The 70,851-nt window shown below is 49.1% G+C and overlaps 1 protein-coding gene across 1 annotated transcript; it reads left to right on the top strand.

The window, feature by feature from the left end:
- Positions 1 to 21,266: 21,266 nt before the first annotated feature.
- Positions 21,267 to 66,275, top strand: COTL1 (coactosin like F-actin binding protein 1). Its single transcript, XM_059045527.2, has 4 exons — positions 21,267 to 21,537; positions 21,806 to 21,888; positions 48,141 to 48,298; positions 65,023 to 66,275. Exons 1-4 carry the CDS (start codon positions 21,461 to 21,463, stop codon positions 65,131 to 65,133), a joined length of 429 nt encoding a protein of 142 aa, XP_058901510.1. The 5' UTR covers positions 21,267 to 21,460; the 3' UTR covers positions 65,134 to 66,275.
- Positions 66,276 to 70,851: the final 4,576 nt, after the last annotated feature.

Raw genomic sequence — 70,851 nt, 5'->3', positions numbered from 1 at the left:
GGTCGACAGGAGGAGACTGGACACCACGAGGATAGATACCCTTCGGCAATGAGCTGGGTGCCTGGCAAGGGTGGGTGAAGTAGCTTTATTTTAATTTATTTTTGAAGTATAATTGATTTACAGTGTTGTGTTAATTTCTGTTGTACATCAGAATGATTCAGTTATACGTATGTATACATTCTTTTTTAATATTCTTTTCCATGATGGTTTATCACAGGATATTGAATATCGTTCCCTGTGCTATACAGTAGGACCTTGCTGTTTATCCATCCCATATATAATAGTTTGCATCTGGAAGCAGTGTTATTTTAAATTCCACAAGCACACCATGAACTTTGGGAGGGGAAGCTCTTGTATCCTAATTCCTTGTTACGCTCAGTATATATTTGTTGTGTCAAAAGTTTCAGCAGCCTTGAGACTCCTTTTCCCTATAACCCATAATAAACCACAAGCAGAGGATGCTGCTCAGGCCTTGCCCAGATCTCACCCGCCCTGGACAGCCTGGAAGTTTTCAGCAGCCCCCGCCCCATCCCCTCCACCCCCGGACCCCCTCTCCGCCAAGGGCAGCCTGCAGCCAGTGGCTGATCAATAGCAAGGTGTAAAGGTCTGGCTCTTGCCTCAAGGTAGAGAGGACAGTTTTGTGGTTCTGTTCATGCTCCAGGGCTCCTCTGGGATCACGCTAAGGCTAGTTTCCCCACCAAGACCACCCCTTCGTCGGGCTTTCTCGCTGCCCTGTGCTGCTTCCTTAGCTCCTTCTCCTGCAAACTCTCACTCAATAAACCACTGCATGAGAATCCAGGTCACAGGTTCTGCATCTTACAAACCTGACCTAAGGTGCCACAGATGAACAAGTGCATGAAGGGGCAGGGCTATTGGTGACAGCTGCCCTTTTTTCCCTTCTCCTCCTCCTCCTGAAACAATAGCCCTTGTCCCCTATCAATCCTTTTCTCCTTTGTCTGGGTTCCCCCAAAGCAGACCCTGAGGCTAGAATTCAGGTTCAAGTAGCTAATTTGGCAAGTGCAAGAAACAGTCATCAGGGCGGGGGTAGGGAGACAGGGAAGGGAAGAGGTCCTAACAGTGCAGGTCAAGCTGGAACTTTAGAGGTAACTCTTGGAAATAACAGAAAACACACACCCTAGAGCTTTCCTACACAAGAGGTGGGGCAGATGGGGTATTTGCACATCATTTCTGGTGCATATCGGCTGACAGCTCTTTGTGGGTGTTAATCAGCCTGCATTCCCAACCTGCTGGGCCAGTGGGCAGAACATTTTCTGTGAATGGGGGGGAGGGGGCAAAGCCTTCACACCCAGAGCTGCTAATTCGGGTATACCGCTGGAGAAGTAAGGCCTGAGGAATACGGATGGAACACCAACAGCATCTGTCATACTTTCCTTTACGGAACTATCCCTCCCCAAATTCCTTTCCAAAAGCTTCTGTTGAAGCTGCCGATCTGAGAACCCCACAAAGCCCCACCCACTAGTGTGGGCACGTGATCCATGTCTAGCCAATCATGGTAGCCGATGCCTCAGCTTCAGTGATTGGCTCAAGGAGTGGACATGTCATCCAAGCAGGGTCAATCAGAATCTTTCTCTGGGATTTTTCTACAGTTGCTGGGTGAGAGAAGTCCTACTTTTTGTCACTAACTGGAGAGGGTGTAAACTCAAAGGCCGCATGGAAGTAGCTCATTTGCAATAGAAGCGAATGTGGCCAACAAGCAAGGGAACAGAACTGAGAGATGGGAGAGACAGAGTGAGAGAGAGGATGAAGACGATGATGTTGAATTCCTGGTCCCATTGTACTTCGAGATGGTTACTTGTGCCAGTCAATTCCCCATCTTTTTTCCCCAAAAACTATTGGCTTAAGCTGGTGTGATTTCTGTTTTTCTCACTCACAACATCTGAGTCCTTACTAATGCAGAGTCTTCATACTTTAATCCCTCAGTCTCAAAAGTGGCAGCATTTCAGGGATGAAGACATATCTGTTGACTGAGAATCTTGGATTATGAGTCTCTGTCCTCGAGGCCAGGCCATTCCCATGCTTTCCTCAGCCGGGAAGGCTGAGCTCAACTGGAAGGTTTCATATTTTTCTTTTCCAAGTTATGTAATACATGTGATTCCAGGAAGCAGGAATTCAGGATGGGAGTTTGGAACAGGGGATCAGAGGTTGTTGGTCCAGGGATGTACCCTCACTTTACCCAATGCTGGGGTGACTGTGTAGTCAATCCCATGGGACTTCTTAGGGAAATGCATTTCAGAACTGTCCACCTAGGAGATGGAAGGGGCACACATTTGTTTACTGGTTCCTGCACCACCACTGTCAAGGGTGGCCCATGGGAGTTAACCCCACTGCCAACTTCTGGGTTGTGCAGTGTGAGTCCCTAGAGAGCTTTGTGGTATTTCATGCCATGGTGTCTGCGAAGTCTGGGGATTGAAGACATAACTTGGTCCCGTGTGTGTGTGTGTGTGGGGGGGGTCCCCGTCATTTTGCTTTTGCACAAAATCGGCGGGCAGAACTGCTGGCTGTAGTGAGATGAGTTAGAGGTGGGGAGAGAGGATCTGAAGAGTGAGCACTTCACCAGTGACAATTTCTCATCTAGCAGATTGAATGCCATAGTCCACCCTTACCCCTTACTCTCTTAAATCAGGATGGGGACTGCAGTTGTCTCTGCCACAGCTCTTGTCTGCCTATTGACCTTCAATCTCTGGCAAAGTCCCCTTTGCGGTCTAAGTGTCCCCTTCTGCTCGTCCAGAGATCTGGCAGGCCTGGGTCTGCATATTGGTTCCCTGCCCCTACCCACTCCCTCCGATCGCCTCGGTGGGATGGCACCAGTACCGCTCTGGCTGGCAAGTCCTCCCCTGCCCCTTCCTCCTGGGTCAGTCTCGGAGAGTTCTAAACAACGTAATGGGAGAAAGAATTCTGACAATATCAGTTATGCCACCCATTGGCAAACGAGGTAAGCTGGTTATTCTCTATTTGCTTGCTCCCAGATTCATTCTTCACTTTCTCTCCATCACCTAGCCTCCCTCCCCTATGACTTTCTGTTGGGGTCAGGCAGTGGGAGGCACCAGCTGGAGACTGGAGTGCAGGAGGAGAGAGGTGGGGGCATTTCTTTCCCTGCCCACCCCCTGCTTTGGGCTGAGGCTCTGTCAGTGGCTTCAGTGACCACAGCTCCTGCCAGGCAATCCTGTTAAAGAGAAACTATTCTGACACCAGCTAAAGATGCAAGATAGACTTTATTCAGGACTACTGCAACAGGGGAGAGAATCCAAGCTCACCTCTGAATATAACAGAGACAGCTAAGTGTTTATAGCAGAGTCAGGGGTCAGTGGATGGAAAATTACTAAGTGGAGCTCTCAAGGGTTGGGAGCTTCTTGCTAAACTGACTTAATAGGATTCTTGCTAAAGGCAGGCCAAGGGCTTAGATATCAAAGGTGGTTGATCAGATATCAAGGGTGAGGGGATTCTCCCTAAACTGACTTATCAGGATACTTTGCTAAAACTGGGCTAGTCAAGCCAAAGACCGGATGGGGCCATGGTCAAGGCCTTGTTGAGAAGAGTGATCAGCAGAGCATGACTAAACTTTGGCCAAGGAGGCATCTTTGCAATCCCTCTTCCAGGCTCTAGCCCCCCAGGCCCTAGTAATGCTCTTTCCTGCATTTGTGTTATGTCTTCCGCCCCAGGGTGGTAACAGTTCCATTCTTGCTGGCCCTGGGTACCTCAGTAGGTTCTTCTAACTCGATTCTCTAAATAGTCCCTTATTTATTTTTTAATTTAATTTTAATTTTAAGTTTTGGTTGTGCCATGTGGCTTGCGGGATCTTAGTTCCCTGATCAGGGATTGAACACATTCCATGGGGGTGAAAGCACCGAGCCCTAACCATTGGACTGCCAGGGAACTCCCTATGGTCCTTTATTTAAATTCTCTTCAGAATCCCATCTGATGTGCCTTCTGCTTGCTGTCAGCACTCTGACTCCAAACACTGGGAAAATTTGGCTTTCAATCTATTTGTCTGTCATTTTCCAAAATGGCTTCTAGAGTTGTCTGCTTTCTCCCTCATACTGTCATAAGAACCTGAATTTCGGGCCTAAGGGGAAGGGAAATATGAACCCACAGCATTACTTGGTAGGGAGCACAGGAGGATGTACAACCAGGAGGCCCAACACTTGTACTTACATGTATGTGGCAGTGGACAGATGGCTGAGCCTCAGTTGTCCCATCAATAAAATGGGCAGGGGCTTCCCTGGTGGTGCAGTAGTTAAGAATCTGCCTGCCAACGCAGGGGACACGGGTTCGATCCCTGGTCCAGGAAGATTCCACATGCCGCGGAGCCACTAAGCCCATGCGCCGCAACTACCGGGCCCACGTGCCGCAACTACTGAAGCCCATGCGCCTAGAGCCCGTGCTCTGCACCAAGAGAAGCCACCACAGTGGGAAGCTGCGCACCACAACAAAGAGTAGCCCCTGCTCACCAAAACTAGAGAAAAGCCCGTGCACAGTAATGAAGACCCAGCGCAGCCAAAAATAAATAAATAAATTAAAAAGAATAAAATAAAATGGGCACCATAAAGCGAACCTGCCAATCAGCCTGTAGCCAGCAATATGTCTAGTATTGTGAGGTCACGGAAGGAATATTTATTGAATGAAAGAATGAGTGGATGATCGATTAAAATGACCTAATGCAAAACAGGCACCTCTGGGGACTTCCTTGGTGGTCCAGCGGTTGGGAGGCTGGGACTCTGGGCTTCCACTACCGGGGGCATGGGTTTGACCCTTGGTCGGGGAACTAGGATCCTGCATGCCACACAACATGGCCAAAAAAAAGAAAGGCACCTCGAGCTTCTAATGTCTAAGCAAATTTTAATTTTTATACACTTTTTTTTTTTTTTTTCGGTACACGGGCCTCTCACTGCTGTGGCCTCTCCCGTTGCGGAGCACAGGCTCCGGACGTGCAGGCTCAGCGGCCATGGCTCACGGGCCCAGCCTCTCCGCGGCACGTGGGATCCTCCCAGACCGGGGCCTGAACCCATGTCCCCTGCATTGGCAGGCAGACTCTCAACCACTGAGCCACCAGAGAAGCCCCACTTATTTTTTTAAGATGCTCTCTTAACCAACTTCCACTTTATTGACTCACTAGATTAATGTACCTGTCCCATTTCTTCTGTGAAACACACAAGCACATTGAACCCTCCACCTATGTACTTCTTCCTCTACCTTTGGCCTTTGTGCTTAGCTAGAGTCAGTTGAATTTGCTCCCAAATTTGTGTATAGCAGTTGTGTTTATTATTGTCACTAATTGATTCAATTAAGTGTTACAGACATTGTGAAAACATGAGGGTAAAAAGAAAGAATATTGTCTCTATGAAAACTGATATGAAACTCGGGAAAACTTGAAGTGAGTGACTGAGGAAATTGACATCAAATGAGCTGTAGAAACTGGGACAGAGAAGAAGGAAGGAAATTGTGAGCCCCAGGTGGGGGGCATTGTTCTACACATTGATGGCTTTGAAAACATCTTTAGGGCTTCCCTGGTGGCGCAGTGGTTGAGAGTCCGCCTGCCGATGCAGGGGACGCGGGTTCGTGCCCCGGTCCAGGAAGATCCCACGTGCCGCGAAGCGGCTGGGCCCGTGAGCCAGGGCCGCTGAGCCTGCGCGTCCGGAGCCTGTGCTCCGCAATGGGAGAGGCCACAACAGTGAGAGGCCCGCGTACCGCAAAAACCAAAAAAAAAAAAAAAAAAAACCAGAAAAGAAAGAAAGCATCTTTAGGTTCTCCAGCTGCCGTGAAGAACAGGAAATAGGAAATTGTAGCAAAAGAGTTATAGATGTGATCCATGTGAGAAGAAAGACCCAGGCCTATAAAAAAGAATGAAATAATGCCGTTTGCTGCAACATGGATGGGCCTGGAGATTATCATACTAAATTAAGTCAGACAGAGAAAGACAAATACCATATGATATCACTTATATGTGCAATGTAAAAAAATGAAACAAATGAACTTATTTACAAAACAGAAATAGACCCACAGACATACCAAACTTATGATTCCCAAACAGGAAAGGGGGAGCAGGGCTAAATCAGGGATTTGGGATTAACAGATATACATTACTATCTTTAAAATAGGTAAACAACACGGACCTACTATCTGGCACAGGGAACTGTATTCAATACCTTATAACAACCTATAATGGAAAATAATCTGAAAAAGAATTAATATAAACGTCACTGGATCACTTTGCTGTATACCGGAAACTAACACAACATTGTAAATCAGCTATACTTCAATTAAAAAAAAAAAAAGAAAGCAATACACAGGCCTGTTTCAGCCAGCCCATATGCTCAAAGAAGAACGTACACGCATGTGTTAGGTCCAATCAAATACTCACGGTATGGATGAATTTAATGTGACTCCCTTGGACAACTGACTTTTTAGATTCACTATTAGCTGATTGACCAAAATCCTGATTTTATAGCATAAGAAAGCTTCCTTGTCTTTCTGAAGTTCTCTGCTTTTTTTCCTTTTCTTCCAATTTCTCATTTTCTGTTTTCTCTGCTGTTTTTCCTTCCTTTTTCACTACTAAACGTCCAAGTATGAAACTGGTTTTTAAATTTATTTAATTTTATTTAATATTACATTTACAATTAATTTAAAATTAATTATATCTATTGAATTCAATGGCGTATTCTCTGTTAATAAACAATATTTCTTTACCTACTGCAGGCTGCTGTTATGGGCTGCTAAAAGCCAAAGGGATGCTTATTTTAACACATACTGCAGACAATTGTGGCTTTTTATTTGCATATTGTTCACATTAATTTCTTCCTCTCTGTAGGCTTCCTCTGTATAATAGTTTCCCTTTGCCAGCATAAAAATAAACACTTCAGAAAAAAACCTTATTGGATCCTGATAGTATATTTTAAACGCTCTAGGGAAAATTATTGTTGAAAGGAATTCAGTGGTAGCTTTTTTTTTTTTTTTTTGGTTTGTGTTAGTGGAACCAAGAACCAAGGTTTTCATAGATTATGTTTGCTTAAAATCAGGCAGAACTATAAACATGTTCCTGTCTGAGAGGAATTTATAGCCTGTTAAGGGGATAAAAACATAGGGTTTTTAAAAAGCAAGTTTAAAAGTTTAATTGATGGGACTTCCCCGGTGGTACAGTGGTTAAGAATCCACCTGCTAATGCAGGGGACATGGGTTCGAGCCCTGATACAGGAAGATCCCACATGCCGCCAAGCAACTAAGACCATGCGCCACAACTACTGAGCCTGCACTCTAGAGCCCACAAGCCACAACTACTGAGACCACGTGCCACAACTACTGAAGCCTGTGTGCCTAGAGCCGGAGCTCCACAACAAGAGAAGCCACTGCAATAAGAAGCCCATGCACTGCAACTAAGAGTAGCCCCTACTCACTGCAACTAGAGAAAGCCCGCGTGCAGCAACGAAGAACCAATGCAGTCCAAAATAAATACTAAATAAATAAATTCATTAAAAGAAAAAAAAAAAGACCGTGGGTTCAAGTCCCAATCTGGGTTTCACAGTTTAAAAAAAAAAAAGTTTAACTGATGACGCAAGGTCCTCTGTGTCCTCAAACTTCTTTGTCGTGTCAAAAGTAGAATCTAGTTCAGAAAAGCAACAGTCACTAGATCAAGAATTAACGCTCACGGATCCTTTGCTGTGACGGGGGACTCACTAACTCTCAGAGGACTCCACTGGAAGGAGCTTCTTTTTTCTTTAATCTATCTATCTATATATATACATATATATATATTTTTAAACGTCTTTATTGGAGTATAGTTGCTTTACAATGTTGTGTTAGTTTCTGCTGTATAACATAGTGAATCAACTATACATATACATATATTCCCATATCTCCTCCCTCTTGCGTCTCCCTCCCACCCTCCCTATCCCACCCCTCTAGGTGGTCACAAAGCACCGAGCTGGTCTCTCTGTGCTCTGCAGCTGCTTCCCACTAGCTACCTATTTTACATTTGGTAGTGGATATATGTCAGTGCTACTCTCTCACTTCATCCCAGCTTACCCTTCCCCCTCCCTGTGTCCTCAAGTCCATTCTCTACGTCTGAGTCTTTATTCGTGTCCTGCCCCCAGGTTCATCAGAACCATTTTTTTTTTAGATTCCATATATATGTGTTAACATATGGTATTTGTTTTTCTCTTTCTGACTTACTTCACTCTGTATGACAGTCTCTAGGTCCATCCACCTCACTACAAATAACTCAAATGCATTTCTTTTTATGGCTGAGCAATATTCCATTGTATATATGTGCTACATCTTCTTTTTAAAAAATATTTATTTATTTATTTTGGGCTGCATTTGTTCTTTGTTGCTCTGCGCGGGCTTTTCTCTAGTTGCAGCGAGCAGGGGCTACTCTCCATTGTGGTGTACGGGCTTCTCATTGCGGTGGCTTCTCTTGTTGTGGCTCTAGGTGCATGGGCTTCAGTTCTGGCACGTGGGCTCAGTAGTTGTGGCTCGTGGGGTCTAGAGCGCAGGCTTAGTAGTTGTGTTGCACGGGCTTAGTTGCTCCGCGGCATGTGGGATCTTCCTGGACCAGGGCTTCAACCCATGTCCCCTGCATTGGCAGGCGGATTCTTTTTCTTTTTCCAAAATTTATTTATTTATTTATTTATTTATTTATTTATTTATTTTGGTCTGCATTGGTTCTTTGTTGCTATGCGCGGGCTTTTCTCTAGTTGCAGTGAGCAGGGGCTACTCTCTGTTGTGGTGTACGGGCTTTTCATTGCGGTGGCTTCTCTTGTTGCGGAGCATGGGCTCTAGGCGCACAGGCTTCAGTAGTTGTGGCACGCAGGCTCAGTAGTTGTGGCTTGCAGGCTCTAGAGCACAGGCTCAGTAACTGTGGCACAAGGGTTTTGTTGCTCAGCGGCATGTGGGCTCTTCTCGGACCAGGGCTCGAACCCGTGTCCCCTGCATTGGCAGGCAGATTCTTAACCACTGTGCCACCAGGGAAGTCCAGCAGGTGGATTCTTAACCACTGCACCACCAGGAAGCCCATGCCACATCTTCTGTATCCATTCATGTGTCGATGTACACTTAGGTTGCTTCCATGTCCTGGCTATTGTAAATAGAACTGCAATGAACATTGTGATACATGACTCTTTCTGAATTATGGTCTTCTCAGCATATATGCCCAGTAGTGGGGTTGCTGGATCATATGGTAGTTCTATCTTTAGTTTTTTAAGGAACCTCCATACTGTTCTCCACAGTGGCTGTATCCATGTACATTCCCACCAACAGTGTAGGAGAGTTCCCTTTTCTCCACACCCTCTCTAACATTTATTGTTTTTAGATTTTTTGATGATGGCCATTCTGACCGCTGTGAGATGATACCTCATTGTAGTTTTGATTTGCGTTTCTCTAATGATTAGTGATGTTGAGCATATTTTCATGTGTTTGTTGGCAATCTGTATATCTTCTTTGGAGAAATATCTATTTACGTCTTCTGCCCATTTTTGGATTGGGTTGTTTGTTTTTTGATATTGAGCTGCATGAGTTGCTTGTATAATCTGGAGATTAATCCTTTGTCAGTTGCTTTGTTTGCAAATATTTTCAACCATTCTGAGGGTTGTCTTTTCATCTTGTTTATGGTTTCCTTTGCTGTGCAAAAGCTTTTAATTTTCATTAGGTCTCATTGGTTTATTTTTGTTTATATTTCCATTACTCTAGGGGGTGGGTCAAAAAGGATCTTGCTGTGATTTATGTCACAGAGTGTTCTGCTTACGTTTTCCTCTAAGAGTTTGATAGTGTCTGGCCTTCCATTTAGGTCTTTAATCCATTTTGAGTTTATTTTTGTGTATGGTGGTAGGGAGTGTTCTAATTTCATTCCTTTACATGTAGCTGTCCAGTTTTCCCAGCACCAGTTCTTGAAGAGGCTGTCTTTTCTTCACTGTATATTCTTGCCTCCGTTATCAAAGATAAGGTGACCATATGTGCGTGGGTTTATCTCTCGGCTTTCTATCCTGTTCTATTGATCTGTATTTCTGTTTTTGTGCCGGTACCATACTGTCTTGATTACTGTAGCTTTGTAGTGTAGTCTGAAGTCCAGGAGCCTGATTCCTCCAGCTGCATTTTTCTTCCTCAGGATTGTTTTGGCTATTTGGGGTCTTTTGTGTTTCCATACAAGTTGTGCAATTTTTTGTTCTAGTTCTGTGAAAAATGCCACTGGTAGCTTGATAGGGATTGCACTGAATCTGTAGATTGATTTGGGTAGTATAGTCATTTTCACAATGTTGATTCTTCCAATCCAAGAACATAGTATATCTCTCCATCTGTTTGTATCATCTTTAATTTCTTTCATCAGTGTCTTATAGTCTTCTGTATACAGGTCTTTTGTCTGCTTAGGTAGCTTTATTCCTAGGTATTTTATTCTTTTTGTTGCAATGGTAAATGGGAGTGTTTCCATAGTTTCACTTTCAGATTTTTTATCATTAGTGTATAGGAATGCAAGAGATTCCTGTGCATTAATTTTGTATCCTGCTAATTCACCAAATTCATTGATTAGCTCTAGTAGTTTTCTGGTAGCATCTTTAGGATTTTCTATGTATAGTATGTCATCTGCAAACAATGACAGTTTTACTTCTTCTTTTCCAATTTGGATTCCTTTTATTTGTTTTTCTTCTCTGATTGCTGTAGCTAAAACATCCAAAACTATGTTGAGTAATAATGGTGAGAGTGGGCAACCTTGTCTTGTTCCTGATCTTAGAGGAAATGGTTTCAGTTTTTCATTAATGGTTTCAGTTTTTCATCATCATCAAATGGTTTCATCATCACATGTTGGCTGTGGGTTTGTCATATATAGTCTTTATTGTGTGGAGGTAGGTTCCCTCTATGCCTACTTTCTGGAGGGTTTTTATCATAAATGGGTGTTGAATTTTATCAAAAGCTTTTACTGCATATATTGAGATTATCATATGTATCATATGGTTTCTATCCTTCAGTTTAATATGGTGTATTACATTGATTGATTTGCATGTATTGAAGAATCCTTGCATTCCTGGGATAAACCCCACCAGACCATGGTGTATGATCCTTTTAACGTGCTCTTGGATTCTGTTAGCATTTTGTTGAGGATTTTTGCATCTGTGTTCATCAGAGATATTGGCCTGTAGGTTTTTTGTGGGTTTTTTTTTTGTGACATCTTTGTCTGGTTTTGGTATCAGGGTGATGGTGGCCTCGTAGAATGAGTTTGGGAGTGTTCCTCCCTCTGGTATATTTTGGAAGAGTTTGAGAAGGATAGATATTATCTCTTTTCTAAATGTTTGATAGAATTCATCTGTGAAGCCATCTGGTCCTGGGCTTTTGTTTGTTGGAAGATTTTTTTAATCACAGTTTCAATTTCAGTGCTTGTGAATTGTCTGTTTATATTTTCTGTTTCTTCCTGGTTCAGTCTTGGAAGCTGCTGCTTTTCTAAGAATTTGTCCATTTCTTCCAGGTTGTCCATTTTATTGGCATAGAGTTGCTTATAGTAATCTCTCATGATCCTTTATATTTCTGCAGTGTCAGTTGTTACTTCTCCTTTTTCATTTCTAATTTTGTTGATTTGAATCTTCTCCCTTTTTTCCTTGGTGAGTCTGGCTAATGGTTTATGAATTTTGTCTATCTTCTCAAAGCACCAGCTTTTAGTTTTATTATCTTTGTTATTGTTTCCTTTATTTATTTTTATTTATTTATTTATTTATTTTTGCGGTATGCGGGCCTCTCACTGTTGTGGCCTCTCCCGTCGTGGAGCACAGGCTCTGGACATGCAGGCTCAGCGGCCATGGCTCACGGGCCCAGCCGCTCTGCGGCATGTGGGATCTTCCCGGTCCGGGGCACAAACCTGTGTCCCCTGCATCGGCAGGCGGACTCTCAACCACTGCGCCAACAGGGAAGCCCTATTTTCATTTATTTCTGATCTGATCTTTATGATTTCTTTCCTTCTGCTAACTTTGGGGGGGTTTTTTGTTCTTCTTTCTCTAATTGCTTTAGGTGTAAAGTTAGGTTGTTTATTTGAGATGTTTCTTGTTTCTTGAGGTAGGATTGTATTGCTATAAACTTCCCTCTTAGAATTTCTTTTGCTGCATCCCATAGGTTTTGGGTGGTTGTGTTTTCATTGTCATTTTTTCTAGGTATTTTTTTATTTCCTCTTTGATTTATTCAGTGATCTCTTGGTTATTTAGTAGCGTATTGTTTAGCCTCCATGTATTTGTATTTTTTTTTACAGTTTTTTTCCTGTAATTGATATCTGACCTCATAGCATTGTGGTCAGAAAAGATACTTGATATGATTTCAATTTTCTTAAATTTACCAAGGCTTGATTTGTGACCCAAGATATGGTCTGTCCTGGAGAATGTTCTATGGGCGCTTGAGAAGAAAGTGTATTCTCTTGTTTTTGGATGGAATGTCCTATAAATATCAATTAAATCCATCTTGCTTAATGTGTCATTTAAAACTTGTGTTTCCTTATTTGTTTTCATTTTGGATGATCTGTCCATTGGCGAAAGCAGGGTGTTAAAGTCCCCTAGTATTATTGTGTTACTGTCGATTTCTCCTTTTATAGCTGTTAGCATTTGCCTTATGTATTGACGTGCTCCTATGTTGGGTGCATAAATATTTGCAATTGTTACATCTTCTTCTTGGGTTGATCCCTTGATCATTATGTAGTATCCTTCTTTGTCTCTTGTAATAATCTTTATTTTAAAGTCTATTTTGTCTGATATGAGAATTGCTACTCCAGCATTCTTTTTTAAATTATTTATTCATTTAGTTTTGGCTGCATTGGGTCTTCATTGCTGGGTGAAGGCTTTCTCTACTTGCAGTGAGTGGGGGCTACTCTTCGTTGCAGTGCACAGGCTTCTCATTACGGTGGCTTCTCTTTGTTGCAGAGCACTGGCTCTAGGTGTGCAGGCTTCAGTAGTTGTGGCATGCGGGCTCAGTCATTGTGGTGTGCAGGCTTCAGTAGTTATGGCTCACAGGCCCTAGAATGTAGGCTCAGTAGTTGTGGTGCATGGGCTTAGCTGCTCTGTGGCATGTGGGATCTTCCTGGACCAGGGCTCGAACCTGTGTCTCCTGCATTGGCAGGCAGATTCTTAACCACTGCGCCACCAGGGAAGTCCCTCCAGCTTTGTTTTGATTTCCATCTGCATGGAATATCTTTTTCCATCCCTTCACTTTTAGTCTGTGTGTGTCCCTAGGTCCGAAGTGGGTCTCTTGTAGACAGCATATGTATGGGTCTTGTTTTTATATCCATTCAGCCAGTCTATGTCTTTTGGTTGGAGCATTTAATCCATTTACATTTAAGGTAATTATTGATATGTATGTTCCTATTACCATTTTATTAATTGTTTTGGGTTTGTTTTTGTATGCCTTTTCCATCTCTTGTGTTTCCTACCTAGAGAAGTTCCTTTAGCATTTGTTGTAAAGCTGGTTTGGTGGTGCTGAATTCTCTCTTTTTAAAAAATGTTTATTTATTTATTTTTAATTGTACTTTTCTGACCAGTGATGTGGGTTTTTAAAATTTTATTTATTTATTTATTTTTGGCTACGCTGTGTCTATTGTTGCTGTGCATGGTCTTTCTTTAGTTGCAGTGAGCGGGGTTACTCTTTGTCGTGGTACATGGACTTCTCATTGCAGTGGCTTCTCTTGTTGCGAGCACGGGCTCTAGGCACACAGGCTTCAGTAGTTGTGGCACGTGGGCTCAGTTGTTGTGGCTCGCGGGCTCTAGAGCTCAGGCTCAGTAGCTGTGGTGCACATGCTTAGCTGCTCCATGACATGTGGGATTTTCCCAGACCAGGGCTCGAACCCATGTCCCCTGCCTTAGCAGGCGGATTCTTAACCCCTGCACCACCAGGGAAGCCCGGTGCTGAATTCTCTTAACTTTTGCTTCTCTGTAAAGGTTTAATTTCTCCATCGAATCTGAATGAAATCCTTGCTGGGTAGAGTAATCTTGGTTGTAGGTTTTTCCCTTTCATCACTTTAAATATGTCCAGCCACTCCCTTCTGGCTTGCAGAGTTTCTGCTGAAAAATCAGCTGTTAACCTTATAGGGATTCCCTTGTATGTTATTTGTTGCTTTTTCCTTGCTGCTTTTAATATTTTTTCTTTGAATTTAATTTTTGTTAGTTTGATTAATATGTGTCTTGGTGTGCTTTTCCTAGGGTTTATCCTGTATGGGAATCTCTGTGCTTCCTGGATTTGGGTGACTATTTCCTTTCCCATGTGAGGGAAGTTTTTGACTATAATCTCTTCAAATATTTTCTCAGACCCTTTCTTTTTTTCTTCTTTTTCTGAGCCCCCTATAATTCAAATGTTGGTGCATTTAATGTTGTCCCAGAGGTCTCTGAGACTGTCCTTAATTCTTTTCATTCTTTTTTCTTTTTTAAAAAAATTAATTAATTCACTAATTTATTTTTGGCTGCATTGGGTCTTTGTTGCTGTGCGCAGGCTTTCCCTAGTTGTGGCAAGTGGGGGTTATTCCTTGTTGCAGTGTGTGGGCTTCTCATTGCAGTGACTTCTCTCTGTTGCAGAGCATGGGCCCTAGAGCACATGGGCTTCAGTAGTTGTGGCACGCAGGCTCAGTAGTTGTGGCTCATGGGCTCTAGAGCATAGGCTCAGCAGTTGCGGCACATGGGCTTAGTTGCTCCACGGCATGTGGGATCTTCCCAGATCAGTGCTCAAACTCGTGTCCCCTGCATTGGCAGGCAGATTCTTAACCACTGTGCCACCAGGGGAATCTCATTCTTTTTTCTTTATTCTGCTCCCTGGCAGTTATTTCCACCATTTTATCTTCCAGCTCACTTATCTGTTCTTCTGCCTCATTTATTCTGTTATTGATTTCTTTTAGAGTATTTTTAATTTCAGCAATTGTGTTGTTCATCACTGTTTGTTTGCTCTTTAGTTCTTCAAGATCCTTGTTAAATGTTTCTTGTATTTTCTCCATTCTGTTTCTGAGATTTTGGATCATCTTTACTCTTACAACTCTGAATTCTTTTTCAGGTAAGTTGCCTATTTCGTCTTCATTTATCTGGTCTTGTAGGTTTTTACCTTGCTCCTTCGTCTGTAACATTTTTTTTTTTTTTGGATGAGTTGTGCTGTATTCTTGTCTTACTGGTTGTTTGGCCTGAGATGTCCAGCACTGGAGTTTGCAGGCAGTTGGATAGAGCTGGGTCTTGGTGCTGAGATGAGGACATCTGGGAGGCCTCACTCCGATTTATATTCCCTGGGGTCTGAGGTTCTCTGTTAGTGCAGTGGTTTGGACTTGGAGCTCCCACCACAAGAGCTTGGGCCCAACCTCCAGCCTGGGAAGCAAGATGCCACAAGCTTCTTATGCGGTTAAAAAATAATAATAATAATAATAAATAAATAAAGGAAGAAGGAAAGAAAACAAAGTAGCATTACAATATCAAAGAATAAAAAACAAAATAAAATTAGAAAGATAAAATATATATTAGGAAAAATAAAACTATAATCGAAAGAACTGGTGCTCGGGGTTCCTGCCATCCACTTAGGTGTCCGCTGTCCCCCACCAGTATCTGGTAGGTGCCCTAGTTATGAGGAGACGCAAATTCCGCGTCCTCCTAGTACGTCATCTTGACTCCACCCCCAAGTGTTATATTTTTCAAAATTGAAGTATAATTGATTTACAATGTTGTGTTAGTTGCTATGAAACGGAAAGACAACTTCTTTATATTGACTCCAATTTTTTCTTCCTGTAACTGGTGTTGATTTGCTCCTGGGAGGGTTGTATAAGAAGAGTACCATCTGCTGCAAGAGAGACCCCCTCCCAAATGGAGGGGCAGTTCCCCTGCCCTCCATGAAACTGCTCTCCTGCAGGATAAATTGCATCTGTGGCTTCTCATCCCCTCAGTGTCATCTGGGGTCCTCCTTTAAGCACTATTCCCACATCAGAACACAATTCTCAGGGTGTGGTCAGACCAATACAATCACATGTTCTCCTTCCCTGGTTCTGGGCATTAGAGCTGCTCCTCCCACCTGCCCTCCTTGGCCCTGAATCGTTGGGTGGATGGTGGCGGTGTGGGGGAAGGGTGTCCCCACTGCAGGCTGGATTTCCCAGCTCCCTGGTCAAAGGCTTCCTGCTGAGTCTAGCAGTGGGAGACCCTCATGAGAGAGTGGATGGCAGGAGGGAAGAAAAGGCAAGGGTATTTCTGTCCCTCTCTGGAGCAAATCTGCAGCAGCCATACCTCCTCTGAGGTGCAGCAAACCCTGGGTGACCCCAGCCCCTACTCTAGTGTCCCCTCCTCCCCTCTCTGTCTCTCTGGCCCAGAGCTGGTCACCAGTCTCTGGCTTGTGGCTGATTTCTGGGGGTGCGTCACCAACCTGCTCAGCTTCTCAGCTCTCCTGTACCTGCTGCAGCCAATACCCTGCGTTCAATTCTTCCTGCTTATATACTTCTCTCTCTCCCTTGCTTGATTATTTATATACATACAGTTTCTGTTTTCCAGTGGACTCTAGTGCTGTGTGTTACTTCTAGTAAGGCAGTTTAAGGTTACATACCACTTGGAAGGGGCAGGGGGCTGGCACTTAAAGTATTAGCTGCTTGTATATCCTTTGATATGCTTTTTCCACATGTGATCCTCAAATAATTCCTCTGTGGGAGGTATCCACTTAATGGAAGAGGAGACTGAGGCTCAGGAAGGGTAGGCAGGCCAGGATTTGGGTGAGCAGTTGCGTGAACCCTTAGCCATTAGACCACACTGCCCCACTCGGAGACTTGGACCCACACTGCCCTTACTCATGGTAGGTAAAATCCCAGGTCATGTTGCCCCTTCCAGTGTCTTCTTGCTGGATTTCTGGGACCCAAGTGGAGTTGTCTCAGTGATTCACGGTTCCCGAGAAAGGCTGTTCAGCACATAGGTATTACGCTCCCTCAGTCAGTTGCCCAGAATCTTCATTTCCCAAAAGTCCCTGGGGTCCTCTTTTCAGAGATTTGATAATGAGTGAGCTCAGCGCTGATTTTATAAATATCATTTTCTATAAATATCCATTCCATGTAAGGCACCTGTTTCAGAATGACGACCACCTTACCGAGAACAGCAAGTTTCAGGGTTATGTTTCATTCCCATCTCTAATTACAGCTGAGGTGGGATTTCTTTCTTTCTTTCTTTCTATAGCCCCAAGGAACGTGGGGAAACCAGGACACTGACCTTAAAAATTCTGTAAGGTTTTTTTTGCAGTGAAAGAAATAAAGCTCATGCAAAAATTATGGTCTCACAAAGCCAGCACAGGACTTCCCTGGTGGCGCAGTGGTTAAGAATCCACTTGCCAATGCAGGGGACACGGGTTCAAGCCCTGGTCCGGGAAGATCCCACATGTCATGGAACAACTAAGCCCGTGCACCACAACTACTGAGCCTGTGCTCTAGAGCCCACGAGCCACAACTACTGAAGCCCGCGCCCCTAGAGCCCGTGCTCCGCAACAAAGACAAGCCACTGCAATGAGAAGCCTGCGCACCGCAACGGAGAGGAGCCCCCGCTTGCCGCAACTAGAGAAAGCTCGCGCGCAGCAACAAAGACCCAACGCAGCCAAAACGAACTAACTAACTAACTAAATTTATTTATTTTAAAAAGGAAAAAAAAGGAGGGCAAAGTAGAAACATGAGGAAAGATAGAGGCCAAGCCCTGATGAAAACATGCCTGATTCCTGAGTTCCACTAACTTTGGGCCTTCCCATCATGGAGTCATTGCTTTCTCTCCACTGTGTAGGCCTATATGAACTGTAATCCCATAGCCCTCCTAGACTGTAATGCCCATGAGGGCAGGGAGCGTATTTGTCTAGTTCAAATTTGCATCCAGGCAGCTCTTTCATGTAACATTGATTTTACCCAAGTTTAAGAATCCAGAGATTTCACAAAAAGATTCTGATTTTTTTTGCTTTTCTTAGACAATTGGAAGGCTTGGTATGGTCATTCTAGGATTCTTGCCTGGCAACTGGGGTGGATCTGAGAGCCAGCAGCCCCCTTTAGATGGCAGTTCAGAAGAAGAAACTGACACCCAGAAGAGGATGACCTCCAGAAGAAATTTTTTACAGGCTGTGTGCTTGGCTCACTTACATTACGTGCCTGACCCCTACAGGCAAGTGGGTTTGTGATTCCCCCCTTGGACACATTATAGGCCCACTGTCAGGAATGAATGAATGAATGAGTAAATGAATGAATGAATTTATACTCTCCCCCAGTTCTTGACATAGTAGCTAGCATATAATAAGCGCCAAATATTTTGATTTGATTTCTCTTCTAAAGAAACATGACTTGAATTAGATTGCTTTTTTTAATTGTACGCATCCTGATTAAACAAATATTCACACACCGCATTTATTTCTGTTGTACAGTGTATTTTTGTGCCTTAGCTGGGCACGTGGACCTCAGGGTGCACAAAATTCGGGTTCGCCTCAAAACCAACCCTTTACACTTTCAGTCCAGTAGAGGGCAACAGCAACTAGGAATAGGAGAAACGCCGTTAAGCCATTCCCCCCCCCCCCAGTATCCCTGAACCATAGAATCAAATCCAGGATGGAAATCACCTTGCTGTTGTTATTTAATATTCTTAATAGGTAATGTATTCATGTGTTTAAAAATAGAATAGAAGAGAAGAAAATAGAAGTCAAATGGTATGTGATGAAATCTCCTTCCCTCCCTTTTTCCCCTTGTGTCTGGTTTCCTACCTCACCTCCATCTCAGGTGCAATTGTTATTTTTCTCTTGTATGCTCTTCCACAGGTGTTTATGCACATGTAGACAGATACAAATATCTCTGTAAACCCTCCCCCCACTTTACCCAAAGGTAGCAACACAAAAGGGTGTTTTGAGCGTACTGTTCTACACCTTGTTTTGTTCGATCATGAAGTAGATTGTAGAACTATCCATAGCAGTACATAGAGAGAAGGCCCCCCTACTCTCTGCCTTTCCAGCTGCAGACTTCTCCATGGCACACCTTTATCATCATCTATTCAATGGGGGGCTTCTGCTGCCAGAAATAAAGCTCAGTGAATAACCTTGAAAATATTTTGCACACACTTGAGTATGTCTATAGTAGTGGCCATTGGCTCCAGCTGCACATGAGAATGAAGAAGGGGGCTTTTAAAAATCCCACCCCCACAAGCCATACCTCAGATCAACTACATCAGAATCCCCGAGCATGGGACCAGGGCACACAGGGAGCCCTAAGTGCTGTTGACATCTAGGGGAACCTGACTGGTCGAGAGCACATAGATTTCTAAATTTGCTAGATATTGACAAACGGCTTCCACGGCTGGTTCTACCAACTTGCACTCTCACCGGCTTGTATGAGAGGGCCTGGGTGTTCACAGCCTCACTAACAAAACATGCTTGTGAAACTTTACTTTTTGTTAACCTGCTAATTTTTTTTTTTTTTTTTTAAGATATCACAGTTTCGCTTTAATTTGCACTTTTCTTATTAGGACTTGAGATTGAACATCTTCTCATGTGTTTAAGAGCCTTCTGATCTGTCTTGTCATATCCTGTGCCCACTTTTCTTTTCTCTCTCTCTTTTGTTTTTGGCCATGCCACATGCCTTGCGGGATACCTGACCAGGGATTGAACCTGGGCCCCACACAGTGGAAAGAGTCCTAACCACTGGACCGCTAGGGAATTCCCTCTTTTCTCTTTTTTAGGTTGGTTTCTCTACAAGTCAGCAAGACACATTCTTTGTGACTTGATTTACAAATACTTTCTACTGGCTTGTCTTTTGTTTTGTTTTGTTTTTCCCCCTCGAAGAAGACTTTTTACATATTTGAATGTATCCATCTTTTGTTATGGCTTCTGTGTTTTGAGTCATGGTGTTAGAAAGACCTTTCTCATTCCAGTCTTATAAAGGAAGCTTCCCATGTTTTCTTCTGGCACTTTGTGGTTTCCTTAATTTACAGGCAAATCTTTCATCCTTTTGGCATTTACCCTGATCTGTGGCGTGAGGCACGGATCCATCTTTGTTTTTCTTTCTAACGGCCGATTGTCCCATTACCTTTATCAAGAAGTAAGGTAGGAGCTGCATCGAACTGGAATTTCTTTGTTTTTGTCTTTGTATTTATAGCAACATCAGCTCCTACTTTCCTGTAAATGTGGTCTCATCCACCCCCTCCCCCCATTTACCTGTTCGATGCTTGATCGATTGATTTTTGTTTGTTTGCCACTGAGAATTGAGAATTTTATTACTAATCGGACATTGTTCTGACCTTTGGGGTTTCTATTTAGGATTTATTTTAGTTAATAAACAACAACGATGACCTTTTGTTGAATGTCTAATATATCTGTTTACAAGTATCGGTTTCGTTAATCATAAAGCAAACCTACGGTGTAAGTACTTTTATTATTCCATTGGAGGAAGGTAATCAGAGAGTTTTTCAGGCTTGTTCAAGGGCCCACAGTCAAAAAGAGGCAGGGCTAGATGCAATGCAAGAGCCAGGTCTCTGGGGTCTGGGCTTTTTACTTGCCTTGACCCTGTAACTCGTCTTTGTGGAATGATTGCAGGAGGGAATGAATGAGTCAGTGAGGGCAGAAAGAAGACAGAATGAGTCAGCTCCTGCCCTCGGAGGAACCCAAAGGGGGAGATAAGATGTGAATGCAAATAACCGGAACACAAAATAAACAGTGATCCTACCAGCATTTTGGAAGCAGTCCACTTTCTATTCCCTCTTATTTAAAAATGCTTAATTCTTTCCAATTCCTCCCTACCACTGGGGCAGGGGCAGTCTCCTTGGGTTTGATGCATTAAGTCACCCACTTGGAGGTCCCCTGTGGAGCCCTGCAGCCTGGTGGGGGGGCAAGGGGGGGAATGAGATGGAGGGGGATAGAGGGGAGGTGGGTATAGGTAGGAGGGAGGGGGGTTAGGGAAGTGGGAGGAGCAAGGAGGAGGAGGGGAGGCGAGGGAGGAAATGAGACAGACTCAAGGAGTGAGGACGGAGAAGGACAAGAGAGGGAAAGGAGAAAGAGGGCTTGGGGAGGAGGAAATGGGGGGAGGAGCTGGGGGAGTGGGAGAAGGAGGAAAGGGCTGGGGGATAGAGGAGAAGAGGCGGTAGGGAGAAGAGGAGGAGGAGGAGGAAGAGGGAGGAGGGGGAAAAAAAGTCCCCTCCTCCAGACCCCAGCGGAGAGTTGCGCAACTCACTCGGGCTGGGATTGGTCGCTGTCACGTAAAGACGCCCCGCCCTCGACGCCCTACGACCAATAGAGAGAGGAGGCGGGGCGGGCTGCGTCCTGGGAGCCCAATGGCCGGAGGGGGGCGGGGCGGCGCGGCCTGGGTCTGGCGCGCGCTCCCGGCGCCCTGGGAGCCAGAGCAGCGCTTGGAGCTCAGAGCTCGCTTGCCCTCGCCGCTGTCGCCGCCGCTGCCTGCCCGCCCCGCTCTGCTCCGATCCCTGCAGCCGTCCCGGAGCGCGCTTATCTGTCGCTGCGAGCACAGTATCCCCGTTGCGGCACCGCGGCGATGGCCACCAAGATCGACAAAGAGGCTTGCCGGACGGCGTACAACCTGGTGCGCGACGACGGCTCGGCCGTCATCTGGTGAGGAACTTTCCTTTGCTCTCCAAGCCCCGCTTCCCGAGCTCGCAAGGGGCCTGGTGCACTGAGCGGTCTTCCAGACCGGACGGATGAAGGGTCATCCCGTGCTGTCTTCCCGCAGCCTTAACCCAGGACGGCGTAGAAAGCCAGCGCTGGCTTCTCCCTAGCCAGAGCATCTTTTAGATTGTCCTCCTGGAAGCTCGGCACCATGCAGCTACCAACGCTGATGTGTGTGTGTGTGTGTGTGTGTTTCTCTTCTCCCAATCCAAAGGGTGACTTTTAAATACGACGGCTCCACCATCGTCCCCGGCGAGCAGGGAGCGGAATATATGGACTTCATCCAACAGTGCACAGGTAGGGAGACGCGCCCTCTGGGGGAGTTCCCCGTCTCTTGGGATATTGTCAGTGCCAGGGAGGGGCGGCAGAAGCCAAACTGGGCGGAGCCTGTGGCCACCCTGGGCGCCTCTGGCCCTGTAGGAACCAGATTTGAGCGTTCTAAAGCCTCACAAAGCCTTCTCCCCTCTGGGCATCCAGAGAGATCAGAGGCGACCGCCTGGCTTCCTCTCTCCCAAGGTAACCTTTTCAGGCACGGGGAGCTCCTTTGCCTCCTGCGGGTCGCTAGTTTTCCACCGTCAACTGCCGCTGTTCCAAACTCCTGGGTCCAGCCCTCCCCGCTTTCCCCTTCCACCGGTCAGTGAGCCCCAATAAAAACAGTCCTAGTGCTTGTTGCAGGAGCTAGAAACGGTCAGCTTCACCCACCCCCCACAATCATTGTCCGTGTGCTGGTGAAATGTTTTTATTTGTAGACTATAGAACCAGATATGAAAGACTACCCACCGTAGGATCCCATTTATATGAAATGATAGAAAAGGCAACGCTAATCTGTGGTGTGAAAACTCAGAAGATGGTCATATTTGCGGGTAGATAGCCTCTGGTGGGGGGCGGGAGGGGTACCCGGAAGGTGGTGTAGGGTCGGGTGGGGTTGGAAATGTATTTTGATCTGTGAGACTGTTAAACAGGTTTGTACATATGTAAGAAATCTTTCAAGCAGGATCCTTAGGATTTGTAAACTTTGTGCCCTTCCCTGTGGTGTGTTGAACCATTAGGAGGAAAGAACGCATTCAGGTAGAACCACAACCCCCCCTCCCCACCCCATAGAAGCAAAAGGCTCAACATCATTGGTAAGAAGCCCTTTTAAAGCTGAGATTGGAGAATGGGCCCAGGCTCTGGTCTCTAGCTTGGAAACAGATACATTCAGACGCAGGCAGTGCAGCCTGAAGGTTAGGGTGGGGACTCAGTCAGCAAGGTGGGTTGGGATCCCTGCGTGGCCACCCTCTAGCTGTGTGGTTTGGGGCAAGTTAGTTAACCTCTCGGGGCCTTGGTTTCCTCACTTGTAATCTTAGAGGGCTGTTGTGAGGATTGGTGAGTCAGCGCCTGTGCAAACGACACGGTCATTTGTGAAATAAATAAAAAGTACTCATAATGCCCAGGATCATGCGACGGCCCCTTTCCTTTATTCAAATGGAATTTTGCATTTACTCTAATTAAAAGAATATTTATAAAGTGTCCGCTATGGGCTGGGTGGTACTGAGGTTTTTTTTTTTTTTTTTTTTTTTTTTTTTTTTTTTTTTTTTTTTTTTTGCGGTATGCGGGCCTCTCACTGTTGTGGCCTCTCCCGTTGCGGAGCACAGGCTCCGGACGCACAGGCTCAGCGGCCATGGCTCACGGGGCTTAGTTGCTCCGCGGCATGTGGGATCTTCCCGGACCAGGGCACGAACCCGTGTCTCCTGCATCGGCAGGCGGATTCTCAACCACTGCGCCACCAGGGAAGCCCCTGAGGTTTATTTTTTAAATCTTCTTTCAACTAGAACGTCTTCCTAAGAGCTGCCTCTAGACGTTCACTCACTGCTTTTGGAAAGGATTGTTTAAAATATCAGACGTGTGAAGTACTTTCACAACTCACATCTAATGAGGTGCACGGGGCCTCTTGTTGGGAGAGCAGGTGGGACCTGGGTTCCAGTCCTGGCGGAGGAGCCCAGTCTCTCAACCACCTCTATCCTTCCGCCACCACGATGACTGCTTTTACAAGTGGAGTTAAGTGCAGACTCCTGGCTTTCCTCCCATTTGGCGTATGATTGGGAGGTTCAGCAGTATTTTTTGCCTTGCTGGCTCTGAGGCTTTCTCATAGGCCGGCTCGTGTCCGCTCTGGACAGTAAGGTAGCAGTTTCCTCCTGCGGGCCATCCATCACCCCACCCCCCATCAGAATGGGGTCTCCCCCGCCCACTGCCTCTGAAGCTATTGTTCTCTCCATCGAGGAGGAGAAGGTGACCCTAGGAAGAAAGAGCGTGCTGTGAGTAGGTTCTGAGCAGATGCTCCTGGCCATCGCGGAGGCTGTGGTCAGAGAACACTTCCTCCCTCCCTGGAGGCTTTGTGGTTTGCTAGTCAGACCCTTCCCCCAATGACGGGAATGGGAGTGGGGAGGGCCTGGTGCGAGAACCAAAAATGCTCTCCCTGCTGCTTGTTGATCTTATGAATGAGCTGTGGGGTCTGAAGGCTCCGTCTGCTTTGGCTGGAAGTCCGCCTTCCTTCCCCAGCCATCTGTTGGACAAATGTATAGGCGAGTTATGGTTGCCGTGCCTGCTCTTGTTTGTGTTAGAAAAGCTGGTTCCGTCCCACTGCCGTGTCCTCGTAACCCAGTGACCAAAGATTCAGAACACTGAGTAGTAACTTTCTATACGCAAGTCACTACACTGGACATGCCTTGTCTCCTCCGTTACTGAGCTTGCTTCCCTTCCATAGGTGAGGAAACCAAGACCCAGAGAGGTTAAGTGACTTGCCAGAGATCACACAGCAAGGTCGTGGGAGAGCTGGGGCTTGAACCCGGGCAGGCTGGCTCCGAGGTCTGTGCTCTTGGCCCCTTCTTGCTGAGGAAGTGGTTTAGGGTCTCATTTCTAAGCCATGAGGCTTCTTCAGTCATACAGCAGGTTCTGGTCAGGGCTTGGGTTGTCTGCAGGTTACAAAAGACACATTTGCCTATTCGCGTGATGCAGGGAGGCTTCTTGGTGGCCCTCATCCCCAGCCAGGTGTCCTGACAGGCCTGAGGCTCCCGTGCTCTGCAGACAGGCTCCCGCTCTGGTCCAGCATTCCTATTTCCAAACCTCTCACAAGGTCACAGCGGACCTGGGAGCCTGAAAACAGCACCTGGTCTCCCCTCCATCTGCACTGTGGGGATGAGGGGGTGGGGGGTTTCCCCCTCCCCCCCCAACCCAGGCTCTGTCTCCTCCCTGACAGCCCCTCCTTGGGCATCCTGTCTGCAACACCCTCCTTCACCCCTCCTGTGCCCTCTGGCTACTGTCTTCCTTCTCCTGTCCTTCCCCCAGGTTTTCCAGAATGGAATGTCCAGCCTCTCCCTGTCACCTCTCCTCAGCCCCCAGGCTGGCCTGTCCTTGTCTGCAGGAGCTGCTTCCTGAAGGTCATGGATCGGGAAAGTCGCTGGGCCCTCGTCCTCCTGTTTCTTTCTGCCGGCAGGATTTGGAGCCCTCTGTGCCCGGCACTGGCTCTTCTGGCGCTGGACTCACCTGGCCCCCTTCCTTCTGCACTAAATGCTCCATCACCGCCTCTGCTCTTGCTTCTTGCCCCAAACTTCAGTCCGTGTGGAATGGTGGGAGATCTGTCAGGGGCAGTGAGAGAAGCCCAGTACCGTTAGCTTAAGCCAAAAAAACAGTGTAGCTTCCACGGTTGGAGAGTCCAGGCCAAGTACTAGCTGCAGGTAAGGCTGCCCAAACTCCATCTCCCCTCCTCCTGCTTGTAGCCCTGTCTTCCTCCTTTATTGCCCTTCTTGGGGGCAGGGGGGCAGGTTCTCCCTGAGCGGTAATACAGATGCCCCCCTAACCATCCCAGCTTGCAGGCTGCGGGCAAATCCATCCTGATGGGGATAGACAGACCCTTTGCCACCGATTTCAATGGACGTCTCCAGACTGACAGACGCTGTTTGGCCTGGCTGGGTTCATGTGCCCTCTGTGAACCAGTCGCCGCCATTCTGGCTGGCTAGACCTGGATCAGTGCCCACCGCTGGAGAGGGGGAGGGGCAGGCCGACCCACACCAGGAGACAGGGTGGGGGAGGGGGTTTCCTAAGGGAAGAGTGGAGGGGAGGGCATGTTGCTTCCAGAAGAGGGGGGCAAACCCAAAACGGGTCCGTGGCCCACGCTTATTGCAACTGTCCCTCAGCCCTTGTTTGTTCTTTCTTGTCCTACATCCATTCTACCCCCCCTCCCAATCCCCCACTGGGAATAACTCTTCCTAAAGAAGGGCTCTAATCAAGTTTCTCCTCTGCTCATTCACCATCTATAGCTCCCATCTGCCCATTGCATTTACAGGCTGCCTGCTTGCCATTCGAGTCCATTGGTCCCCACCCACATCTCCTGCCCGATAGCTCCCCGCACCCTTCTTTGTGTACCTGTGGCCTGACCCTGTGTAATACTCCCAGCCTGCAGGCCAGCGATTTTGGAGGTTCCCTCCGGGCAGAATTCCTCTCCCCTGTATCTGTCCATCTGGGATTGAGCCAGCAAACCAGTCTAGTGCAATCCCTTCTGTATTTCAACAGCCAGAACCTTGGGAATCAGAAAAGCTCTAGATGCACGTCCCAACTCTGCGCCTTGCTGTGTGGCTTTGGGCAAGGACACCCCTTTCTCTATGCCACAGTTTTGTGCTCTGTAAAGTGTGGGTCCTGATGGTGCCTGCCTCTGACAGTGACTGAGAGGGGTAACTGAAATAGTATGTCTAAAAGGAGAGCTCAGGGCTTCCCTGGTGGCGCAGCGGTTGAGAGTCTGCCTGCCGATGCAGGGGACACGCTCCGGGGTGATCCCACGTGCCGCGGAGCTGCTGGGCCCGTGAGCCGTGGCCGCTGCGCCTGCGCGTCCGGAGCCTGTGCTCCGCAACGGGAGGGGCCGCAGCAGTGAGAGGCCCGCGTACCGCAAAAAATAATAATAATAATAATAATAAATTAATTAAAAGGAGAGCCCAGCATCTCCCTGATGCTGTTGTTGCTGGTGCTTTTTATGGCATTATTTTTATTCTCCTAGCACTTAGGATGACAGTGTGCTTTCTGCTCTGAAGCTTTCAGCGTGTGCCCCAGCTCAGCACACAGTAGGCACTCAGCTCTGGGTTTGCCCGTGAGAGGCGCTCAACCGCAGGCTGGCTCGCAGTAGCCCCCATGTGGGCGTGCACGAGACCTTTAGCCTGCGCCTGCCTGCAGTAGGTGCTTGGTACATGGTAACAGGTGGTTAGCACAATGGTTAAAGGGCTGGGCTGCTTCAAACGGCCGGGGTTCAAATACTTGGCAGTCATGTGATCTGGAGCAGGTGAATTCATGTGCTTATTCTTTTGCTATAATGTGGTCATTAGGAGGGTTAAGGAAGCAGGTCCGCGGAGCCAGGGATGCGGTAAGTGCTCCGTAAATGGTAATCACGGTGATTGTCACCTCACTGGTGGATTTAATCGTTGTGGAAGTAACGTATGTGGTCTGAGAGCACCAGAGAGATGGGAGGGGGAAGAGATGATGGGGAGGGAATGGGTACCGAGCTGTGCTGGAGGGTCTTTGGTTGCCCCAGCAGAGCCCCGGGGGGTGGGGAGGAGCCAGGGCTCAGCTGGCAAAGGAGAAAGGAGCGGTTTGGCAGATTGGCGGGTCACGTGATCTCTCTGATCTCAGCCTAAGGGCTTACAGACCACGCGTGTGTGTTGGGGCAATGGCTCGGGCTGTCTATGAAATCATGTCTTGTTTCTGTACCTTACAAGTAATACGCGTCCTTTGCAGGATACTCAGAAAGCAAGACTAAGCAGAAAGAAGAGAGTAAAAACCAGATACAGTTCAGATATAGTTTAACGCTCAGAAATGTGTTCATTCGTTCGTTCATTCCCTGTTTCCTTTCCTCCAATGTATACGAGCGGCTACTCTGTAGGCTACTGTTCTAGGCACTGAGGATAAATACAGAAGCAGAGAAAGCCCCTGTCCTCACGGAGCTGATGTTTTATTGTCATCACCCAGCCTTTAACGTGGCTCCAGAATGTTCTCGCCTGTAAATGTAGCATTGTTTAGTAGATCTTTTATTGATGGACCCCAGAATGCTTTGTGGCAAGCAGTTTTATTTTAGGAAAAATCCAGCCGCCTGGGAATGAATCCAGTTTTCTGTCGGTGCAGATTTTAGAGCCGATCAGTTCCAGTTACGAGCATCGACGTTGGAGCCAGGGTGGCCTTCCTTGACTTGTAGCCTTGCTGCGCTGTGTGACCTTGGTCAGGTCTCCCAGATTCTCTGTTTCCTCTTCTCTAAGATGGGGATAGTAATTGCACGTGGTGTACAGGGTTGTTGAGAGGGTAAATTGACGTGATACCCGTAAAGCTTGTAGGACAATGCCTGGTACAGAGAGGCTGCTCGATAAATGTGGTTACTGTTAATGTTACACTTTGGAAGGTGGTCTGTCTGGGTGCAGATGATATTCCCATGATGCTCTGGTGAGTCTGGAGTGTTCAGTTCAAACATCACTCACAGAGAGATGTGCGGTTCCATGTTATTGTCTGTCCAGCATCCCATCCATTGGAGGAACTTCTCCCTGTCGTTTTATAATAATCCCGCTCAGCTAGTGTAGTTCCGGTGGGGCTGACTCTTCCTCTCCCCACTGAGAGGGCCTATGACCCAGATCTGGCCAATCAGAGTAAGCCATTAACTGTTAACAAGTCTGTTAACTGATTGGTTCAGGGTTGGGCCCAGGTGACTCAAGTCCAACCAATCAGCTCCATCCCTTAGACTTTGGGTCCCTTTATCTTTCTCTGGGATTAAGGCCTGTAAGCACATTGAAGGCTTGGGGCTTGCAGCACCCCTCAACCATTTGGAGAGGGAACCTGAGAACTCAGGTATAGAGCCAAAGATGGAGGATGGAGAACAGATGACATGGCTTAAACTCCTGGATCCAGCCATGCCTGAAGCTCTCTCCTGGCTGTTTGCTTTCATGAGCCAATTAATTTTTTTTTTTTTTTTCCTTAAGGCAGCTTGAGGGGGTTCTTTCTCATTTCCCTCTAAAAGAGTCCTGGTCATAGCACCCAGGGGTAGATGGCTGGGACAGGCTAAGAGAGGAGAATCCAGGTTGGGCAAGGAATTCAAAACCTCTCATGTGAGAACTGACTGAGGAAATGGGGCATATTTCACTTGGAGAGACACCTAAGGGAGATAGGAGTGTTGTCTTCAGATGTTTGAGGAGCTGTCCTGTGGAAGGTGTGGACTTCGTCAGGCCTCCTACCCTCATCCCAACTCCATGTGGTAGAGCACCGAACAGTAGAAATTTCAGGGACAGATTTTGGGTTTGCCTGAAGAAGAACTGGCCTCAAGTTAGGATGGGCTGTCACTGGGGGGTAGTAAGACCCCCATCATGGGAGGTATGTTAGGGGAGGCTGCCCGACCCCTTGGCGTAGATATTTAAGAAAGAGGCCCTTCTTGACCATGCATCCTCCTTCTCTCTCACAGCCCCCTTCTCTAGTCTGCTCTGCTCCCAGGAATAGTGGCAGACTGCATTAGCTTAGGTATCAGCCCTACCAGGGACTGAGTGTAGCAGTGGGATGGTTCCTAAGGAAAACGGGGGTGTCTTTATTGTTAAAGAAAAGAACCGTTCATTCTAACTCTTGTTAAAGAACAGTAAGGCAGACTTTGTTCAGGGGACTGTTGGGGTAGGTGTAGGGACCACTACAGGGGAGAGAGGTCAGGTCCAACTCTGAATACAGCAAGGAAAAGTGGGTATTTGTAGTCAAGGAGCAAGGTGGGGATTCGTGGATAGAAAGTTACCAAGAGGAAGGGTCAGGGGTGAGGGGGGATTCTGGCTGAACTGACCTAACGGGATACTTGCTGAAGGCAGGCCAGTGATCAGACATCCCCAGGGGAGTGGGGGGGGCTGAGGAGCCCAATTAGATATCGAGGGTGATCAGATATGGAGGATGGGGATCTGGCTCCGCTGACTTGGCAGGATCCTTGCTAAAATCGGATAAGGCGGGGACGAACACAGAAGTGCAGAAGTCGAGACCTAGTTGAAAAAGAGCTCAGAAGAGCCTGGTTAGAGTTTACTCAAGGAGAGAATCTTTGCTATTACTGCAAGAGGGATGGGACGGGAAAGAGACAAATACACGTGCTGTCCATGGCCTCTGCCTGTGCAGCTATACAACACACGTACAAGTGGCGGTCTATGTATTTTGCTCTTCTACATGTGGATTTTTTCCCCCTAGCTTCACTCAAATTTAGAAATTGGAGTGAGAAGGGATGAAGAGAAATTGTCTAGTGAGTCTAAGGCAACATGAGGTCAAAAGGAAGCTGTAGGGCTTCCCTGGTGGCACAGTGGTTGAGAGTCCGCCTGCCAATGCAGGGGATGCGGGTTCGTGCCCCGGTCCGGGAGGATCCCACGTACCGCGGAGCGGCTGAGCCTGTGAGCCGTGGCCGCTGAGCCTGCGCGTCCGGAGCCTGTGCTTCGCAATGGGAGAGGCCACAACAGTGAGAGGCCCGTGTACCACACACACAAAAAAACCAAAAACCAAAAAACAAACAAACAAAAAAAGGAAGCTGTAAATCTGTGACAGTGCTTTGGACATTGTAAAGTGCTAAATAGTCTGTTCCTCAGCATTCAACAAACATTGATTGTGAAACATTGTTTCTGTTGCTCCAGAAACAGTGTTGGGTGATGAGTCTTAAGTGGCACCTGGAGGACTCTTGAGACATTACCTCACAGTTTTCTGCAAAATTCACTCTCCCACTGCCTTCTTGGCCCACACATATGTTGCTGGGAGGTCCTGAGCTGCATTGTATGGCTTCTTTGTGTCATGAGATGCGTGGGCTTTGTGACAACAGCTCTTCTGGGTGGTATTTGTGCTTGCTTTGGAGTCTGTGGCCCCATCTCCCATGGAGAAGGTTGCTTGATGTCCCTTTTCCTGGTAGGTAGGGTGTCTGTGGTTCAGCAAAAGTGTTCAATTAGTTGAAATGAATTGAGTTTCTGCTCCTTGAAAATCTTTAGACGTTAATGCAGACTTTTTGAAAGTATAGCTTGTGGATTGTATAGATGTTATATCTACGTCCTCATCTCCCATCCTTTTTTCACCTCATTACATCCTGGCATCTTCCCCATAACCAGAGCTTGGCACCCTGTGCACAGGTCCTCTGTCACCTTCTGGTGGCCACATGTAGTGGCCGTTTCTTTGTCTTTTAAAAAATAAATTTATTTATTTTATTTATTTATTTTTGGCTGCATTGGGTCTTCGTTGCTGCCATGGGCTTTCTCTCGTTTCAGCAAGCGGGGGCTACTCTTCGTTGAGGTGTGTGGGCTTCTCATTGCGGTGGCTTCTCTTGTTGCGGAGCACGGGCTCTAGGCGCGCGGGCTCAGTAGTTGTGACACTCAGGTTCAGTAGTTGTGGCTCATGGGCTCTAGAGCGCAGGCTCAGTAGCTGTGGCGCACGGCCTTAGTTGCTCCGTGGCATGTGGGGTCTTCCCAGACCAGGGCTCGAACCCGTGTGCCCTGCGTTGACAGGCGGATTCTTAACTGCTGCACCATCACCAGGGAAGCCCCGCTTCTTTGTCTTTCTTCCACTTTCCCTCCTTCCAGCCTTCGTCGCGGACCACTATTCACTGAAAAGGTAATTTTCTCTTCCGTGTGCCTCTGCACTGCAAAGCTTGCCTAGCTCTCCTTTTCTGTCTCCTGGGGTCCGCTGGCTTTTCTTTCTCCGGGACATTTATTGAGTGCCTGCTGTAGGGAGGCCCTTTGCTGAGTGCTGAGTTGACCCTTTCCCGACCCTGGCGAGCTTGCAGTCCAGGCAGGGGTGGGGATGGGAGGGGGACTTCTCTCTCCCTTTAACAACCTTTTGCAGCTTTTGCCTGTAAGGTCCGAATGCTTAGAGATGACATGGAATGTCCTTTGGGATGCTTGCCAGCTCACCCCACGCATGCACGTTCCTAACACGTGATTCTGACCCCATGGATGCCAAATGCCCCGCACTGTGTGGCGCTTTGCATGTATTGGCTCATCTATTATAATTTTTCTTATCCATGAGGGGTGTGTATGTAATAAGTACAGTGGACCAGAGTAGGAGTCAGCTCCATTTTACTGATAAGGAATCTGATGGTTTCCTTGGAGAGTCAAAAGTCACTTGCTTGGTAGGCTCACAGATACAGAGAACAAGCTAGTGGTTACCAGTGGGGAGGGGTGGGGGAAGGGCAAATTAGGGGTAGGGGGAAAAAGGGTTATTATGGGATTACAGGAAATCATGTGTGTGAAACTTTTGAAAATTGTAAAGCGCTATGGAACTTAAAGAATGTTTCACCCCATAAACAAAAATTTTTTAAAAAGTCACTTGCTTGAGATGGCACAGCAGGTAGAAAACTTGGACTTTGAACCCAGATCTGTGTCCAAGACTCCCAGCCTGTCCCCTGCACTGTGCTGCCCTGCCTCCCCCTTCCTTGGGACTTGTGCACAGTCTTCCCTCGTCCGGCCCTGTTCTCGTCCGTTTTGCTTTCCTGGAGGACTTCTATACATCCGTCAAGGCCCAGTGTAAATATCCCCTCCACCCAGATACCCTCCTTGCCTTTGTGATGCTCATCACATTCTGCGGTGGTTACAAGTGCATCTGTTTCTTTGATTCCATGGTGAGATCCTGGAAAGGGAGACTTTGTCTCTCTGGTGGTGGTATCCTCAGTGGAGCATCTCCACCCCTCATGGCTACCTGGTTCCAGTCTCTCTTTTTATTTATTTATTTATTTATTTAACATCTTTATTGGAGTATAATTGCTTTACAAGGGTGTGTTAGTTTCTGCTTTATAACCAAGTGAATCAGTTATACATATACATATGTCCCCATATCCCCTCCCTCTTGCGTCTCCCTCCCTCCCACCCTCCCTATCCAACCCCTCTAGGTGGTCACAAAGCACCGAGCTGATCTCCCTGTGCTATGCTGCTGCTTCCCACTAGCTCTCTGTTTTACATTTTGTAGTGTATGTATGTCCATGCCACTCTCTCACTTTGTCCCAGCTTCCCCTTCCCCTTCCTCATGTCCTCAAGTCCATTCTCTAGTAGGTCTGCGTCTTTATTCCAGTTCTTCATGACCTTATTTTTTTTTTTTTAGATTCCATATATATGTGTTAGCATACCGTATTTGTTTTTCTCTGTCTGACTTACTTCACTCTGTATGACAGACTCTAGGTCCATCCACCTCACTACAAATGACTCAATTTCGTTTCTTTTTATGGCTGAGTAATATTCCATTGGATATATGTGCCGCATCGTCTTTATCCATTCATCTGTCGATGGACACTTAGGTTGCTTCCGTGTCCTGGCTATTGTAAATAGAGCTGCAGTGAACATTGTGGTACATGACTCTTTTTGAATTATGGTTTTCTCAGGGTATATGCCCAGTACTGGGATTGCTGGGTCATATGGTAGTTCTATTTTCAGTTTTTTAAGGAACCCCTATACTGTTCTCCATAGTGGCTGTGTCAGTTTACATTCCCACCAACAGTGCAAGAGGGTTCCCTTTTCTCCACACCCTCTCCAGCATTTGTTGTTTGTAGAGTTTTTGATGATGGCCATTCTGACTGGTGTGAGGTGATATCCCACTCTCTTTTTCACCAGTGGGTGTGTCACTCCCTCGTGTGGACCCAAGTCGTGGGCTGTAGCACTTACTAACTCCCCAAGCTATATCCACATGACTGTTCATGTATCTGTTTGGTGTCTGACTCTCCTGCTAGAATCTGAGCTCCTCGGGGGCAGAAGCGTGCTCTGCTTGGTTCTCTGCTGTACCATCAGCACCTGAAACAGCACCTGGCATTCTCCCCAGGTGGGTGTTGAATAGATAAATGAACACAGTCCCCTGAGATGTTTGAGAGCTGAGCTCACCCGTGGACGGCCCGCTGTTCCTGCTGCCAGTATAACAGCCCAGCCGCCCGTATGGAGGGCCTGCAGGTGCCGAGGGTCTGAAACCCTCACCCGCGCTGGCCTCTGGCCCAGCTCCCTGCCCCGGAGCCCATGCGTGGCTGCATTCTCACCGACTTAATTTGATGCTTTCGGCTTTTCAGATTCCGCTCAGTGGCCTCTGCACGGGCAGGTCCCCAGAGGCCTGTATGTGAAGGCTGGGCTGTTAACCTCAGCATTTTGTGTTTTATTTCATCAGTGCATTTGAAATTAACCTGCCTGACATCCTGTTTAATTCTGGACTTAGTTTCTGGTCATCTGTCTCATTTTTCCTCATGTACTTAATCTTTTTTTTATCATCCGTGCATTTGTGTAAGCTTCCTTGACAATAATAAGTAACAGTAATACTTCAAAAATAATGGTGAACCCCTGGGCTTTTATCGTGCCGGGAATTGTGCTGAGGTCATTGTATGAGTTTGCTGTGGCTTCTGTAACAGATGACCACAGACTTCGCGGTTTAAAATGATGTAATTTTCTCATCTGAGAGTTCTGGAGGGCAGAAGTCCAAAATCAGCCTCACTGGGCTAACATCAGTGTGTGGGCCGGCTGTGTACCTTCTGGAGGCTTGAAAGGAGAATTGATTTCCTGGCCTTTTCCAGCTTCTAGAGACGCCTGCATCCCTTGGCTCGCGGCCCCTTCCTCCACCTTCAAGGCCGGCGATGGCTGGTTGAGTCCTTCTCACGATGCCATCTCTCTGATTCTTCTGCCTCCCTCTCTCCCCTATTGGAGGACCCTTGGGATGACCTTGGGCCCACTCGGATCATCCGGGACAACCTCCCCGTGCCGAGATCCTTAATTTAATCACACCCACAAAGTCCGCTTTGCCGTGTCAAGTCGCAGAGTCACAGGTTCTGGAGATGAGGATGTGGACATCTTTAGGGGCCATTGTTTCGCCAGCCAGAGTCATCTAATCGTGATTTCATTTCATCGACACCGTGACCCCACGTTGTAGGCCCTGTTGTCATTCCCATTTCATAGACAGGAAAACTGAGGCTCAGAGCCATCAAGTCACTGGCCTGGGGTTGCACAGAGGCGGAGCTGTGTTCTGTATGCAGGGCCTGTGCTCCTGGCCACCATTCCTGACACCCTGCAGCACTTGCAGCTGAAATTCTTTAGAAACAAGGAGGGAAGACCAAGGGCGAACTCTTTTCTTTTTTTTCCTCTTCCCCTCCCCCAGTTTTATGGAGAAAGAGTTGGTATGCACCACTGTATAAGTTTAAGGGGTACAGCATGATGGTTTGCTTTACATATCTCATGTAATTATGACCGTAATAGGTTGAGGTAACAGCCACCGTCTGATATAGATACAGTATAAAGACAAAAGAAATTTGTTTTTCTCCTGGAATAAGAACTCTTAGGAGCTATCCTCTTAACAATTTTCCACAAGCTTTTTTCTTGAAAGCCAAGGGGCAGGCCCGAGGCCTGTGCCTCTGGCTGGTGGTACATTTCTAAGAATATGCAGCTCAGGGGGCTTCCCTGGTGGCGCAGTGGTTGGGAGTCCGCCTGCTGATGCAGGGGACACGGGTTCGTGCCCCGGTCCGGGAAGATCCCACATCCGGGAACCCGTGAGCCACGGCCGCTGCGCCTGCGCGTCCGGAGCCTGCGCTCCGCGACGGGAGAGGCCACAACAGTGAGACGCCCGCGTACCGGAAAAAAAAAAAAAAAGAATATGCAGCTCAGAGGTACTTTTTCTGCCTTTATTCAAGTGAACAACCTGTGATGGTCTCTGGGGAGCAACAGTCCGTAATTCAAACGCCTCCATTCTTCCCAAGGAAGAATTGTCACTCTGCTACTTTTGACCGAAAGGATGGCCCTTGGAGGTCACCTGATCTGACCCGGAAGTAGTGTTCGTCCTCCTTTTTGGCTATAATTCTTCCCTGGCTCTATATACACTGTTCATGGTTTGCAAATAAAGGAAGCTGCTGCCTTGGGCAGGCTGCAGGCCCCTCTGGGTCACACGGTGGGGCTTCTGAGGAGGAGTGAGAAGAGCCAGGCTCTGTGCAACCCCTGTGTGAGCTCCCTGCCCAACCAAGGAGGGAGCCTGTGTTCCCTCCGGTGAGCTCTTGCAGCCCTGAGCTGGGATACCACTTGCTCTGTTTTTTTGTGTTTGTGTTTGTGTTTGTTTTGGTTTTAATTTTATTGAAGTATAGTTGATTTACATGACTTGCTCTGGCTTTTTTTTGGGCTGTGTTGGGTCTTCGTTGCTGCGTGTGGACTTTCTCTAGTTGCGGCGAGTGGGGGCTACTCTTCGTTGCTGTGTGTGGGCTTCTCATTGCAGTGGCTCCCCTTGTTGCGGAGCACGGGCTCTAGGCACACAGGCTTCAGTAGTTGTGGCATGAGGGCTCAGTAGTTGTGGCGCACGGGCTTAGCTGCTCCGCAGCATGTGGGATCTTCCCGGACCAGGGCTTGAACCCGCCTCCCGTGCATTGGCAGGCAGATTCTTAACCACTGCGCCACCAGGGAAGTCCCACTTGCTCTGTTCTTGATTTGCCAAAACCTACTATCATGTGTTCGATTTGGGGAAAGTAACTTACTCTCTTCTTCGGCGCTTTGTAACTACTCATTATCCAACAAATGTACATTGCGGACCTACTACGTGCCGGGCACTCTTGGTACTGGGGAAGTTGGGGGATCCAGATCACAGAGCTTACATTCAGGGGGAACGCAGGCGTAGCTAATAGACAAGCTAGCAAATCTGATCTTTTCAGAACGAGATGAGTGCTAAGAAAATGAAACGAAGCAATGGGCCAGGGATGGATTGTGGGGAGGCCACTGTTAGCCAGGGTGGTCGGGGGAGGCCTAAAGAGGAAGTAATGCTAAGGCAAGACCTCAATGCAAGTATCTGGGTGAGGAATGAGCCCAGCAAAAGGGGAGGCCCTCAAACCAAACATCCGATAATGGTCTAGCTTCCAGAATATGTAAAGAATTCTTACAACTCAACAATACCAAGACCAATAACCCAAGTAAAAAATGGGCAAGGGATTAAAAAAAAATTTTTTTTTAAATTTATTTAGTTTAGGCTGTGTTGGGTCTTCATTGCTGCACACGGGCTTTCTCTAGTTGCGGCGAGCGGGGGCTGCTCTTCCTCCCGGTGCACGAGCTTCTCATTGCGGTGGCTTCTCTTGTTGCAGAGCACCAGCTATAGACACGTGGGCTTCAGCAGTTGTGGCTCGCGGGCTCTAGAGCACAGGCTCAGTAGCTGTGGCGCACGGGCTTAGTTGCTCCGCGGTGTGTGGGATCTTTCCGGACCAGGGCTCGAACCCGTGTCCCTGCATTGGCAGGTGGATTCTTAACCACTGCGCCACCAGGGAAGCCCCGAGCAAGGGATTTGAATCGACATTTCTCCACAGGAAACATACACATGGCCCGTAAATACATGAAAAGATGCTCAGCATCATTGTCATTAGGGAAATGCAAATCAACCCACAGTGAGGTATCACTTCACACGCACAAGGAGACGATAATAAAAGGTGTTGAGAGGATGTTGCGGCTCAGAACCCTCGTATGCACTGCTGGTGGGAAGGGAAACTGGTGCAGCCGCCTTGGGAAACAGTTCAGCAGTTCCTGAAAGGTTAAGCCTGGCTATTTCATGCCTTACTTAGTATCTACCTGGGAGAGATGAAAACACACACAAATCTGAACATGAATGTTCACAGCAGGATTATTCACAATCCCCAAAGTGGAAACCACCCAAATGTCCACCAGCTGATGAACGGGTAGACAAAATATGGTCCATCCATCAATGGAATATTACTCAGTCATAAAAACAGATGAAGTACTAATTCGTGCTATGACATGGTTGAACCTTGAAAACCTGACGCTGGGTGAAACATTATGCTGAGAAGTCAGACTTAAAGGCCACGTGTTGTGTGATTCCATTTATTTCAAGTGTCCAGAAGAAGCAAATCCATGGAGATAGAAAGCAGATTAGTGGTTGCCAGGAGTGGCGACGGGGGATGAGGCGTGACTATTCGTGGGCATGGGGTCGCCTTTTGAGGTGATGAAAATGTTCTAAATTAGACAATGACGATGGTTGCACAACCTTGTGGCTGTACTAAAAACCAATGAATTGTGCACTTGAAAGCGGTGAATTGTATGGTATGTAACTATCTCAGTTTTTTTTTTTTTTTTGCGGTACTTGGGCCTCTCACCGTCGTGGCCTCTCCCGTGGCGGAGCACAGGCTCCGGACGCGCAGGCTCAGCGGCCACGGCTCACGGGCCCAGCCGCTCCGCGGCACGTGGGATCTTCCCGGACCAGGGCACGAACCCGCGTCCCCTGCATCGGCAGGCGGACTCTCAACCGCTGCGCCACCAGGGAAGCCTCAGTTTTTAAAACATAAAGAAAAAAGGGGGTAGGACTTCCCTGGCGGTCCAGTGGGTAAGTCTCTGCACTCCCAATGCAGGAGGCCCGTGTTCCATCCCCGATCGGGGAACTAGAACCCGCATGCGTGCCGCAACTAAGAGTCCACATGCTGCAATGAAAGATCCCATGTGCCGCAGCTAAGACCTGGTGCAGAATAAATAAATAAATTTTGTTTTGAAAAAGAAAAGAAGGTATGAGGTGAGGGGGATGACAGAAACCCAGCAGGGTGGTGGCCTTGCGTGTGCAGGGAGGTGGGCTCAGAGGACTGATTCTGCCTGAACAACATGCATTTTATTCCCATGTCTTTTGTCCTACGACCTTGCAGAATTTCGCCTTGGGCCTTCCTGTCGTTCCTTCCCACGTCCACATTTGTGGTTCTGCCTGCCACTTTTCCCTCCATGTCAGACCTGCTTTTCCCCGCGGCCCCTTTTCCAAACCCATGCGCCCCAGACACGCTCAGCCCTGCGCCTCGTGCTCCCACGCGAACTTGATCATCTCCCGGCTCTCGTTTCCCGCTGCCTCCGTGTGCTCTGAAATAGTTATACACATCCTTATCATCATCACACTGTCTGGCGTTTTTAGTGTCGCTGCCTCTGGCCAGGTTCAGCTCTGAGCCTTTCCACAATTCTGATGAGGACTGACAGCCAGACACAGCACCAGACCCACGGCTGGGATTTCATCTTCAAGTTCAGCGCCTGGCACCATACTGGTGCCCAGGAGATGTTTCATTGCCTGCAACTGTTGTATCGGACATGGGTACTTAAAAGACAGTGGAAGGTCTGTCTGGGATGTTCATGTGCGTTAGTAACTAAGAGAATCAATAAAAGAGTGAGTTGACACGGTTGTAAATGTGCGGGCAGACTCCAGGGCTGCGAGTGTCAACAGCTACGGGGATGAAAACCACTTGTGTGTCTGTCCCCACCACTTGGGGGCTCTGAGGCAGGGACAGAGAACCTATCAGAATCTATCCCTCAAGTTGTTAACATGGGCCCCCTTCTTCCTCATTACCCTGTTAGCTGGATGAACTCTAGGTCATCCTTTAAGACCCGGTTCAAACATCACCTCCTCCGTGAAGGCTGCCCTGATCACCACCCCACAGGAAGAGTTAATTTCTTTCTTTCTTTGATGTTCCCATAGGCCCTGTGATGCCTCGTGGCTATGGTGCCAACTTCATTGTGTCCACACACTTAGTTTTTCTTATTTGCTCTGCTAGATTGTGTATTTTTTGAGGGTTCGTCTTGTGTCTTATTCAGCAAAGTCTTTGAACCAAAAATTGTCAACAAGTGTTTGTCAAATGACTAACTAACAGCAATGGAAGAAACAGCAAAACTATAAAAAGTGGAACGAGAATGCAGAGCCTTGCACACCAGGGCGTGTAGTGCTCGGGCAATCAGACACCGAATCCTTCAGTGTCTTCAGAGTGTCTCCTTGTCAACGCTGCAATTATGTACTCAGAGCCTCCAGGAACTGGTTACAACCACTGTTCTCTAAGTCAGAAGGTGAAGCCAGATGTAACACACTGACTTCCATTTAAGGAAGTAAAAGTAATCATTTAAAAAAAAAGTTATGGTGCTTTGTCACTGAGGGAAAACCTTTAGCTATCCTGATAATTTGGGTCTCCAGATCAGCCCATTCCCTGAGGGTTCTACCAAAGTAATCATCTTTCTTTTCCTCTGGCTATTCTGTACTCCATTTTCTTGTGTTCTCTGTCAAACTAGGAAAGCTGGGTCATTCATTTCACGAAAATGCAACGAGGAAGGAATCATTGGAGAAGTCTGCTGCTTTGAGGAAGGGGTGGGACAAAGAATCAATGTGCACAGGCAGTGTGATCTCACATGCAAGGACTGTATACACATCCATGGAGCCCTTGTCCTCCGTGTCCAACAGAGAGGGGACATTTAGCGCTTCCAGGTCTTTGTCTGTTGCTGCCTGGGCTCCCACATCAGCAGCTTGCTGGAAATGAAGCAGCTGTGGCTACTGTCCAGCTATCCCTCTACCCCAGGCGGCAGGATGTTTGAATTCTTTCCTGTTTCCTTTCATGCCCGCTCTAGGGAGCTTGCTTGGTGGAAGCTGACAGCTCAGCTTTTTGGCGTGTGGATTGTTTTTTCCCTTACTGAACCTTGTTTGCATAACTTCTTAGGGAGTCTATATAAGGTAAGGGCAGCTTCAGCCCAGCTCTGGGGCAATTTCCTGCTGTCTCCTTCCCCCTTTCTTTTGTCTTGCTCTGAAGTTCAGTGTTGGATGGAAATTATGAAATGATTCCTTCTCTCCCTCTTTTTTTCTTTCTGTTGACCAGTAGATATTTATCGAGTGCTTACTATGTGGCTGGCGCTGTGGTTTGTGCTGGGGATATGACAAGAATTGGACAGATACGAAAGCAGCTAAAGAGATCAAAGGACTTGCACCCAAAGGTTTACTTAGGTGCCACTTAGGGAGTTTACTAGCGTTATTTAGGTGGTGAGGCTTTTTTTTTTTTTCTCGCTTGTTTGTGTTCCTAATTATTCTACACCTAGTATGTGTTTTGTGTGTAATGAAAAAAATTGTTCAGAGCATTTGCAAAAGTGTGAGGAAACCTCACACTGCTTGACTTGTGGCAGATCCTCTGTCTCCTCTGGGTTTTGTCCTCCAGCCAGTGCCAGCTTTGGGAAAAGGCAGAGGGGAAGACAAGGGTCTTTACTGGGAGAAGGTGGGGCCCCTGGATCAATGTGGATCTTGTGTCAGGGTCACCGTGGTGAGCATACTGGGTGTGACCAGTCAGAGTCTGTCCCTCAGTGATTCTGAGCCTCAGGAGATTTCAAGTGTGGGTGGGAGAGGGCAGGGAGTCATTAAGAGCTTGGTGGGGATTATGTGCCGTTCATAGTTTTTGGGAAATTTATTAGAGCAGCTCATCCTGGGGACCTTGGTGATTCCAGATAAATCTGAACCCCCTCTTTTCTTCACCCCTCTTCCCATGCCCTCTGTGGTCATCTCTCCCTCTTTGTGTCGTCGTATTTCCTTCATATCCCCCCACCTTCTGCCTTACCTCTACTCTCTTTCCCTAAGTCCCTCCCTCCTTTCTAGCCCTAGACTGGAGCTGGAGGAGGGAAGAGATGGGAGAAGGGGAGGGAGTGGTAAAGGCAATTGATACGAGAGAGAGAGAGAGGGGGAAATGCAGGGTTGAGAGGGGGATAGAGGAGGGCCAGGGGAGGAAGGGGCTGCAAAGGAGAGAATGCCTAGTGACCACTGCCGGCGTTTCTTTTTTTTTCTTTTTGGCTGCGTTGGGTCTTCATTGCTGCACGTGGGCTTTCTCTAGTTGCGGTGTGCGGGGGCTACTCTTCATTGTGGTATGTGGGCTTCTCATCGCGGTGGCTTCTTTTGTTGCGGAACACAGGCTCCAGGCACGTGGGCTCAGTAGCTGTGGCTCACAGGCTCCAGAGCTCAGGCCCAGTAGTTGTGGCTCACGGGTTCAGTAGTTGTGGCTCACAGGCTCCAGAGCTCAGGCCCAGTAGTTGTGGCTCGCGGGCTCAGTAGTTGTGGCGTACGGGCTTAGTTGCTCCGCGGCATGTGGGATCTTCCCAGACCAGGGCTCAAACCCGTGTCTCCTGAATTGGCAGGTGGATTCTTAACCACTGTGCTACCAGGGAAATCCACTGCCGGCGTTTCTGAGCAGTTCTGCCAGGCAGTATCCCAAGAACTTTTCATGCAATGACTTTATGCTGCAAATTAACTTACTTAGTCAGTGAAGGCAAGGAGCCTTGAAAAGAGGAACAGGACTGTGAACCAAGTGGGCCCTGCCTGGGGTCTCTAGGTCCTGAGGGGTCCTTAGGGCTGTGGCATTGACTGGTTCAGGAGCTGTTTCACACTGATAACCCATCCTTGGCTCGTGATGAGGCTTTACAGACCAACCAAAAGGTCAAGTTCTTTTGAGAGTGGAGTTTTATGAACGCCCTATGAGGACCATCTCTTCATGAACAAGACTCTCACTGAGCGAGGGAGGGGAGGGTGTCCACAACCCGAATTGGGGCCACCTCAGCGAAGGTCGGAAGGCAGGGAGTGGTGGTGGTGATGGTCCTCGGGGTCGGGGCTCCCAACCTTGCTTTGTCATCGGTTGATGGCTCCCCTGAGATGGAGCTCTGTGTGGTTTTGTGATGCATTTGGAAATCATTGTTAATGATGGCTTATGTCAGCAGACATATAGAGGTCACAGAAAAACTCCCTATTACCAGTACCGTAGCTCAGCAGCTCTTTCTCTAAATACTGCTCTTCTGTCTTGGGCTGTGGGATTGGGGGAAGGGGGAGACTCTGCGAGGACAGTCACACTGGTCTTTGATGGGGAGATGCTCAGGGAACCACGCCTAGATGCCTCAAATTCTGTAAATTCTAGTGTTGAGAAGGCACACCATAAGGGAAGCTCCTTTACGCAATCAATTCCTTAAGATAAAAGGTGCTGGTGGGGAGGAAGTGGGTGAGGCTGAACTCTGGGCACTTCACCTTTTTTGCCTATGAGACGTTTTGTCTCACTCCCTTTCCCAGCCACGAGAGAGTGGTTCCTCTGAGCTGAAAACCCCATCTTCTCTTCTCACCTCTTCCTCTAGGTCAGTGGTTCTCGGGCTTTGGAGGTACCAGAATCCCCCAGGGGCTTGTTCAAACTCGCTTCCCAAACTCTATTCCCAGAGTTTCCGAATTCACAGTCTAATGAGTTCCTGGGCGATGCTGTTGCTGCTGGTCTGAGCACCACACTTTGAGAACTGCTGCTCTAGATGTAATCAGAGAAGAGGAATGTCTGGCTTCTTATCACTTCACCTCTCTGAGCCTCAATTTCTCCATCTGTGAAATGGGATCGTGAGCAGTGCTGACCGGACAGAGAGGTTGGGAAGGAAAAACATGCAGCTACGTGTAAGTGCTTAGGACGGCGCCTAGCACATAGTAAGTGCTTAGTAAACAGCCTCTGTCATCTTCAGGACCCTTGTTGGTCTTATCTGTGCCCCCTAGTGCTTGGCACTGTGCTTGACACACAGTAGGTCCTCAAGAAATACTCATGGGACGTGCGGCCACATGACTGTGTGTGCCTAGGAGGGCCCTACTTTGAAACCAAGCAGAGTGAGTGTAAGTTTGTCAAGTACAGAAAGCCAGCGGACAGGCTGGAAGGCAAGAAGGCTGTCCTGGTGGAGGGATTTTTTTTTTTTTTTTTTTTTTTTGACCACATTGTGCAGCTTGTGGGAGCTTAGTTCCCCAACCAGGGATCGAATCTGGGCCGCCTGCATTGGGAGCATGGAGTCGTAACCACTGGAACTCTAGGGAAGTCCTCGAGGCTGTACCGTTGGGTTTGGCAGTTAGGAGGCCACTGTGGACCTCAGAGGGCAGTTTCACCAGACAGATAGGGATAGAAAAATAGTCACCAACCCCATCAGGCAAGCCTTTCACATCTCTTTCTTTTTCACTTAATCCTCACAACCAACTTGTGAGGTAGGTATCTGACCCATTTTGCAGATGCGGAAACTGAGGCCTAGAGGCATTCAGGAATCTGGTCTCATCACAGAGCTGGTATGAAGAGGGTGTGAGTTTCTGATGGGTTCCAGAACTTGGACTCAACCTGGATGCTGTAGACCAGAATGTTGAGGCTGAACGGTCAGGGGAGCAGCAGGTGTAGACAGCTGTGCTGGGACCTCTCACAGAGGAAGCTCAGAGTGTGTGTCCCCTGGTGTGAGTCCTGGGCCCGGCTGCCCCCCACCACGGTTATCCAGGGCTGCATCTCAACTTTTCAGCCTCACACCGGAGAGGCGTGCCACTGGCCCATTGGGGACCAAGTGCCACCCCAGGGGTGACAGTGACCCCAAGTACCAACCTTCTTCTGACCAGTTTTGCCATCCTGGTGTGTATGTGCCCACACACGCATTCACACACACTCACGGACACGCACACATGTGCACACAGGCACACACTCACACACACACACACACACACACACACACACACACTCATATTCGCATATGTGATGGGGTCAAGCTCTGCCTTCCAGGTGACGCACCCGTGTTTGGTCTTCCCGGTTTGTTCAGAGGAAGGAAGTTAGCGACAAAATGAGAACTTCCTCCTGCACTGACGAGTTGGAGGTCAGATGGGCTTAGGACCTCCTTCAGGATGCATGGGGGACAGAGGTCTGTGTGGGCAGCTGGGAAAATGTCACTCAGACCATCAGGGTTTTCATCTCAGAGTTTCAGCTGACTTTTCAATGTCGTGCCAGATCCCTGGTGGCAGACATTTGTAAGCAAAACGTGACTCTCGGATTTTCAACAACGTCAGCAATCTTGTTGGCCGGACCATTGTCAGATAAGCACCAAACAGGCACCCGGGAAAGCAGTCTCTCCGGCCTTGATGATTTAAATGACATTGGCCTGCAGTTCTGGAAGGTCTTAAAAGCCAGGTTCCCTGTGTCTGTGGAGGTGGGCCTGAGACTGACTTATCGGACATCTGTCTTGTGCCAGGTCCTGGGCTGGTCCTTGGGACGCATGGTCTGTAACTTTCCCACTGAGTTTGGCCAGTGATGGGGCCAAACTTGGGTCGGGATCCAAGTGTGGTCATGGGATCCCGAACGTCCAGGCTGACCAATGAGGAAAAGGGAAATAGAGTGGTTGCCATGGAAACAGACTGCGAGTTCTTTTGCTGGTGTTGTCTTAGCCTTAACAAGGCCGGAGGCATCTGAGGTGTGGCCCGCCTCCCCCTCAAGTCAAGACTGCAATTTAATTAAACACTTTGGAGCCGGTTCTCCCGTTCCTCCAATAACACTAGCAACAGTGTGCTGGCTTCCCAGAAGCGGCCTCGGTGCTCGGAAATGCTCGGGCACGAAAGTCCGGCGCCAGCCGTGCGTGGCTGCGTGAATTTCAGTTCCTCAGCGCGGACAGCCTCATTTCCTGTGCTCACTTCCCACCTGCAGCTCTGCTTGGTAGCTCAGGCTCCGGGGAGAAGGTTCTATCTATCATGTCGGGCCAGCATCCTATTGAATCCGCATGGCCAAGGAAGGAGGGAGGTATAAAATTTCCCCGACGTGGAAACATCCTGAGTGTCCCCCAGTGGATGCGTGGACGAACAGAATATGCGGTCCAGCCATACAATGGAATATTATTCAGTCGTGAAAGGAGTGCAGATCATGCACTCTACCACGGGGACGGACGTTGCCAACATGCTGAGTGAAAGAAGCCAGACCCAAAGGACCACAGAGTGTAGGGTTTCATCTGTGAGAAATATCCAGCACGGGCAAATCCAGGCACAGAAGACAGATGAGTGGTTGCTTAGGGCTGGGGGAAGGGGGGGTGAGGAGTGACGGCTGGTGGGTAGGGGGTTCTTTTGGGGGTGATGCACACGTTCTCGAATTAGATAGTGGTAATGATGGCACAACGTTTTTTTTTGTTTTTTGTTTTTGTGGGCCTCTCACTGCTGTGGCCTCTCCCGTTGCGGAGCACAGGCTCCGGACGCGCAGGCGCAGCGGCCGTGGCTCACGGGTTCCCGGATGTGGGCTCCTCCCGGACCGGGACACGAACCCGCGTCCCCTGCATCGGCAGGCGGACTCTCAACCACTGCGCCACCAGGGAATCCCACAACGTTTTGGATGTACTAAATGCCGCTGACTTCTGTGCTTTAAAATAGTGCATTTTTTGAGGTGTGGCTTTTGCCTCAATAAAGAAAAAAAAAATGGGGAGGACCAAAAAAAAAATCACCCCATTTTACAGATGAGGCAGCGAGGCTCTGATGTTTGGGGATCAAGTCAGATTCCTCCGGGACTGAGAGGTGGAGCTCACGTGGTCTCCTGTCCTTGGACTCTTCCTCCCTCACTTCTCACAGCCAGTTGGTCACCAAGCCGTGTCCATTTGGCCTGTGAAGTGTCCCTTACAGCGGCCTGTCCTCCCTGCCTGACCCCCGTGGTCAGGTCCCAGGATGGGCACCGACCAGGCTCCCGTGGCCGGGTGGGGTGGTCCCCTAAAGCGGGGGGGGGGGGGCTGGGCAGACAGACGCACCCGAGATGTCCTAGCCCTCGGCTTCAGGCTGGCTTTGTCCTTGGCGTGTTACCTTGGTTGTCACACAATCTCCAAGCCTCATCTACCAGACGGTTGTTTGGATGTTGATTAGGGTGAAAATGATGCCCCCCTGACCCCGCGGCACCCCTCCCAGCATCCTTATAAAGACGCAGGGAATACTGACCCGTAAACCGAAAGGTGCTGTGCCAGCATGAATGGCGATCATGATCTGTTTCCTTTAAGAAATGCCCGCATGTGGAGTTTGGATCAGGAGTCTGTGGCCCGCCAGGGCTGCGTCTCAGCTCCCCTGGTCAGAAGGTTCCCCCTTAGAAAGCATAGCTTGTTGTCAGGCTGAGCTCATGCTTTGAGGTACTAACCAGCCAGTGTACACTGTGTCTCAATTACACTGAGAGAGAGGGCTGGTGGCCCTGGATCTTGGTGAGAACGTTTACTTTTGTGTGGGATTTGGCATGGAGGCACCCGGAATGATTCTAGGAAGAAAGGCACCTTGATTTAAAAAAAAAAAAAAAAGCCATAAAACCTCAAAGTGTGAACCTTTGACCAGCAGCCTCAGTGTCACCTGGGAGCTCGTTAGGAATGCAGACCCTGGGGCCCTATCCCAAACCTGCCGAATCAGCGAGATCCCGGGTGATGCAGGGGATGCTTGGGAAACACAGCTCGATGGGTCATTGGGTCACTGAGAAATCCCAAAGCCAGCCACGAAAAGCCATTTGAGAGCATGAGCTGAATGAAGCGGCAGGTGCAAGACGCATGACCCCAGACCAGCAGCATCCCGTGTAGCCATCACGGGGCGGGGCGGTGTGTGTGTGTGGGGGGAGGGTGGAATGAGATCTCACCGATAACTGCAATTGACATGCGAACTATTTTAGGCATTAATCTGAGTAAGGATATGTGATGCCCTCAACAAAACGTGCAGGATTTTGGTGGAAAACACAAAGGGGTCCTGATTAAATGGGGACACAAAGTATGTCTAGAATTTGTTCTTACCTGCGGGCGGTTCTGCCCCCCTGGGGACATTGGGCAATGGCTGGAAGTGTTGTTGATTGTCCTAGTGGGCCGGGGGTGTGGGTAGAGGCCAGGATACTGCTCAGCGAAGGCCCCAGCACGAAGAATGACCCGGCCCCTAATGACTAGAGTACCGAGGTGGACACACGGACGGACACACGGACACACACACACACACACACACACACACACACAGCAGCAGAGGATGGGGGGACTTAGCACAATGTACTGTGACAGAGATTCTGAAGTGATGATGGTGAGATTACTGGTGTGACAATGACACAGACTTAAATGTAGATCCATCGGCCAGAATAGCCCCCAGAGTCATTTTAGTAAAAACAAACATATACCATATAACAAGCATAACATACCCAGTGGAAAAATACTCAGAATTCTTTTTTAAAAAATTTATTTATTTATTTGTATTTATTTATTTTTGGCCGCACTGCGTCTTCGTTGCTGCCCACAGGTCTTCTCTAATTGCGGCGAGTGGGGGCTACTCTTCATTTTGGAGCACGAGCTCTAAGCACGCAGGCTTCAGTAGTTGTGGCACACGGGCTCAGTAGTTGTGGCTCACGGGCTCTAGAGCGCAGGCTCAGTAGTTGTGGTGCACGGGCTTAGTTGCTCCACAGCATGTGGGATCTTCCCGGACCAGGGATCGAACCCGTGTCCCCTGCATTGGCAGGCGGGTTCTTAACCACTGTGCCACCAGGGAAGCCCCAGAATTCTTTATTGGCCTAATTATCTGGCCATAAGCTAGCCATGCCCAGTGGGCCCAGAGCTCTATCCCAGACCAGAACAAGGGCCACCGTCTTTGTTTCCTCCTCTCCTCTCCACCCCAGCCCAGTTCCCATCTCTCCACCGTGTGGCTTTGCTGTTCCAAATAGGGCCTCAAAGATTTGGGATTAAAAAGAGTCGACGAACTTCTGTTCCCTAAATCAGATTCCGAATTTGAGCCTTGACTGTATGGGGGAGGGCAGGGTCACAGGCATGGTAGTCAGAGAGGCCTGGCCTCCGTCTGCCTGTGCAGCCTCCGGAGTGTCACATGGCCCGTCTGTGCCTCCACTTCCCATCTGTGAAATGGGCATCCCAGCCTGTGGCGCTGTTGTCGAGATCGAGCGAGGGAATGTTGGCTCCTGCCATGTGGCCCTGGGCACCCTCGTGGCTCGGAGCCCCTGCTGGGGATGTGGACTTGGGGGCGTTTTAACTGAGCACCGTGCCCTCCCTTTGCCGTTGGTGCAGATGACGTCCGATTGTTTGCCTTCGTACGCTTCACCACCGGGGACGCGATGAGCAAGAGGTCCAAGTTCGCCCTCATCACGTGGATCGGCGAGAATGTCAGCGGGCTGCAGCGCGCCAAGACCGGCACGGACAAGACCCTGGTGAAGGAGGTGGTGCAGGTAACTGTCCTCGTGTTCTTTTAGGGTCTCGGGGGCGGGGGTGCTGGTCACATCCCACAAAGGGTCACCATCCATCAGGGACACAAGGGGCTGGGCTTGGCTCCTTGGTCTGTGACTTTGAATATGTCACACTACATTTCTGGACCACTAGCACCACTGGTGAGATGTACCCCAGGTTGCTTTCTGGGGTGGTAGCTGCATTTGTGATCCTGACCATCAAATACTAGAAACGTGGTGGCTGGTGTCTACCTCTGGGTGGGGGGCGCGGGGCAGGTGGCTCACGGAGAAGGGGTTGGACGGATGACCAAAATGGCACCACTTCCTGATTGGGTGATGGATGACTTCCAACTGTGGCCATGAGGACCCAATGGGAGAATTCACGAGTGCTCTCTGAATGGCCTCTAGCACACAGTAGGCGCTCAATAGCACTTGGTGAATGAATAAATGTCAACCTATGGGCACCAGCAGGGGTTTTATGTTGACTTTGATGGCCATAGAATGACAAAGGCTATATCAACAGTGGCAGAGATTCCTAGTCTGGGTAGCTGGGCGTTGGTCATGGCTGACTTACTCCTGTGTCCCTATTAGACGGAGAGGAGGAGGAAAAGGTGGGTGTACCCTTGGTTTTGTCTCTGAGCTTCTAAACAGTTCTACCTGTAGAGCTCCCCATTTTAAAGTTTTTTTTCCATTCTGGACATAACAAAAATTGACACTAAGTGATTCATCTGGGGCTAGGACACTGGGTCATGCTGAGAAAAATAAAACCCAAATTCCAGAAAGATAAACTGGGGAAGAGAGGTGGAGGGGAGATAGTTTTCTCCTTGCCAAAGGGTTCTCCATTTTGCAAAACAGTTTCCTAAAACCCATGTTAGGTAGGTGGTAGCTTCTTTTTGACGTGATGAAAATATACTAAAATATTCTAAAATCTGTGGTGATAGTTGCACATATCTGTGAATATACAAAAGGAAACCATTGCATTGTAAAAAAAACCAAAAACAAAACACACACACAGAGAAATCAGCTGTGTGCAATGTCGTGTCCTGGATTGGATCCCGGAACAGAAAAACGGGTGAAATCGGCATGAAGTCTGGGGTGTAGTTTAGTCATCACGTTCCAGTGTTGGCTTCTTAGCTGTGACAAATGTGGCACGGTAACATAAGATGTTAACAATTGTCAAAATGGCCGGTGGGGTACATGGGAACTCTTGGTATTGTCTCTTGCTACTTTTCTGTAAATCCCCACCTATCCCCCAATAAAACTTTTATTTAAAAAATAATAATAGGAAAAAATTGTCCTATCATTCCATTTTTACAGTGTATTTTTCCATCTTTGCTACGAGTTCTGCGGGGGAGCTCACTTACCTCTTCACCTTGCTGCGGTCACAGCCTGTGAAGCACGCCCTAATCAGCTTCTTCTTCTTCTTCTTTTTTTTTTTTTTTTCTTTCTAACATAACATAATTACATAAATTATGTAGCCGCAGAGTCTTTGTAATGAAGGTTTTTCTGGCGGCTGAGCGTCCCATTTCACAAGCGCACTGTGAGGTACTGAAAATACCCCTGGTGTTGACCTCTTGTGTTGCTTCCAGTTTTTATTGTTAGAAATAATGTCCTAACCAGCATTTTAACACATGCAGCTCCTTTCTGTCATCCACTGGATCGTTTCTTCAGAATATGCTTTTAGGAGATGGGGGTTCCAGATCATCACCGGGGTGAGAATCACTTTAAAAACGTATAGGCTGGGCTTCCCCGGTGGCGCAGTGGTTGAGAGTCTGCCTGCCGATGCAGGGGACGCGGGTTCGCGCCCCGGTCCGGGAAGATCCCACGTGCCGCGGAGCGGCTGGGCCCGTGAGCCACGGCCGCTGAGCCTGCGCGTCCGGAGCCTGTGCTCTGCAACGGGAGAGGCCACAACAGTGAGAGGCCCGCGTATCACACAAAAAAAAAAACCCACAAAAAAACGTATAGGCTGTCAGATTACCTCCTAATGGGTTAGCACTGTGCCTGGGACATAGTAAGTGTTCAGTACATACCATTGACTTCCTGTCCTAATCAGCATTACCAGTGAACGCTGCGGTTGGTACCCTCTGCAGCACCGGCACCCTTGCTGTGGATGGCCACCTACTCAACCCCACGGGCTATTTTTCTTCAGGACAGTTGGGGGTTTTAATGGTTAACCAGCTTTCAAGGGTCTCCTTTATGGCAACAGAATGGAAAATGCAGAGGAATGCATGTCCAAGTCCGAAGGTCTCCTGTTGGACTCCGCCCTCCACACTTAGCCCTCTTGTTGGCCATGTTGGACTCCGCCCTCCACACTTAGCCCTCTTGTTGGCCAGCCAGGAGAACAGGGCACACAGGGAGATGTTTGCTGGAATGAGTCCAGTGGGGGCAGTCTTTTGAATCTTGCAATGCTCCTGTCTTCTTTCTATTTTTAAGATTGTGGTAAAATACAGTAGCATGAAATGTTAGCCCTTTTGGTGTACGGTTCAGTGGCGTGAAGTACATTTGCAGTGTTGGGCGATCATCACCATCGTCCGAAAGTTCCAGAACTTTTTTTATCACCCCCAAAGGAAACTCTGAACCTATTAGCAGTCTGCAGAGTTCTTTTTTGTTTGTTTGTTTGTTTGTTTTTTGCGGTACGCGGGCCTCTCACTGCTGTGGCCTCTCCTGTTGCGGCACAGGCTCCGGACGCGCAGGCTCAGCGGCCATGGCTCACGGGCCCAGCCGCTCCGCGGCACGTGGGATCCTCCCGGACCGGGGCACGAACCCGCGTCCCCTGCATAGGCAGGCGGACTCTCAACCACTGCGCCACCAGGGAAACCCTGCCGAGTTCTTTATATATCTAGAACTCTTCTCAATTTGGCTCAGTGGGTTAAGAGGGTGATTTGGGGAAATATGATTCTTCGGTAACTTCAATTGGGAGTATTGGTTATAATTCATTTGTTTGCAAACTCAAATACATTGCAGCAAAAAGGGGAATTGCTTGGCTCTCTGAACTGGGAAGCGCAGGGGTTGCCAGCTTTAGGTGTGGCTGGATCCAGGGCTGAAGCAGTATCTTCCTTTCATTTCTCTTTCCTCTTTCCTCTGGATTTGGCCTCACGTGGCCTCTGTGCAGCAGGAGAAACGGTCCAGGCATGGTGGTTCCTCTCGGTCTTGATCCCAGGGGAAGAGAGAGCCCCCCTCCTTCAGTGTCAAGTCATTCCCTTAAAATGATCCAGTTGGCATATCCTGTGGACCAGGCAGGTGGGGTCTCATGATTGGCAGCTCCGATTGTTAAAAGAAAGGGATGCTTGGGCTTCCCTGATGGCGCAGTGGTTGGGAGTCCGCCTGCCGATGCAGGGGACACAGGTTCGTGCCCCGGTCCGGGAGGATCCCACGTGCCGCAGAGCGGCTGGGCCCGTGAGCCGTGGCCGCTGAGCCTGCGCGTCCGGAGCCTGTGCTCCGCAACGGGAGAGGCCACAACAGTGAGAGGCCCGCGTACCGCAAAAAAAAAAAGAAAGGGATGCTGGTAGATGAAAAGCACAGGCGTCCCCTCCGGTGGTGGGGGTGGGGTTGGGGGTGGGGTGGGGTGGGGTGGGGTGGGGGTGGGGGCGGTCAGGGACTCTATCTTGAACTGCAGGTGCAATCTGATATCTTGACCATTACCTTTTGCATTTTCCACCTCTGCATTTAAAAAGGTTTATTCGCCGAAGCTATCACCATACCCCACATTTATACTACAGTTGCAAATACAGCCATTAATGTTACAGAGGGGTGGATTTTACTGGCATAATGGAGTTTTCTGACAGTCACTAAAATCATGGGGATCCTGGTGTCCCAGTTGTCCTCTCTGCTTAATGGGGACTCAGAACAGATGTTCTCTAAGGGGTCTCCAGATGGACCATTCCGGATTCCGTGTCTTGGGGACAGGATCACATCCCTAGCTGCCTTTTACCACAGTTTCCATGTGAAGAATAAATGGATTGAGTTTTAGTTTAAGATTACTCATAACCCTTGGTTTTTGTAATGATAAAAACAATATACCCACATCCTTATGCTTTGTATGAGATGTAGACAATGTAAATTAATGTAGAGACATTGAAATCAAGAGGAGCGGATATTTACGCCACCTGCCTGCCTGTGGGCAAGTCTCTCTCCCTTTTTGGGCCTCAGTTTCCCCATTTAAAAATGCGTTGGAGGAGTTGACCTGCTGTGTGGTATTCTGTTTCGATTTATTCTGAAATTGTTTCAGTTTTTATGGGGTAGTTTGTTTGTGACAGCATATTACCTTTAAATGAACCATACTTCACTTTGTCGGACAAAGAGACGGTTCGTAGTGCAGTGGGCTGGGGTATAGCCGTTTGAGCCAGATGGGGTGAGTTCAGATTTCAGCCCCGCCGTTTACTATATGGCCTTGGGCAAGTTGCTCTCCTCTGGGCTTCACTCCCCTGATGGCTAACACTGGGCTGGTATGGTGTCTGCCTCTTGCGGTGGTTGTGAGGGTTAAATGAGCAACTGTACGGAAAGCACTTAGAACTGTCTCTGGTAGAGGCGTGCAAGTGCGGCTCTCATGACTCCCAGCTGTCCTGTTTAGACAGCACAACGTCGCACAGCTTTCTAGGCTGTGGAGCCCGGGACACGGGGCGTGAATCTTATTGTTGAGCCATCCTGCCTGATGGTCTTGCAGGTGGCTTGGATCAAAGTCACATCCATCAGCAACACAGAAAGGTCCTGAGCCTCACCCACCCTTGCTGGTGCTGACTTCAAACAATCCAGACTCCTTCAGGTTCCAGCCTGGGGCCTGTGCATAGGTGCATCAGCAAGGGGACCCCTAACCTTAACCCTAACCCTAACCCAGAGCAGTGATAGGATTTGCCCCGAACCCGTGGCGAACAAGCAGCAGGGCCGGGGCTGGAGCCCAGAGGAGTTAAAAATCAAGAGGTTTGATTCTGGGTCTCTTTAGCCTATGTTCAGAGCCGGGCTGAGCTGCTGAGCTGCATCTGCGGCTGGTGGAAAACAAGACAAGACCAGCAAGGCCACGGGCAGTGACGGGTGCCGGGCCGGGCCATGGTGACAGCCGGACTCGGGCCCTGGGAATGTGCTGAGCGGGCAGGGTGCGCGGCTGCGTCGTCAGCCGTCATCTGCTGCACAGAAATGCCCGGCTAGTGCGGGCAACGCAACACCCGTCCCATTGTTCCGGCGCCTCTGTGGGATGACGGGGCAATGCAGTCACCCCCGGCCGTTAGAGACCTGCCCGTGCCGGGCCAGGCTGTCTTGCTTTAGAGCAGACTCGGTCGATGAAGCCTTGTGCTGGCCATGTGGAATCACTGTGTTCACGCAGTCCTTTTATCTGGTTTGTATTTTTTAACATCATATGAATGCTCACGGAGCCAAGTAACCAGAGGTAGCTCTCAGCTTTCAGCACTGGGGAAAGAACGGCAGGGAGTGTTTCCTCCGAGGAGAAGCAGAGGCGGGAAGGACGGGCATGTCAGTGACTGCATGGAATCATCAGTGTAGTGTATCCTGATGGCCTCTGAACCCCGGGAGCAGGGCTGGCTGACATTCTGGACCCCCTCCACCCCCAGGGCCAGGACCAGATGTCCTAACTCTCCTCCAGGAGGGTCATGTTTGTGTACCAGTGTGGTAGTAATATCAGTTAAGAGTTTTATTGTACCACTACCACATGCCTGGCGCTTTCAAGGACTTTCCACACATTAAAATGATTTCTTCTTCACAATAAGGACAGTTCTGTCATTATCCCCACTTTATAGATGAGGAGCCTGGGGTCCGGGGAAGTTGGGGAGGTTGCTGAATGTCCCCTGTGCTTGCAGACTGGCCCCTGGGGCCCTGACTCTGTCACTTCACCCCACTGCTTATTTCCCAAAGTCCTCTAGCAGTCTGAGAAGGCTCTGAGAAGTTCTGCAGGAACAAACCTCTTACATTTATTTTTTAAATTTACTGATCTGGGTCTCAAGCTCCTTGATGGTAGAACCTTTTTTTTTTTTTTAAACTGGAAACTGAACATCATTGCACAGTGTTTCTTTTTTTAAAAAAATGCTGCTGTGTCAAATGGTAGAGATCATGGGCTTAAGGAGAGTGAGACCCAAGTTAATATTCCAGCTCTGGCAACTTTTCATCCTAGGACCTTGGGCAAGTAACTTTATCTCTAGACTCTGTTCTCACCTATGAAAAAGAGACTGTAAAATTTCATAGAGCTGTTGGATGGATTAAAGGAAAGTAAAGGATGTGAAAAGGTCTCTCCTTTTAGTGACCGATGAGCTCCTATTCATCCTTCAAAACCCTTATTCTTTACCCCATTCTCCTACCAGCCTCAGTCAGAATTAATTGCTCCTTTATCTGTCTGTATGATACTATGACCCAAATTCCATGAATTGTATTAAGTGACCATCAAAAATAATCTCAAGGGCAGGGACCATGGTCGCTTTATTTGTATTTCTCAAACCTAGAAAAGTACTAAACAGGTGCTAAAAAGTGAAGAAACAGATCTGTTCACTTAGGCTCTAGTCTGTGTCTTATTCTTGGTATATTCCTAGGACAGAAGCTAGTAAATGTTCAGTAACTGCTCTTTGGGCTGAATTAAATTGTGGAAGCCATTTACACTCAGGGCGGGATTTGGGGGTGGATTGGAATTTCCAAAGGCTCTGCTCTATGTCAGTGAAAAGCAGAGGTGAGAGCTGGTTGGGTCAGCTGGGAGAACCCACACACTTCTGTGTCATGAGATTTACAGGGCGGCTGCTCCCCCTTGCAAAGCATTAGTTGCTGCCTGGCCCTCGGGGGACCAGCTTTGGCCCTTCATCCATCTTTAAAGGGTTTCGGCTGTTTGTTTTTACAGGGAGTTTTATGCTTCTTCAAGCCCGTGGTTTGTGGAAAGGCCCTTTTTTCTTCTCAGAGCCAGAAAGGGCCTTTTGTGCTGATGCGTTTCACCTGGGCCTGGGCTCAGGCAAGGGAGCTTTCCCACGCTTGCGTCCTTTATTTAACACAAATATAAAGCTCCCAAGCGGCCTGTGAACGGTGGAGCCAGGGATCATGTGTGGAGGGGCAGGTGCCATTATACACCCAATATACAGATGAGGAAACTGAGGCTGGGAGGGGTGAGTCCTCAAGCCAAGGTGAGTGTCAAGACAGAAGCCAGCTGGTGGGGCTCAGAGACGGCTTTAGTGGTGGGAAGGGCAGTGGGGAACCTGGTTCTGTGCTCCTGCTACCAGGAGGTTAAAAGCCTTTGGGAGAGAAAGATGCCCACGCCCTGAGCCCAGCGTGTAAATGGAAGCCGCATTCACAGCCCTGCTCCGCCAGTGGGCTGTGGCCGGGTGCCCATCACTAAAGCCCAGACGGGTCCCAGCCCTCGGCCAGCTGGCCTTGGCGTGGTGCCTGCCCGGTTGCCCCCCGCCAGCTGGCTTCCTGATGTCCACACAGTGATTCCAACACTGTCAACAGCAGACAGTTTCCATGCTCTGGGGATGCCACATTAGAGTGTGTGCAGGTCTTTACTGAAGGAGCCCAAACGCCGAGTCCGGGCAGGTCTCCACGTGCGGCATACACACCCCCACGGTGCTTTTGGGGGCTGAAGGCTGCCTGTACTCTCTACGTTTGCCTTTCAGATTTTCCCTCCCTCGTTCTCTTCCCCTGCATGGACCAACCCCACTTTGTCCTTGTCATAGTTTGTCCCTGGACATCCTGCCTTTTGAAAGACCCTCCCAGAACAAGCTCCAGGCTCTCTGTTTTCTCCCCCTTGGTGGTTTATCCCAGGGCGATGTGGTTTTGAAAATGGTTCGGACAAAATTAAGGGCCTAAATGATGATCCGCCGCACAGCGATTTCTGCTCATTCCCCTGGAGCCCCGGCCACGTGGTGCATGTTATTACAAACGTGATTAATCATAGCAGAGGTACGGTGTGTCCTTTCATGTAGCATTTCATAAATGTTTTCAGTTTTCATAATTTTAATGGCTGAATACTATTCTGTTAGTGAATGTGCCATTACGTGTGTGTGTGTGTGTGTGTGTGTGTGTGTGTGTTCACTCTCCTGGTAAAGACCTTGGCGTGGACTTAAACACGGGTTTCGGTCCCAGCTCCAACCACTCACCGTGTGTGCGACCTTGTGCCGGCTACTTTACTTCCTTGCGTTTCAGCATCCTCTGAAAATTGGAGATGATAATATCTAAATTCATGGAATTGTAAAAATTAAGTAAAATACTGTATATCATAAGTGTCTGCTGTGTATGAAGTGTTCAATGTAAATACTACTTACTTATTTACCCAACTTCTGTTGAAAAGTGGAAGCAGTCTGGTGTTTACTGACAATGAACATCTGTGAGTATGTGTGTTGTAATTTTTAAAAAATCCTGTTGAATTATTCCATTGGGAAAAAGTCCCCAAAGTGGGTGTCACTGAGGAACAAAGAAATACTAAGCACAATTTCAACCAGGCAGAAATTGAAGTCCTAAACATGGATTTAATATTGTTTGTCAAGTGATCGATAGCAGGGGCTATTTGGAGGTCTGGGTTAAGGGTTTTGAGGTTAAGTCTGGACTCAGTGGGGAAAGTGCCATGATTGATTAGTGATGTCTGCCATGGATACTGGATGAGAGAGCAGAGTTGGTTTTCCCAATTCTCACCATCCCTGATGGAGATGGAACCATAGTCAGAAATCAGGCAGAATGGAGTCAGGGCTTCTGGAAATGTCCATGGTCAGGAAAGCAGGGGTGTCAGAATCCAGGCAGTCACTCAAATGCTGAAAAGGTGGGTGGCCCTGCAGGGGTCAGGATTCAAGGCATAGGGATGGCTGCTCCTATTGGTTTGGACCCAAACCTACCCCAGCATGCTATAAGACATCATGCTTTCCCCCACCCATCTGTGTTGGGCAATTACCTCGTGTCCACTCGAAATGCCACCACATTTCTCTCTCTTGTCCTTTGTCCTCTCCTTAGTGACATAGGGTTGTGTCATTTCTGCCCTGTGGTGGTGACGCAGGTGCCTGTGTTCCCAATCTGTCAAACACTGGACCATTTTGATCTATTTGTTTTTCCCTTGTCTGTAACTGACTCATGCCAGTTACAAGAATCTGTTCTCTTTGAGTAAAGTACACCTTGCCGGAAGGATTTTTAAAACCTAGGTCTCTGAGGCGCTGTAGAATAGCTGTAGGAGGGAAGGTGTAGGGGACCCAGGAGGGGTTGGCAGGTTTGATAGTGTGCATTTTCATCAGGCCCATGTTCCTTGGAGGGTGCCTTTTCTCCTAGCAAGATGCAGGCTGCTGGGGACCAACTGCTTTTCTTCAGCACACCAAGGTCTTTGGTTTATAATTAATCTTCGCCTCCTTGGGGGAAAAGATACAATATTGTGGCCGGCGTGTGTCTCATCCACCCCCTGTCCCATTTCATACATGTGGGAGGGGAGGTTCCATCCCCCTTTTTTTTTTTTGCAAGAGTTTACTAGCACAAGGCCTCCTTTTCGAAAGCCATGCTGTAATCCCAAAGTTGATAGTTCTGTGCCAGTCTTCCCCATTGCTCCTTGGATTCTTGTGTCTAAGGTGGAACTTTGTCCCACATGCTCTGGAGGCTCAGGTGCAAATCTGCAGATGGCTGGTGGGGAAAGGGCTGGCCGAACCTGCCTTCTAGAACCTGTGAAAGAAGAAAGCCCTCTTCTTTCACAGAGGTGGAAACCAGGGCCCAGAGCCATTGATGGCTTCCTTTGGGGCATTTTATTTTTTATTTATTTTTATTTATTTATTTATTTATTTATTTTGCGGTACGCGGGCCTCTCACTGCCGTGGCCTCTCCCGTTGCGGAGCACAGGCTCCGGACACGCAGGCTCAGCGGCCATGGCCCATGGGCCCAGCCGCTCCGCGGCATGTGGGATCTTCCCGGACCGGGGCACGAACCCGTGTCCCCTGCATCGGCAGGTGGACTCTCAACCACGGCGCCACCAGGGAAGCCCCCCTTCGGGGCATTTTAGAGTCCCCTGGTTCTCTTTCTTTGCTCTTAGACTCTCAGAGGGACCTGTAAGTACCAGATTTTGACTTCCCATGGCCTAGGAGAGTGTCTGGCGTATAACAGGTGTGCAGTAAGCATGTGTTTATTGGAAGAACGAATTGCATTAGCTCTCATTGTCTTTGGATACAACGAAGGTCACCTTTCCTCCCCGGCTCTGCCTTGTAGAAATGTGTTTTGCTGGCATCACAAACTTGACTGTCAAAGACTCCCACTCCTTTTTTTCTTCCCAGACCTTCCCGGCACCCGTATTCTCTGCGTAGGGTAGCTACCCACCATGGTCCTAATGTTGTAGGTAGAAGACCAGACACACTTCTATCCCAACAGGCTTCCTCTCTGTCCTCCTGTGGCTAATCCTACACACAGCTTTTGGACGAGCAGCTGGTTAAGAGACCTGTTAACAAGATGTGTTCTTTCCGCAAAGGGCAGGGAGAACCAGTGTCACCGCCTCGCTTATTCCGAGGAATTCTCCAGATTTCCCTTCATTAAAAAGTAAACAGTGGGGATGGAGAAATCAGTGTGGGTGAGAGAAGAGGAACTAGCCACTCCCTGTGCATTTGCTCTGTTTCAGAAAACTTCTTTTTTTTTTTTTTTTTTGCGGTACGCGGGCCTCTCACTATCGCGGCCTCTCCCATTACGGAGCACAGGCTCCGGATGCGCAGGCGCAGCGGCCACGGCTCACGGGCCCAGCCGCTCCGCGGCACGTGGGATCTTCCCAGACCGGGGCGCGAACCCGCGTCCCCTGCATCGGCAGGCGGACTCTCAACCGCTGCGCCACCAGGGAAGCCCCAGAAAACTTCTTTATAGCTCAGACTCCCCTAACAATCTTGAGAACAAAGGTAACCCAGGATCATTTACAATATTACCTAAGCATTCTTTTTTTATATACATAATGAACATTTTTCCTGTTTCCACACAGCTTTTATTTTTATTTATTTATTTATTTTTATTTATTTTGGCTGCATTGGGTCTCTGTTGCTGCGTGCGGGCTTTCTCTGGTCGTGGTGAGCGGGGGCTACTCTTCGTTGCAGTGGCTTCTCTTGCTGCAGAGCACGGGCTCTAGGCACACGGGCTTCAGTAGTTGCGGCACGTGGGCTCAGTCGTTGTGGCTCGCGGGCTCTAGAGCGCAGGCTCCGTAGTTGTGGCGCACGGGCTCGGTTGCTACGCGGCGTGTGGGATCTTCCCGGACCGGGGCTCGAACCCGTGTCCCCTGCATCGGCAGGCGGATTCTTAACCACTGCGCCACCGGGGAAGCCCCCATAATCATTCTTGAGCACTTCCACTGCACACTCATCCGATCCCCACAACCAGCCCTAGGATGTAGGTCCTCTTATTGTCCCTGTTTGCAGATGAGGAGACTGGGGCTCAGGGCGGGTAAGCTTCTGGGGAGGGTCGGGCTGCTGGAGATGCGTATGGACAGCTGTTCCTATTTGTATTCGGCGCAAACTACTCCTAGCACGTTTTAGGACTGAAGCTGGGGTTTAAACCCAGGCAACTGGGAGCCATTTAAAAATGAAGTGATTTAAAACCAAGGATAGGAAAATACTTATACACTTTTTAAACCAGCCTTTCAAATAGATTCTTGACTATGTATAGAGCCCCAGTTCCTAACCCCAGTCCTTCCCTAGAATTGTCCTCCTTGGAAGCAGACCAATGTCCATCTTATATCTTTGAAGCATGAACTTAAATGCCCTTGAGAAAAGTCACAGGGACAGAATGTGTCCTGAACTTGATTGGTGTGTTTCCAAACCATCTTGGAGTTCTTTTTAGCTGGATGAGGCCTCTTCCTTTGAAAAGTCCTGCACTGGCAGAAAACGGAAGAGACCCTGTCTGGAGTCTATCAGCCAGGGACACCCGAGTTCCCAGACATGAAGATCTTTCTAGAACCACAGGTGGCAGTGCCCCCAGACTGGCATGTTTTGCTTTGAAGTCTCTGGCATGTGGCTTTGGTAGCCTTGAGGGGATGACGGATGCTTGCATGGGAGGGACAGGCAGCCTGGAGTAGGGTACCGGGTGGGATGCAGAGGAGTGAGGACCTGCCCCCAGAGCCCCGAGGTGAGGTTGCTGTGCACCCTGGGATGAATTGTTTCCCCTCTGTGGGTCTCCTGCTGCTTCTCTATCAAATAAGGGGATGAATGTCAGGGTTTCAAAGGCTCTTTCAGCTCAGTGTCCCCTGTCTCCCCTCCCCCCCACCTGTTTTTGTTAACCAAGGTATAACGTACATAGAGGAAAACGCACGAATCTTAGATGTACAGCTTGATAAATATTTGAATTTTGAAATTTTGAATTTTTGTACATAGCCATGAAACTACTGCCCAGATCAAGATGGAACATCTCCCGCTCTCCCTGCTCCGCCCCCAAAGGCTCCCACTCGCCCACTCAGATCGGCTCTAATATTTTATGGTTAATGATTCTCCTCGCCTGAGCACGTTCTTCTCTCAGGTTCTTTCCTGTTCTATCTAGACCTGGGCTGCCACCAGCCACGTGGGGCTGCAGAGCACGTGAAGTCTGGCTGTCGTACTGCTACGATGTGCCATGCCTATGAGTAAAATACACACTGGCTTTCCGAGATTTAGTATGGAGCACAAAATGTAGACATTTCCCCGATGGCTTTATGTATTGATTACCTGTCACAATGGCAATAGTTTGGATATAGAGTTAGATCAAATGCTATTACAATGAATGTCCCCTCTTTCTTTTTCACTTTTTTTTTCAATGTGGCTACTAGAAAATGTAAAACTCCCTACGTATTAGCATTGCCCTGGGCCCCGCCGGTCTCCTTTCTGGAGAAAGGACTTGCCGCGCCTCATCTCGCAGCCCTCCGTGTGGCCTGCCTGTGCCCCGGGAGGTGTTGCCTGGAGGGGGCCAGGGACAGTGGCTGAGAGCAGAGAGGTGTGAACGTGGCGGGGAGGTGGGCCTGCTTTGTGCAGATGTGTTCTTTGTGGTTTTCAGCGCGGGCAAGTCCTCGCAGGCCCCTCGGGTCCCAGGCGTTGCTCCCACATCAAAGTCTGGCTGTGCACAGAGCTGTTTTCACTCTGTTTCTGCCTCTTCTGGAAAACTCACACTTAAGCCCACTCCACAGAGGTGGTGGGATCTCCCTCGGCATGTCGAAGGTCTGCTCTGTGAGAACCCTGGCAGGAACAGAGGTGCAGGAGTGTACAGTCATTCTGAGTGGGGTTGAGGCTGACCCAGACCTTTGCGGGGCTTGTTGCAGAGTCCACACCCTGAGGGGAAGCCTCGGCTCACCTTTGAAGCCTCTGCCCCGCCCCCCCCGCCCCCCAGCATCCTGGGGTGTTAGGTTTCACTGGGTTCTGCTATCCTGGTTTGCTCCTTCTGGCTATGGTTCGATTTCCCATATACCTGTGCTTTGAAGGTGAATTGTGCTCTATGTGCACTTTCATTGTGAATTTCTGAGATCTTATCAAACTTCTTCTTAATCTAAATTGGCTAATGGCTAACAGACACGAGCGGGGAGTGTTCTTGTTTCTCTAGATTGCCATGTATAGCTGCCACAGGGCGGAGGAACTTTGGACTTCCTTCTATAGGCGTCTTGGGGGGTGGGCTTCCTCTTTCTGGTCTGCTCTTGGCCCCTCCCCCTCCCCCGGGGCTCAGGTTGAGAAACACGTTCCTTTCTGGCTCTGCCATCGTGCTTGTGTTCGGTGGTGTGCCGACTTACACAGACGCTTAGCAGCACAGCATGGCAGGCTGGGAGTAGAAAGGGTTGGAAGAAAGTTCGGTCATCTGGGTTAGTTACACAATCTCTCCAAGCCCGGCTGGCGGATCTTATCTTTAAAAAAAAAAGCTAATATACTGAGGGAGGATTAGGTGAGAAAATGTGTGAGCCTGTACCTGGTACCTATTAGTTACCTGATAAATACTAACCTCCCATTTCCTCCTTCCTGTTAGTATTCTTGGTGGTTTGGCATGGCCAACGTTTGGTCTTCATATTGTAAAACTTGACCTTGAGAGTGCTTCTGGTTTAGTCATTCTCCTTTTTCTTGCTTTTTTTAAAAAAATTGAGGTGAAAGTCGCATAACATAAAATGAACCACCATTTAAACATACACAGCTCTGGGGCTTCCCTGGTGGCACAATGGTTGGGAATCCGCCTGCCGATGCAGGCGACACGGGTTCGAGCCCCGGTCCGGGAAGATCCCACGTGCCGCGGAGCAACTAAGCCCGTGCACCACGACTGCTGAGCCTGCGCTCCAGAGCCCACGAGCCACGACTCCTGAAGCCCACGCACCTAGAGCCCGTGCTCCGCAACGAGAGAAGGTACCACATCGAGAAGCCCGCGCACCGCAACGAAGAGTAGCCCCCGCTCGCCGCAACTAGAGAAAAGCCCACGTGCAGCAACGGAGACCCAACGCAGCCAAAAATAAATAAATTAATTAAATTTAAAAAAAATACACAACTCGGTGGCATTTAGTACCTCACAAATGTTGTGCAGACACCAGCTCTACCTAATTCCAAAATATTTCATCACTCCTAAAGGGGGGATGGTGACACTTTTAAGAAGTCCAGCTTTAGAGTCAGCTGTAGCTACTAGCTGTGTGACTTTGGGCAGGTGTCATAATCTCCAGCCTTTGTTTTCTCATCTTTACACTGGAAATAATATTGATCATTTTGCAGGATTTTTTAAAATACAGCTTCATTGAGGTATAATTTACATACAACAAAATTAACTCATCCTAAGTCTACAATTCAATGATTTTTTTAAAGTGACTTTACAGAGTTGTGCAGCTATCCCCACAATCCAATTTCAGCGCATTTCCATTATTTTCGGTTGCAATCTCTAGCTCCTAGAAACCATGAATCTACTTTCTGTCTCTCTGGATTTGCCTTTTCTGGACATTTCATATAAATGGAATCATACAATATGTGGTCTTTCATGTCTGGCTTCTCTCACTGAGCATAATGGTTTTGAGGTTCATCCCTGTTGTAACCTGTGTCAGTACCTCATTCCTTTTTATGACGGAATAATATTCCATTGTATGGATAGACCATGTTTTGTTTACCCATTCATGTCTTTTTTTTTTTTTTTTTGGTGGTACGCGGGCCTCTCACTGTTGTGGCCTCTCCCGTTGCGGAGCACAGGCTCCGGACGCACAGGCTCAGCGGCCGTGGCTCACGGGCCCAGCCGCTCCGCGGCACGTGGGATCTTCCTGGACCGGGGCACGAACCCGTGTCCCCTGCATCCACAGGCGGATTCTCAACCACTGCGCCACCAGGGAAGCCCCCATTCATGTCTTGATGGGCATTTGGGTTGCTTCTGCTTTTTGGTTGTTATGAATAATGTTGCCGTGAATGTTTGTGTTTACAAGTGTTTGTGTGGACATATGCTTTCATTTTTCTTGGGTAGATATCTAGGAACACTGTACTAAAGGTTTTAAGAATTAAGTTTGCTAATGTGTGGCAGTGTCCGGTACCCATAGGTGCTTTGTAAATAGTGGTCATTGTTTACATTATTTCCTTGTGGACTCTTTTTTTTTTTTTTTTTTTTTTTTTTTTTCCCCCGGTATGCGGGCCTCTCCCATTGCGGAGCACAGGCTCCGGACGCGCAGGCCTAGCGGCCATGGCTCACGGGCCCAGTCGCTCCGCGGCATGTGGGATCCTCCCATTCCGGGGCACAAACCCGTGTCTCCTGCATCGGCAGGCGGACTCCCAACCACTGCGCCACCAGGGAAGCCCTGGACTCTTTTTTAATGTGGATGATTTTCTGACCTTCAGACTTGTTATTCATATTTTGGCAAATTTCTCTGTATTCTTACCTGTCACCATCCTGAAATTTTCCTTGTCTGTGGAAGTCTTAACGATGCATGTATTAAGATAACTCTTGATTCTTCATGGTTCAGGGTTATCTGATAAGCCAGATCACCCGTGTCACTCATTCATGCCACAGGCATTTCTAAGAGCCTCACGTGTGCCAGGCCCGTGGGGTTTTATGGTTGAAATGTGTGCCGTAAGAGGGCACAGTGACTGCCTCAGTTTGCTCATCGTTGGGGCATGGTTTTTCTTGAATGTATGGAAGCAGACTCCCTGCCTTCAAGTAACTGAGTATGGCTGGAGAGCCCAGTACATCCTTTAAGTGCATTCAGAGTCTGGGCTGATCACACTCAGGCCTGGGACCAGAGGCCCTGCATCACTGCGACAGGGGTGCTTGAAGCTACCTTGTACCAGCTGGTGACAGCCAGTCATGTATCTCTTCCCAGTTCCACTTACTGGTCCCCTGTTGATAGCTTGGAATCAGATATCATGTGAATATTTACACCATGGAAATGGGTAAAAGCTACAAATCACCCCCCCAACCCCTCTTTTGAGAGAGCCTGGTATTAAACATTTACCAGCCGACCTGCCTACCTTTCCGATCTCCTCTTCTATTATTCTCCTGAGAAGATGGGTTTTCACAGATGAGGAAACTGAGGCACAGAGAGTTGAACGAACTTGCCCAAGGCCACACAGCCGGAGAACGACAGAGTCAGAATCCGAACTCAGACCTGACCTTGGCCCATCCCCGTGGTCTTGGAACTGCACAGGATCTCGATTTTACCCGTTGCCTGATCTCTGGTCACGTGTTTTTTTTTTTTTTTTCTGGTTTGTTTTTTTTTTCCCCCTGCCAAACCTTTCTGCCACCAGATTTTCATAGAGTTTTAGGTGCCAAGACTTCCTCGTGTGTTGCCTGAGCAATGCTCAGATCCCATCCCCTCCTTTTTAATGGGAGCTCTGTGTTCTATTTTGTTCCGGCAGAATTTCGCCAAAGAGTTTGTGATCAGCGACCGGAAGGAGCTGGAGGACGATTTCATCAAGAGCGAGCTCAAGAAGGCCGGGGGGGCCAATTATGACGCCCAGACGGAGTAACCCCACGCGCCCCGCCCCTTGCCACAGTCATCTGCCTGCTCCCCGGCGAGGGGACCACGGCCTCAGCTACCAGCCCGCCAGGGGGAGGAGACGCCAAGAGAGGCAGCGCCCAGCACCCTGTCCGAAACCCAGCTCCCCTCCCCGCTTCCCTTGTGTACCTGCCACGTCCTAGCCCACGAAGCTCATGGAACATCTTTCTTTTCTCTTTTTTTCTTTCTTTTCCCCCCTCTTTCTTGTTCTAAAGAAAAATCATGTTGATGCCGAGGGCACGCACATCATCAGATCCGGGGTGCCTCCCATGGTGACCCTTTCCTGGTATTTCACTGACGCACAAGCAGCCTCCCCGGCCTCACCCACCAACCTCGTGTTGCTCGTGGCGCCCGGGCCACGGCTGCTATCCTGGTTTTCCTCGGCGCCTGCCTGCTTCCCGCTGAGGAGGCGGCTGCGCCCTCGACGGTGGCCTCCGCAAGCACACACGTGTCCCGCTGGCCAGGCTCACACCCCCGAGACTCGCTCCAGAGTCCCCACCCCCCCATCCCAAGTTGCCTAAGCTCCAGGCTCCATCGGAGATGGTGCTCCGTGGTGAGACGTGCAGGGCTGACTCAGACCGAAAGAGAAGAGAGAAATTTTGCCTTGAAAGTTGCCTGGCTTTGCCACCGGTCTGAAGTGGCCCCGCTCCCACCCTCTTGATCAAAATCTCGCGATGGCGTGGAGTGGGGACAAAGGTCTAAGTCCAGATTCAACAGGAGGAGTCTTTCAGGGTTCACTTCCCGGGCTCCCCCAAGTGATGAGGACATTAGGGAGAGAGGCCCGGGGTGCGGGATAGGAACTGAGGTCCAGTCGGTCCTCTGCCCGGCGGCAAGGACAGCAGGGGACAGTGCATGTACTGCAGGAGCCCCGCCCTCGGGACCAGAAAGCCTGTGGTTTTAATCCTTGGTGGCACCACACCGGCGAAAGGGTTTTCTTTTTTTTTCAGAGAAAGATGAGATTGGCTTGGTTTTTCGTGAGCACGTTTGGTTGCATTCTTTTTCTCTTTTCCTTGCTCATTTCTTTGGGGGAAGTCTGTGCTGTGAAGGGCATCCGCACTCAAAACGGTTTACAGAAATAAATGGGTTTTTTGTTTTTCAAAAAACAAGGCTGTCTGATTGGTCTTATAAAGCTTCTCACTTTACTGGAAGAACAAAGGCGGTTGTCGGCATTCACGGAGCTTTTAGGAAATGGGCGTATTCTTATTCCATAGCTTGTTTAATCTTCAGCAGTAACCTTCCGAAATAGGTGCTGTTTGGGACTTCCCTGGCAATCCAGTGGTTAAGACTTCGACCTCCCAATGCAGGCAGCAAGGTTCGATCGCTGGTCGCTGGTCGGGGAACTGAGATCCCACAAGCCTCACAGTGTGGCAAAAAAAAAGAAAAAAGAAAAAAAGAAATAGGTGCTGTTGGCATCCCCGTTTTATGGAAACTGAGGCTCAGAGAGTCTCCGTGATTCACCTGAGGCCACCCAGCGTGTGTTCAGAAAAAGCTGGGAGAAAGCGTCCTCCCCAGCTGGGCTGTGACTTCCTTTATGAGGTTGTCCTAGAGTTTCAAAACGGGGTTTCCAGCATGCCAGCCCCAGTGGGAATGCAGAATCAGGCCAGAGGAGTTTCACATGCACAGCCGGGTTTGGAGGAGCCCGGAGTGGGGAGGGGGGGGACAGTGCCGGGAGGGGGCAGAAACCGACATCAGAGCAGGAAGGAATCCTGCAAGATGTGGGCAAGGCTGGAGGTCGCCCAAGGCCCACCCCCAGCCACGCCCCTCCGCTCACAGCTGTGTGGCTTTGGGCAAGTTAGCTAACCTCTCTGGGCCTCAGTTCTCTCATCTGCGAAATCCTTAAGGAACAGAGAGGATTTTGAGGGTATCCAGCAGGGCTCAGTCCTCATCCCATCCGGCCTGCCACTAGGTCTTGAGAGCTCTGGGTGCCCCAGTTTTTCCCTAAACCTAGAGCAGAGAGAGCCAAAATAGGTCTCTGGCTTCCTGGCCGTCGGGCTGTTAGCTCTGGTCAGAGAACTTGGGATAATTACACATGTATATAAACCCCTTTGGGAAGAAAAGCCAGGTTCTGTGAGAGTAAATCACAACGGGATTGGGCCTGGTTGGGGGCAAGGGAGGGCTTCCCTGAGGAGGTGACAGCTGAGGACTGAAGGAGAGGAGGGAAGCAGGCAAAGCGGTGGAGGGACAAAGGCTCCATGGGGATGTTTGCCCAGGGGAAGAGCAAAGAGGGTGGAGCTGGGTTTATGTGTCAGGAACTTGGTTTTAATTGAAAGCACAAGGGCTTCCCTGGTGGCGCAGCGGTTGAGAGTCCGCCTGCCGATGCAGGGGACACGGGTTCATGCCCCGGTCTGGGAGGATCCCACGTGCCGCTCCCGGAGCGGCTGGGCCCGTGAGCCGTGGCCGCTGAGCCTGCGCGTCCGGAGCCTGCGCTCTGCAACGGAAGAGGCCACAGCATTGAGAGGACCGCGTACCGCCAAAAAAAAAAAAAAGCTCACGTTCAGGCTTTCAGCTGGGATTTCAGAGGGTGCCTACTGGAACTCGAGGTCTTCAAGGGCAGAGAGACTTTGCCTTTATCCCTTCATCCCCTGTAAGTAGCATCCAGCAGGTGTGTGGTCGCGTTCCCTGCTCCGACACTGTCCAGGGCCGGGACGCCCTGGCTTGGCCTCCATCAGGGCCCGGCAGGGGTCGGGCCGGAGCTCTGGCTACTCGAGCCTCGTTGCTCACAGATGCTCTGAATTACGTGACGCGTTGGGCGTTCAGCAGCCGTTCCAGGTGATCCCCAACTGAAGGGTGTAAAACCACCACCATGTTTTGCCCTTGATTTTGTAGAACCAGACTTTAGGAAAGGCTCAGCTGGGCGATTCTTACTAGCAGGGTCTCTCCTTTGGCTGCGGTCAGATTGACTGGGCCGGATGCGCAGGCTGAGCGTGGCCGGCAGCTGATGCTGGGCCGTGGATCGGAGCCCTCAGCTTCTCCTGCCATCATGCTATCAGGCTGTGGCCTGCCTTTTTTTTTTTTTTTTTTTAATGTATTTGATTGACGTACAGTAGATTTACAATGTGTTAATTTCTACTGTACAGCAAAGTGAGTCCGTCATACATATACATACATTCTTTTTCATATTCTTTTCCATTATGGTTCATCACAGGATGTTGAATATAGTTCCCTGTGCTCTACAATAGGACCTTGTCGTGTATCCATTCTCTGTATAATAGTTTGCATCTGCTGACCCCAAACTCCAACTCCATCCCTCCCCCCCCACCCCCTGCCTTGACAACCACCGGTCTGTTCTCTGTCTGTGTGCGACTGTTTCTGTTGCATAGATAAGTTCATTTGTGTCATGCATTAGATTCCACAGACAAGTGATATCATACGGTATTTGTCTTTCTCTGTCTGACTTACTTCACTTAGTATGATCATCTCTAGATCCATCCACGTTGCTGCAAATGGCATCCTTTCATTCTTTTTATGGCTGAGGAGTATTCCATTGTACGCATGGACCACATCTTCTTTAAGGGCTGTGGGCTTCCACGGTGGCCGGCGTCCCCCAGAATGAGCATCGCAGGAGACCAGGACGAGGCCGCCTGGCCTTTTCTGACCAACTCTCCAGAGTTACATGGCAGCCTTTCCCCTGGACTCTCCTGGGGGAAGCAGTCATGAGCCCCTCCACATTCAAGGGGAGGGGACACTGACCCCGCCTCTCAGTAGGGGGAGTGCCAAGACCCGTGACCTTTTAAAGCACCCCGCCTGGGGGCTTTCCGGGTGGTCCAGTGGTTAAGATTCTGTGCTGCCCCTGCAGGGGGCCTGGGATGTATCCCTAGTCAGGGAGCTAAGATCTGGCATGCGCTGTGACAAAAAAAAAAAAAAATATATATATATATATATATATATATAAAATCAAGCACCACGCCTTCTGTGACCAGGCACTGTTTGGGGCACAGGGGTCCATGTGGGGCAGGGGAGATCTACATGGAAAGCAGCCAATAACTGCAGCCGGCGTTTCTGTGCCCTCGGGGGCGGGCCTGGGGTGGAGGGCATGATTGACACCCCACCCCCGCACCGGGGGGCCGAGCCTCCCCATGGACGTTTACGGTCCGGGGGACCATCTGAGGCTGGGAAGGGGGGCTCAGCCCCACGTGCTGTCCTGGTGAGGGTGGGTCGTCCTCACCTCCCTGCCGCTTCCTGTTCCCCGCATCTTAGTGACTCACAGCAGAGAGGTGAAAACAAGAACGTAAAAAGGTCGGCTGTGAGGAGGTGACTCATTAGCAGACCGGAGGCAGCTCTGCACTCAGGTTGAGTCAGGTCGCGGAGGTGGCCGGCCAGGTGGGCTGCACCTCAGTTTCCTTCTCCTAATGGCTCTTCTTGCCCCGTCAGAAAAGCTCATCCTGAAATTAGCAGAGAATTTCGCTCCCCACCTGTAGCTCCATCCGGCCCTAGGCGAACCGCCCCCAGGAGCATCTCACCGCCCTGTGATCAAGTTTCAACTTCCCAACGGGGATGGCGCGGGGGGGGGGGGGGGGGGGGGGGGGGGGGGCAGGGGCCCTGTTTGTCTCTCTGCTCAGGACTCTGTCCACTTCCTCCTTGGACCCCCGATCCAGCATCCTTCCTTCCTTCACTTTCCTGAAGGCCCCGTTCCCTCCCTGCAGAGAGAGACTGGTTTCCGCTCTGACCTGCTTCTTCAAGAAGGTTCCCCCACGCCCTGTGTGGTCGGTTGGATGGTGGTCCCCCAAAGATAGTCTGTGCCCCGGAACCTGTGCCTGGACCTTATTTGGAAATAGGGTCGTTGTAGATGTAATTAGTTAAGGATCTCCAGGTGAGACCATCCTGGATTTAGGGTGGGGCTTGAATCCAATGACAGGTGTCCCTTATAAGAGAAAGCAGAGGGAAGGAGGCTTGAGGCAGACAGAGGGCAGGAGGCCGTGTGAAGACAGAGGCAAAGACTGGAGCGAGGCGGCCACGAGCCAGGGGCGCCTGGAGCCCCCGGGAGCCGGAAGAGGCAGGAGGGACCCCCTGTCCCCGCGGAGCTTCTAACATCTGGAGGGAGGCCGGCTCTGCCAACACCTTGATTTCAGACTTCCGGCCTTCAGAACGGTGAGAGGACAAATTTCTAGTGTTTGAAGCCCCCCCCCGCCCCCCCCCCGTTGCGGCCCATTCGTTACAGCAGAGTCAGGAAACTTCCCTCTTTTATTTACGAACTGTGAACCTCTCAAGGGCAGGGGCCATGTCTGCAGGGCCTTGTGCGTAGTAGGTGCTCAGGAAACAATCCCTGAGCGGGGCTCCCCTGGAGCAGCTGTGGCCTGAACCGGGAGCAGGTGGGGCGCCGCACCCCTCTCCGAGCTCCACACAGAACACGAACGTGCCTAGATTTGGGGTCAGACTTGGTCGGTTCTCAATCAGGCAGAGGCTCCAAGGGCTTCCCAGCTTCCTTCCCCCCGGAGCTGGCTCTGCCCGAGGGCCGGTATGTACCTGTCTACCTGTCCACTTGTCTCGTGCACCTGTCCGGCTTCTCCACCTCTGGGGGCTCAAAGCCATTATCCTGACGGCTTCTCCCTTATCATTGTCTCTGGAATATCCTTAAGATTCCATTAGGGAGGTGGCTGCAGAGGCTGGAGTGTGCCCCAGGGATGGGGTGACAGGGGGACCTGGGTTCCTTCTGGGTGGGGCAGGAGGGGGCAGATTGCCCCTGAGGCCA

The sequence above is a fragment of the Kogia breviceps genome, chromosome 18 (genome assembly GCF_026419965.1).
Source record: "Kogia breviceps isolate mKogBre1 chromosome 18, mKogBre1 haplotype 1, whole genome shotgun sequence".
Lineage (NCBI taxonomy): Eukaryota > Metazoa > Chordata > Mammalia > Artiodactyla > Physeteridae > Kogia > Kogia breviceps.
Note: the sequence above shows the minus strand (reverse complement) of the source record. Positions and strands in the feature narration are given on the sequence as shown.

What these genes read in the sequence shown, in the direction of transcription:
- COTL1 (XM_059045527.2), top strand. Translation starts at nt 21,461, where the DNA reads ATGGCCACCAAGATCGACAAAGAGGCTTGCCGGACGGCGTACAACCTG. An exon ending in GACGGCTCGGCCGTCATCTG is followed by an intron (nt 21,538 to 21,805) that starts GTGAGGAACTTT and finishes CCCAATCCAAAG; the next exon opens with GGTGACTTTTAAATACGACG. An exon ending in CTTCATCCAACAGTGCACAG is followed by an intron (nt 21,889 to 48,140) that starts GTAGGGAGACGC and finishes CCGTTGGTGCAG; the next exon opens with ATGACGTCCGATTGTTTGCC.